Raw genomic sequence first — 72,089 nt, forward strand, 5'->3', positions numbered from 1 at the left:
AAGACCTTGAAGAAAGGTATAATCATAAGAAAACGGTGATACTTCCTCAAGCCCGATATGAATGGACGCATTTGCGTTTACAAGATTTTAAATCTATAAATGAATATAATTCTGCAATGTTTCGAATCACCTCAAGAATGAAATTGTGTGGAAAAAAATAACTGATCATGATATATTGGAGAAAACTTTCTCAACCTTCCATGCCTTGAATGTGCTCCTGCAGCAGCAGTATCGAGAGAAAGGGTTTAAAAAATATTCTGAGTTAATTTCTTGCCTTCTTGTTGCTGAACGCAACAACGAGTTGTTATTGAAAAATCATAAAGCGCGCCCAGCTGGAGCTGCCCCATTTCCTGAAGTAAATGCGGCAAATTACCCCAGAAGAGGTAAATGGCAAGGTTTTAATAACAAGAAAAATTATGGAAGGAAAAAGAATTATGTTCAAAAGAGAGGATCTCACCAAAAGTGGGATAAAGAAAGAAATTCTGGGCAAAATAAATCAACAGAGGATTAGTGTTTCCGTTGTGGTGGAAATGGTCATTGGTCATGTACCTGTCGTACCCCAAGGCACCTAGTCAATCTTTACCAGGCATCTTTGAAAAAGGATGACAAAGGAAAGAAAACAAATTTTGTTTCAAATGATGCTGGGAACTCCACCACTCATTATGATGTATCTGATTTCTTTGAGGACTTTGAAGGAAATATTGGTCATTTGATCAATGATGGAATAGTTTAATGTGTGAGATTGTTAAGTATTGATGTAAATAAATAATGTAAAGAACTTATTATTAAGTTTTATTTTCTATATATTTAAGTTTCAAATATAATGTATATAAATAATGAAATGTCAATGTTTATGAATTTTGAAATTATTAAATATGTCAAATTTTAAAATAAAATTTTAGTATATGACATTATTTTGAACAGTGTTTCTTAGAAAAATAATTTCAATCAAGAATTCAATTTATTTGTGCATACTACTCATTTTATTATTATTTATCTTTGAAGAGAATGGCAAGGATATGTAATGAAGATGTATGCCTTGCGGATAGTGCAACTTCACACACTATTCTCGAAAGTGATATATATTTTACCCATCTTGTGTCAAAAGAGGAATATGTTAATACTATTATTGGCTCAGGCAATGTGATAGAAGGCTCTAGAAGAGCTATAATTTTGTTTCCTGGAGGAACAAAATTTATAATAAATAATGTACTATTATCTACCAAGTCTCTGAGAAACTTGTTGAGTTTCAAAGATATTCGCCGAAATGGATATCATGTTGAGACGATGAATGAGGGAAATCATGAGTATTTATGTATCACAACTCATGATTCAAATAAGAAATTTATATTAGAAAAATTATCCTCACTTTTATCTGGGTTGTATTATACCAAGATTAGTACAATTGAATCACATGCCATCTTAAACCAGAAGTTTACTAGCCCAAATGAATTCATAACTTGGCATGATAGATTGGATCATTTGGAACAACCATGATAAGGAGAATTATTGAAAATTTCTATGGACATTCACTAAAGAACCAGAAGATTCTTAAAACTAGTGAATTTTGTTATGCTGCATGTTCTCATGGAAAGTTAATTTTAAGGCCATCACCAGTAAAGATTGGATTTGAGTCCCCTGAATTCCTAGAAAGGATTCAAGGTGATATATATGGACCTATTCATCCACCATGTGGATCATTTAGATATTTTATGGTCCTGATAGACGCATATTCGAGATGGTCTCATGTGTGTTTATTATCTTCTCGCAACCTGGCGTTTGCGAGATTACTGGCTCAAATTATTCGATTAAAAGCACAATTTCCAGAAAATCCAATTAAAGGAATTCGTCTTGATAATGCTGGTGAATTTACTTCCCAAGCTTTTGATGCTTAATGTATGGCTAATGGAATAAATGTTGAACATCCAGTAGCTTATGTTCACACACAAAATGGATTAGCAGAATCACTTATTAAACGCCTCCAATTAATTGATAGACTCTTACTTATGAGAACAAATCTCCCAACTTCGGTTTGGGGGCATGCTATTTTACATGCCGCAGCACTTATTCGTTTGAGGCCAACAAGTTACTATCAATTCTCTCCCATGCAATTAGCTTTTGGCCAGCAGTCAAATGTCTCCCATTTAAGAATATTCGGGTGTGCGATATATATTCCCATTATATCACCTAATCGCACCAAAATGGGACCCCAAAGAAATTGGGGATATATGTTGGATATGATTCTCCCTCTATAGTGAGGTATCTTGAGATACAAACGGGAGATGTATTTAAAGCCCGATTTGCGGATTGTCATTTTGATGAATCAAAACTTCCAACATTAGGGGGAGAGAATAAGCTTCCTGAAAAGGAACTTAATTGGAATGCATCCTCGTTGATGCATTTAGATCCTCGATTGGCAATGTGAACTAGAAGTTCAAAAAATTATACATTTGCAAAGAATAGCAAATGAATTGCCTGATGCATTTTTCGATACAAAGTGGATAACCAAATCTTATATACCAGCGGAAAATGTCCCAATTCGAATTGATGTCCCAGTAGATGTAACACTCTCACTATCTGAAGTCACGCTTCCGGCTGCGCCACTCTGATAGCAAGAATTATTACGACTACTTTACATACTAAATAGTAAAATAGGAGCCTGTGCCTCGAAACTGTATCGCTGATTTTTTTGAAAACCAGAAATAAACACTTTATCTTAAGAAAAATACAAACAGGCATAGGTTCATATACAAGACTCCTTACATAATAACTCATAATATAATATACATATAAAACATATAATTCCTATCCCTCTTACAAACTTGTAATAACAAAGACGAGGGAAGAAAGTAATCTAATTAATACAACAACTTAATAAACCAAACACAGTATAACTCTTCTTAAAGCTTCTTCATCCAGTTCCTGAAAAAGTAAAGCTGTAGGGGGGTGAGAACCTAACCACACGGTCTCACCACGGAGTTTCAAAGTTGTCATAAGAAGATATTTAATAGGAAAACTGTTTTCAAGCTCAGTGATTATCATTGCCTTGTGAATCTTTTAAAAACCAATAGATAATCGTTCAAAACCTTTTCAAAGAAACAATGTTTAATCTTTCAGAAATCTGAGACCTTTCATTTCTTATAAGAAAATCTCAATCAGAGACCAACCACGCAATCAAACAACACAATTATTAATTCAGCATCAAAGTTCAATCTCAAATGTAACACGCTAGGACAACCACAGGCAAGGCAGACAAGGAAAGCACAAGTAGGCAGCAGTTACAGCAAATAGTTCAAGTAGCAGTTACAAACAATTTAGCAATTAGGCAAACCAAAACAAGTTCAAACTCAAGCAAAGCATACAAATGCATATGATGCATGCCTGTCCTATGGCTGATGAGGCTCATCTGTCGGTTATCCAGCCAACCCGACAAGTCTGAATTGTCCTTAGACTGTCCCCCGACGTGCATCCCCAAGAGTCTATGCATAGCTTTTTCTCAAATAATCAATATTACTCAATGGGGGTAACATACCCGGGAATTTATATAGTGCCCGGTCACACTTACGTTGTAGGATCAACAGAGTATCGAGTTTTCAACCTGGTACACGTGGTGGCAAGCCACGGTATTTTATCCAGGAAACCTCGTATCTCAGATAATTCAAATTCATAAGCCATATCTCATTTCCAAATTCATAAGTTCAACATTCTCAACATTCTCAATATCATCATCATTCATCAATCCATATCTCATTTTCAAATTCATTCAAAAAATCATATTTCAAAGAAAATCATCATCATCCTTCTTTCCATTCCGTTCATTAACAATCCCAATACAAAACATAATTCTTTCTTTGATAAATAAAGTCATCTTAAACCATATAATGCTTAAAATTAATCTTTTTAAAATAACTACTTTAAATGAAGCTTCTAATTTTATAAAATTTCGACAACATTTCCTCTAAAAATCGGATTCTGCCACCCTTTTTGGGTCCCAACAAAACCATTTCTCAAACTCCTTTCAATTCAATTTCAAAATCAGACCAATTTCAATATCTTAGTCCATTTTCAATTTAAACTCATTTTTCAGCAAATCAAACTCATTTCCAATATTATAATCCTTTTCAGATCTCAATTCATTTCCAACAAAGCCAACCAATATTTACTCAAACCCTTTCCAACGGTTTCAAATCCGAGTCATTCACAAATCTCAAGCCGTTTTCCAAACCCAAACTAACTCTAACATCAAATCATTTTTCCAATTTCTCAAATTATACTTGATAAACATTCAAATCGGATTTTCAAATTAATCTTTCATTAGCTATCTCAATACCAACTCAATATTCAGAAATAACCACAGTCAAGTAAGTAATCACATTCATTCAAGACAATTCAGTCCAATTCATAAGACTCCATAATCACTAAAAATAATTATTTGCTTAAATATCAATTTATAACTCTTAAGAATAAAAATGAGTTTAATGAAAACGCACCTACCTCAATTTGGTTTAAACGCATCAATTCCTCTTTCGTTCATCACTTCTGTTTGGCTTATGATCCTCACAGAGAGCAATTGCCTTACCAGCCTTTGATATTATAGTCCTATAATCTCCAACATTAGCAACATAGAGATGGTTATCAATCAAAACAGCGGTTGAAGCAGTAGAGCTATCACCAGTAAAGGTCTTCTTCAGAATACAGAAATTGAGAATTAGTACCTTGGTACGTTTCACTTATAGCCAATTTGGCATCAGTAAAAAATTGGATGCTTCATGAGATTATCAAAGAGATGCTTTTTTTTTTTCAAATACGCTGCAGCACGAGAACTACCATGACCATCAAATATTCCAAGTAAGCATATTGAATTACCACCAATTTTCAATGTTTTAATATCGTAAAAGTCCTCCATCGATACTTTCTTCCCTCTGAAGCTTGAATACCCACAGCTAAGTGGTGCACGAAATTGTGATCATCAATGGCGCCATCAACATGGTACGCTCAATTGAAATCTCAACTCTTTATCACAACTTCGCACAACTAACCAGCAAGTGCACTGGGTCGTCCAAGTAATAAACCTTACGCGAGTAAGGGTCGATCCCACGGAGATTGTTGGTATGAAGCAAGCTATGGTCACCTTGTAAATCTTAGTCAGGCAGATTCAATTGGTTATGGATGATATATGAATAAAGCATAAAGTAAAGATAGAGATACTTATGTAATTCATTGGTGAGAATTTCAGATAAGCGCATGGAGATGCTTTGTCCCTTCCGTCTCTCTGCTTTCCTACTGTCTTCATCCAATCCTTCTTACTCCTTTCCATGGCAAGCTGTATGTTGGGCATCACCGTTGTCAGTGGCTACAGTCCCGTCCTCTCAGTGAAAATGTTCAACGCACCATGTCACGGCACGGCTAATCATCTGTCGGTTCTCAATCAGGTTGGAATAGAATCCATTGATTCTTTTGCGTCTGTCACTAACGCCCAGCCTTCAGGAGTTTGAAGCTCGTCACAGTCATTCAATCATTGAATCCTACTCAGAATACCACAGACAAGGTTTAGACCTTCCAGATTCTCCTGAATGCCGCCATCAATTCTAGCTTATACCACGAAGATTCTGGTTAAAGAATCCAAGAGATAAACATTCAAGCCTTGTTTGCTTGTAGAACGGGAGTGGTTGTCAGGCACGCGTTCATAGGTGAGAATGATGATGAGCGTCACATAATCATCACATTCATCATGTTCTTGGGTACGAATGAATATCTTAGAATAAGAACAAGCTGAATTGAATAGAAGAACAATAGTAATTGCATTAATACTCGAGGTACAGCAGAGCTCCACACCTTAATTTATGGGGTGTAGAAACTCCACCGTTGAAAATACATAAGAACAAAAGTGATCATTGGCCTCGGCCCCAGAGAGGGAACCAGAAGAACCAAGATCTGATCTAAGAACTAGATGTCCGAAGATGAAAAATACAATGGTAAAAGGTCCTATTTGTAGAGAACTAGTAGCCTAGGGTTTACAGAAATGAGCAAATGACATAAAAATCCACTTCCGGGCCCACTTGGTGTGTGCTTGGGCTGAGCATTGAAGCATTTTCGTGTAGAGACTTCTCTTGGAGTTAAACGCCAGCTTTTGTGCCAGTTTGGGCGTTTAACTCCCATTCTTGTGCCAGTTCCGGCGTTTAACGCTGGGCAGTTTTGAGCTGATTCGGAACGCCGGTTTAGGCCATCAAATCTCGAGCAAAGTATGGACTATTATACATTGCTGGAAAGCCCAGGATGTCTACTTTCCAACGCCATTGAGAGCGCGCCAATTGGGCTTCTGTAGCTCCAGAAAATCCACTTCAAGTGCAGGGAGGTCAGAATCCAACAGCATCTGCAGTCCTTTTCAGTCTCTGAATCAGATTTTTGCTCAGGTCCCTCAATTTCAGCCAGAAAATACCTGAAATCACAGAAAAAAACACAAACTCATAGTAAAGTCCATAAAAGTGAATTTTAACTAAAAACTAATAAAAATATACTAAAAACTAACTAAAACATACTAAAAACATACTAAAAACAATGCCAAAAAGCGTATAAATTATCCGCTCATCACAACACCAAACATAAATTGTTGCTTGTCCCCAAGCAACTGAAAATCAAATAAGATAAAGAGAAAAGAATATGCAATGAATTCCAAAAACATCTATGAAGATCAGTATTAATTAGATGAGCGGGGCTTTTAGCTTTTTGCCTCTGAATAGTTTTGGCATCTCACTCTATCCTTTGAAATTCAGAATGATTGGCTTCTATAGGAACTCAGAATCCAGATAGTGTTATTGATTCTCCTAGTTAAGTATGATGATTCTTGAACACAGCTACTTTATGAGTCTTGGCCATGGCCCAAAGCACTCTGTCTTCCAGTATTACCACCGGATACATACATGCCACAGACACATAATTGGGTGAACCTTTTCAGATTGTGACTCAGCTTTGCTAGAGTCCCCAATTAGAGGTGTCCAGAGTTCTTAAGCACACTCCTTTTGCCTTGGATCACAACTTTATTTCTTTCTTTTTCTTTCTTTTTCTCTTTCTCCCTTTTTTTTTCATTTTTTTTCTTTTTTTCGCTTCTTTTTTTTGTATTCACTGCTTTTTCTTGCTTCAAGAATCATTTTTATGATTTTTTCAGATCCTCAGTAACATGTCTCCTTTTTCATCATTCTTTCAAGAGCCAACCATTCATGAACAACAAATTCAAAAGACATATGCACTGTTTAAGCATACATTCAGAAAACAAAAGTATTGCCACCACATCAAAATAATTAATCTGTTATAAAATTCAAAATTCATGCAATTCTTCTCTTTTTCAATTAAGAACATTTTTCATTTAAGAGAGGTGATGGATTCATAGGACATTCATAACTTTAAGGCATAGACACTAAGACACTAATGATCACAAGACACAAACATAGATAAACATAAGCATGAAAATTCAAAAAACAGGAAAATAAAGAACAAGGAAATTAAAGAACGGGTCCACCTTAGTGATGGCGGCTTGTTCTTCCTCTTGAAGATCTTATGGAGTGCTTGAGCTCCTCAATGTCTCTTCCTTGCCTTTGTTGCTCCTCTCTCATGATTCTTTGATCTTCTCTAATTTCATAGAGGAGGATGGAATGTTCTTGGTGCTCCACCCTTAGTTGTCCCATGTTGGAACTCAATTCTCCTAGGGAGGTGTTGATTTGCTCCCAATAGTTTTGTGGAGGAAAGTGCATCCCTTGAGGCATCTCAGGGATTTCATGATGAGTGGGATCTCTTGTTTGCTCCATCCTTTTCTTAGTGATGGGCTTGTCCTCATCATGGGGATGTCTCCCTCTATGTCAACTCTAACTGAATAACAGAGGTGACAAATGAGATGAGGAAAGGCTAACCTTGCCAAGGTAGAGGACTTGTCCGCCACCTTATAAAGTTCTTGGGCTATAACCTCATGAACTTCTACTTCTTCTCCAATCATGATGCTATGAATCATGATGGCCTGGTCTATAGTAACTTCGGACCGGTTGCTAGTGGGAATGATTGAGCGTTTGATAAAGTCCAACCATCCCCTAGCCACGGGCTTGAGGTCATGCCTTCTCAGTTGAACCGGCTTTCCTCTTGAATCTCTCTTCCATTGGGCGCCCTCTTCACAGATGTCTCTGAGGACTTGGTCCAACCTTTGATCAAAGTTGACCCTTCTAGTGTAAGGGTGTTCATCTCCTTGCATCATGGGCAAGTTGAATGCCAACCTTACATTTTCCGGACTAAAATCTAAGTATTTCCCCCGAACCATTGTAAGCCAATTCTTTGGGTCCGGGTTCACACTTTGATCATGGTTCTTGGTGATCCATGCATTGGCATAGAATTCTTGAACCATTAAGATTCTGACTTGTTGAATAGGGTTGGTAAGAACTTCCCAACCTCTTCTTCGAATCTCATGTCGGATCTCCAGATATTCACTCTTTTTGAGTTTGAAAGGGACCTCGGGGATCACCTTCTTCAAGGCCACAACTTCATAGAAGTGGTCTTGATGCACCCTTGAGATGAATCTCTCCATCTCCCATGACTCGGAGGTGGAAGCTTTTGCCTTCCCTTTCCTCTTTCTAGAGGTTTCTCCGGCCTTGGATGCCATAAATGGTTATGGAAAAACAAAAAGCAATGCTTTTACCATACCAAACTTAAAAGGTTTGCTCGTCCTCGAGCAAAAGAAGAAAGAAGAGAGTAGACGAAGAAGAAATAGAGGAGATAGAGGTGGCTTTGTGGTTCGGCCAAATTGGGAGAAGTAGTGTTTAGGGTGTGTGAAAATGAGGGAGTGAAGATAGATTTATATAGGGGTGGAGAGAGGGGTAGGGTTCGGTTATGGGAGGGTGGGTTTGGGAGGGAAAGTGGTTTGAATTTGAATGGTGAGGTAGGTGGGGTTTTATGAAGGATGGATGTGAGTGGTGAAGAGAAAGATGGGATTTGATAGGTGAAGGGTTTTGGGGGAAGAGGTGTTGAGGTGATTGGTGAATGGGTGAAGAAGAGAGAGAGTGGTGGGGTAGGTGGGGATCCTGTGGGATCCACAGATCCTGAGGTTTCAAGGAAAAGTCATCCCTGCACCAAGTGGCGAGCAAAATTGCTCTCTGTGCCAATTCTGGCGTTAAACGCCGAGCTGGTGCCCATTTCTGGCGTTTAACGCCAACTTCTTGCCCTTTCCTGGCGTTTAACGCCAGTCTGGTGCCCCTTTCTGGCGTTAAACGCCCAGAATGGTGCCAGACTAGGCGTTAAACGCCCATTTGTTGCCCCTTACTGGCGTTTAAACGCCAGCAGGTTCTTCCTCCAGGGTGTGCTATTTTTCTTTCCATTTTTCATTCTGTTTTTACTTTTTCAATTGATTTTGTGACTTCTCATGATCATCAACCTACAGAAAACATAAAATATAACATTGGGTTGCCTCCCAACAAGCGCTTCTTTAATGTCAGTAGCTTGATAGTGGGCTCTCATGGAGCCTCAAAGATACTCAGAGCAATGTTGGAACCTCCCAACACCAAACTTAGAGTTTGAATGTGGGGGTTCAACACCAAACTTAGAAGTTGGTTGTGGCCTCCCAACACCAAACTTAGAGTTTGACTGTGGGGGCTCTGTCTGACTCTGTTTTGAGAGAAGCTCTTCATGCTTCCTCTCCATGGTGACAGAGGGATATCCTTGAGCCTTAAACACAAAGGATTCTTCATTCACTTGAATGATCAGTTCACCTCTGTCAACATCAATCACAGCCTTTGCTGTGGCTAGGAAGGGTCTGCCAAGGATGATGGATTCATCCATGCACTTCCCAGTCTCTAGGACTATGAAATCAGCAGGGATGTAATGGTCTTCAATCTTCACCAGAACATCCTCTACAAGTCCATAAGCTTGTTTTCTTGAATTGTCTGCCATCTCTAGTGAGATTCTTGCAGCTTGCACCTCAAAGATCCCTAGCTTCTCCATTACAGAGAGAGGCATGAGGTTTACACTTGACCCTAAGTCACACAGAGCCTTCTGAAAGGTCATGGTGCCTATGGTACAAGGTATTGAAAACTTCCCAGGATCTTGTCTCTTTTGAGGTAATCTCTGCCTAGACAAGTCATCCAGTTCTTTGGTGAGCAAAGGAGGTTCATTCTCCCAAGTCTCATTACCAAATAACTTGTCATTTAGCTTTATGATTGCTCCAAGGTATTTAGCAACTTGCTCTTCAGTGACATACTCATCCTCTTCAGAGGAAGAATACTCATCAGAGCTCATGAATGGCAGAAGTAAATCTAATGGAATCTCTATGGTCTCAGTGTGAGCCTCAGATTCTCATGGTTCCTCTTTAGGGAACTCATTGGAGGCCAGTGGACGTCCATTGAGGTCTTCCTCAGTGGCGTTCACTGCCTCTTCCTCCTCTCCAAATTCGGCCATGTTGATGGCCTTGCACTCTCCTTTTGGATTTTCTTCTGTATTGCTTGGAAGAGTACTAGGAGGGAGTTCAGTAATTTTCTTGCTCAGCTGACCCACTTGTGCCTCTAAATTCCTAATGGAGGACCTTGTTTCAGTCATGAAACTTTGAGTGGTTTTGATTAGATCAGAGACCATGGTTGCTAAGTCAGAGTGGTTCTGCTTAGAATTCTTTGTCTGTTGCTGAGAAGATGATGGAAAAGGCTTGCCATTGCTAAACCTGTTTCTTCCACCATTATTGTTGTTGAAACCTTGTTGAGGTCTCTGTTGATCCTTCCATGAGAGATTTGGATGATTTCTCCATGAAGAATTATAGGTGTTTCCATAGGGTTCTCTCATGTAGTTCACCTCTTCCATTGAAGGGTTCTCAGGATCATAAGCTTCTTCTTCAGATGAAGCATCCTTAGTACTGCCTAGTGCATTTTGCATTCCAGACAGACTTTGAGAAATCAAATTGACTTGCTGAGTCAATATCTTGTTCTGAGCCAATATGGCATTCAGAGTATCAATCTCAAGAACTTCTTTCTTCTGATTCGTCCCATTGTTCACAGGATTCCTTTCAGAAGTGTACATGAATTGGTTATTTGCAACCATTTCAATTAGTTCTTGAGCTTCTGTAGGCGTCTTCTTCAGATGAAGAGATCCTCCAGCAGAGCTATCCAAAGACATCTTGGATAGTTCAGACAGACCATCATAGAAGATACCTATGATGCTCCATTCAGAAAGCATGTCAGAGGGACACTTTCTGATTAATTGTTTGTATCTTTCCCAAGCTTCATAGAGGGATTCTCCTTCCTTCTGTCTGAAGGTTTGGACTTCCACTCTAAGCTTACTCAATTTTTGAGGTGGAAAGAACTTTGCCAAGAAGGCATTGACTAGCTTTTCCCAAGAGTTCAGGCTTTCTTTAGGTTGTGAATCCAACCATATCCTAGCTCTGTCTCTTACAGCAAAAGGGAATAGCATAAGTCTGTAGACTTCAGGGTCAACCCCATTAGTCTTGACAGTGTCACAGATTTGCAAGAATTCAGCTAAAAACTGATGAGGATCTTCCAATGGAAGTCCATGGAATTTGCAATTCTGTTGCATTAGAGAAACTAATTGAGGCTTAAGCTCAAAGTTGTTTGCTCCAATGGCAGGGATAGAGATGCTTCTCCCATAGAAGTCGGGAGTAGGTGCAGTAAAGTCACCCAGCACATTCCTTGCATTGTTGGCATTGTTGTTGTTTTCGGCTGCCATGGGTTCTTCTTCTTTGAAGATTTCTGTTAGGTCCTCTACAGAGAGTTGTGCCTTAGCTTCTCTTAGCTTTCGCTTCAAGGTCCTTTCATGTTCAGGGTCAGCCTCAACAAGAATGCTTTTGTCTTTGCTCCTGCTCATATGAAAGAGAAGAGAACAAGAAAGTATGGAATTCTCTATGTCACAGTGTAGAGATTCCTTGAGGTGTCAGAGGAAATGAAAAATAGAATGAAGAAGTAGAGAATTCGAACTTATCAAGAAAGATGGGGTTCGAATTGTGCATTAAGGAATAGTATTAGTCCATAAATAGAAGGATGTGAGAAGAGGGGAAGAAATTTTCGAAAATTAATTAAAAACATTTTAAAAACATTTTGAAAAATTGATTGATAATTTTCGAAAACTAAAAGTGGGAAAGAAATCAAGTGATTTTTGAAAAAGATTTTGAAATTAGAAATAAAAAAGATATGATTGAAAACTATTTTGAAAAAGATGTGATTAAAAAGATATGATTGAAAAGTTATGGTTTTAAAAAGATGTGATTGAGAAGATATGATTTGAAAAATAATTTAAAAAGATTTGATTTTGAAAATTAATGACTTGGCTAACAAGAAAAGATATGATTCAAACATTAAACCTTTCTCAACAGAAAAGGCAACATACTTGAAATGTTGAATCAAATCATTAATTGATAGCAAGTATTTTTGAAAATGGAAAGAAATTGATTTTGAAAAAGATTTGATTGAAAAGATTTGATTTGAAAAAGATTTGATTTTGAAAAATTTTGAAAACTTGAAAAAAAATTTGCATTAAAAACAAAATCTTTCCTCTTGTGCCATCCTGGCGTTAAACGCCCAGAATGGTGCACATTCTGGCGTTTAACGCCCAGCCAGGCACCCTGGCTGGCGTTTAAACGCCAGTTTACCTTCTTCACTGGGCGTTTTGAACGTCCAGCTTTTTCTGTGTAATTCCTCTGCTGTATGTTCTGAATCTTCAATTCTCTGTATTATTGACTTGAAAAGACACAAATTAAAAATATTTTTGGATTTTTGATGATGAGAAATAATCGAAATACAACTAAAATCAAATAACAATGCATGCAAGACACCAAACTTAGCAGTTTGTATACTACTGACACTAACAAAATGAGAATGCATATGAGAAACAACAAAACACTCAAGTCAAGAGAATTTAAAAATCAGAGCAATGAAATCATCAAGAACATCTTGAAGATCACTTAAGACACATGAATGAATGCAAGAAGAACAGAAACATGCAATTGACACCAAATTTAAAATGAGACACTAGACTCAACAAGAAACATGAGAATATTTTTGGTTTTTTATGATTTTGTAATTTTTTTTATTTTTCGAAAATTAAGTGGAACAGAAAATAAAGGTATCAAAATTCTTAATGAGAATTCCAGGAATCATGCAATGTTAGTCTAAAGCTTCAGTCTAAAGAAATTAGACATGGCTGGCCAAGCTTCAGCAGGACATTGCATTCAAGAGCTAAATTGATGAGAATCAATCAGCTTTGGTGATGATAAGAACATCACCTTGAAACACTAGAATTCATTCTTAAGAACTCTGAAGATAAATACCTAATCTAAGCAACAAGATGAACCGTCAGTTGTCCAAACTCAAAACAATCCCCGGCAACGGCGCTAAAAACTTGGTGCACGAAATTGTGATCATCAATGGCGCCATCAACATGGTACGCTCAATTGAAATCTCAACTCTTTATCACAACTTCGCACAACTAACCAGCAAGTGCACTGGGTCGTCCAAGTAATAAACCTTACGTGAGTAAGGGTCGATCTCACGGAGATTGTTGGTATGAAGCAAGCTATGGTCACCTTGTAAATCTTAGTCAGGCAGATTCAATTGGTTATGGATGATATATGAATAAATCATAAAGTAAAGATAGAGATACTTATGTAATTCATTGGTGAGAATTTCAGATAAGCGCATGGAGATGCTTTGTCCCTTCCGTCTCTCTGCTTTCCTACTGTCTTCATCCAATCCTTCTTACTCCTTTCCATGGCAAGCTGTATGTTGGGCATCACCGTTGTCAATGGCTACAGTCCCGTCCTCTCAGTGAAAATGTTCAACGCACCCTGTCACGGCACGGCTAATCATCTGTCGGTTCTCAATCAGGTTGGAATAGAATCCATTGATTCTTTTGCGTCTGTCACTAACGCCCAGCCTTCAGGAGTTTGAAGCTCGTCACAGTCATTCAATCATTGAATCCTACTCAGAATATCACAGACAAGGTTTAGACCTTCCGGATTCTCTTGAATGCCGCCATCAATTCTAGCTTATACCACGAAGATTCTGGTTAAAGAATCCAAGAGATAAACATTCAAGCCTTGTTTGCTTGTAGAACGGGAGTGGTTGTCAGGCACGCGTTCATAAGTGAGAATGATGATGAGCGTCACATAATCATCACATTCATCATATTCTTGGGTACGAATGAATATCTTAGAATAAGAACAAGCTGAATTGAATAGAAGAACAATAGTAATTGCATTAATACTCGAGGTACAGCAGAGCTCCACACCTTAATCTATGGTGTGTAGAAACTCCACCGTTGAAAATATATAAGAACAAAAGTGATCATTGGCCTCGGCCCCAGAGAGAGAACCAGAAGAACCAAGATCTGATCTAAGAACTAGATGTCCGAAGATAAAAAATACAATGGTAAAAGGTCCTATTTGTAGAGAACTAGTAGCCTAAGGTTTACAGAAATGAGCAAATGACATAAAAATCCACTTTCGGGCCCACTTGGTGTGTGCTTGGGCTGAGCATTGAAGCATTTTCGTGTAGAGACTTCTCTTGGAGTTAAACGCCAGCTTTTGTGCCAGTTTGGGCATTTAACTCCCATTCTTGTGCCAGTTCCGGCGTTTAACGCCGGGCAGTTTTGAGCTGATTTGGAACGCCGGTTTGGGCCATCAAATCTCAGGCAAAGTATGGACTATTATACATTGCTGGAAAGCCCAGAATGTCTACTTTCCAACGCTGTTGAGAGCGCGCCAATTGGACTTCTGTAGCTCCAGAAAATCCACTTCGAGTGCAGGGAGATCAGAATCCAATAGCATCTGCAGTCCTTTTCAGTCTCTGAATCAGATTTTTGCTCAGGTCCCTCAATTTCAGCCAGAAAATACCTGAAATCACAGAAAAATACACAAACTCATAGTAAAGTCCAGAAAAGTAAATTTTAACTAAAAACTAATAAAAATATACTAAAAACTAACTAAAACATACTAAAAACAATGCCAAAAAGCGTATAAATTATCCGCTCATCACTAAGCCTTCCATTCTCACTATTCCACCCTCCACTTGCAAACCGGCCATCATCTTTCTCTGGCATCATATCTACAAGGGAACCAGCACTTTTTGACACGGAACCCGTACCCACCATCATCACTATGAATGTCTTGAATTGACGAGTAGGCGAATAAGAAATACTTGGGACAGCTTGCAAACTCCTCCTAGTGTTGTTTATTCTCACTCATTTGGCAAAGGTTCCAGCTTGAACAACCAAAAACCTTACACAACTGCTGCATACCATCTAAACGACCAACCAAGAAGACAAGGGTTCCGACGGCAACTCCAGTAGCTACCTCTAGTGGCGGCGGCAGCTGAATAACTCACAATAACAACTTCATTCAATATAAACACTCTCTCACAACAGCAACGAAACAACTTAAGCGTACAAAACGAGATCAGAAATAAGGGTAAGGCTTACCAGAACAGTAGCAGCTTCAACGGTGGTTCTCCGGCGACAACGGCACCATTTTCCGGCAATAGAGGCACGGCTACAGCAACGGCGGTGGCAGAACAGCAACTCCAAGAATTCAACCACTGAACCAATCTTCACCAAATTCCAAACCTTGATTTTGGAAAACCCAATCTACGAATCTTCCTCATCAAATCCCGATGACACCGTACAACTCACCGGCGTCCATGGCAGCGGCGGAGATGAAGCACGACAGTGAGCTGCTATGTACATCGCATCTTTTCCTCTCTCCTTCGTCCAATGGCAACGACAACGGCAAGGGTTCTGGCGGTGACGCGAATGCTTTCAACAGACGGCGGTGGTGGCTCTGATTACGACAACAAGGTGCGACGGTGGCGACGAGGCAGTAGTAGTGTGTGACGATGGTGGTGCGAGCTGGACAGCAGCGACCTCTTCTCCTCCCTCTCCATCCTCGGCTCTCTTCTCCCCTTCGTTCTCCCTCTTCTCTATTTCCGCTTTCCCCTTTTTCTCCTTTTTTCCCCCTTTCCGTTTTTTCCCTTTCTCCTTTTCTTTTCTTTTGTTTTTGCTGAAGGCTGAGGCATAAGGGCTGAGGTGTGGCGGTGATAAATTAAGATTAGAATAAAGTGGTTTAGATCATTTTAATAAAATTAGAGGTATAGAATATTAATTAAAAATCTAATTTAGTCCCTCAAAATTATTTTAAAATACTATTTAATTATAAATTTATTAATTAACTTTTAATAAGTATTTTAATTTAAAATTAGAGATAATATAATTTATTTTCTTTATTTATAAAATTAAAGTATTAAATTCTAAAATCTCAATTATTTAAATTAAATCATATAAAATTTGTATCCTTTTATAACTGTAAAGTTGTATAATTTAAATATAGAAAATTACTTAATAATTATGAGATTAAATAAAATTTTTAATTTAATTATCAAAACTTAATTTAATTAGTTTTAATAAAATAATTTTTAAAAATAAAGTCTTTAATAAATAAATAAATAAATTAAAACTAACTCAATATATATATATATATATTTTAAATCCTGGGTCTTATAGTAGGACAAATAGCCACTGAAGCAACTATACGCCAAAAGCGTGGCAGGCTTGTCGGTTCCAAAGATAAAAATTCTCGAAAGAGAAAAGAGGTAAATAATATTCCTGTTGAAAAAGACATAGTAGAGACACCTGCAGTTGTCGAAAATTCTGATATAGTTTTAACGCCAGAAGACGTTCAGGTACCTAAAAATTGTGAAAATGACGAGATCTCGATAAATTATGTCTTAACAGGAGAGAAATGGGACCGAAATAAGACAATTGTCAATGAAATATTTGCATATAATGTGGCATTAAATATCATGCATGAAAGTAAGGATCTTGAGCCAAGATCAGTCGAAGAATGTCGACAAAAGAATGATTGGCCAAAATGGAAAGAAGCCATGAAGGCTGAATTAGACTCACTTGCAAAACATGAAGTCTTCGGACCTGTAGTCCGTATACCTGAAGATGTAAAACCTGTTAGATATAAGTGGGTATTTGTGAGAAAACAAAATGAGAAAAATAAAGTTGTGCGCTACAAAGTCCGACTTGTGGCACAAGATTTTTCACAAAGGCCCGGTATAGATTATGAAGAAACGTATTCCCTTGTAGTGGATGCGATAACATTGCGTTATTTGGTCAGTTTATCTGCATATCATAAACTGCATATGCATTTAATGGATGTGGTAATAGCCTATTTATATGGCTCATTAGATCGGGATATCTATATGAAAGTCCTTGAAGGATTAAAGATATCTAAACCATCCAATGAATATTCGCAAGAGTTATACTCAGTCAAATTGCAAAGATCTTTATATGGTCTAAAGCAATCTGGACGAATGTGGTATAATCGTCTTACTGAGTATCTGGCCAAAAACGGATTCAAGAATGATGATATCTGCCCATGTGTTTTCATAAAGAAAACTACATCTGGGTTCATTATAATTGCTGTGTACGTTGATGATTTACATATCATTGGAACTCCTGAAGAGATTCCAACAATTATAAAAACTCTAAAAGAAGAGTTTGAGACGAAAGATCTTGGAAAGACTAAGTTTTGTCTCGGCCTGCAGATCGAGCATATAAAAAGTGGGATCTTTATTCATCAAACAACATACACAGAAAAGATCTTGAAAAGATTTTATATGGATAAGTCACATCCATTAAGTACCCCAATGATCGTAAGATCTTTGGATGTGAAAAAGGATCAATTCCGTCCTAAAGAAGAGAATGAAGATATCCTTGGTCCTAAAGTACCATATCTTAGTGCCATTGGAGCGCTAATGTGTCTTGCTAATAATACACGACCTGACATATCATTCGCAGTGAATTTACTAGCAAGGTATAGTTCCTCTCCAACCAGAAGACATTGGAGTGGAATCAAACAAATCTTTTGATATCTTCATGGGACGGTTGATATGGGATTGTTTTATCCCTATGGATCCAGGTCACAATTAGTTGGCTATGCAGATGCTGGATACTTGTCTGATCCACATAAAGGGAGATCTCAAACAAGATACCTGTTCACATATGGTGGAACAGCTATATCATGGAGGTCCACGAAACAGACGATTGCTGCAACATCCTCTAATCATGCCGAAATACTAGCAATACATGAAGCTAGTCGTGAATGTTTTGGCTCAAAAGTTTGATCCAATATATTCTGTCATCATGTGGACTGATTGATCAGAAGATAGCTCCAACTGTCCTATATGAAGATAATGCAGCATGTATTGCTCAACTTAAAGGCGGATACATCAAAGGCGATAGAACAAAGCATATTTCTTCTAAATTCTTCTTCACTTATGATCTTCAAAATCAAGGGACAATTGATGTGCAACAGATACGCTTAAGTGACAATCTGGCAGATTTATTTACAAAGTCACTCCCAAAATCCTCCTTTAAAAGATTGGTACATGAGATTGGGATGCGCCGATTTCAAGACATTAAATGATGTCGGCAAGAGGGGGAGACTGTACTCTTTTTTCCTTGGTCAGGTTTTTTTCCATTGGATTTTTCTTGACAAGGTTTTTAATGAGGCAGTCCCCATCACTAAAGGATTTTGTACTCTTTTTCCTTCACTAAAGTTTTTTTTCCCACTTAGTTTTTCTTTAGTAAAGTTTTAACGAGGCATAATCTTAAATGGGCATCTAAGGGAGAGTGTTGTGATAAAGTTAAATTGAATGCCCATTTATGATATTGGACGGCTAACCTTTCCTAAACTGAAGGAATAGCTTTCAAGGCAAAATGAAAGTAAATGAAGGTTGAAAACAAAGGCTTATCACCAGTATAAATAGGTGAAGCCTCGCTTGTTTTTATACAACAAAAGCAATAAAATCTTCTCTCTCTTTTATAATGCAATTCTCTCTCTTTTTATTTTTAATACTTCTTTCTATCTTTACATATATATACATATTACAACATATAATATTAATGTATATATATAAATCATTATTGAGCTAATTATATTAATGCTAGAGTCTTCTATTTACATATTTTATATTTACATATTCCTTATTTATTTAGTTGTTTTACAACATTTTTCACCATTGAAATATTAATAATAGAGCTTTAGATTAACCTAAAATTTGAATTAGAAGCTATTAGGTATATATAATAAATATAAACTTTTCTTGCTTTTTAGATTGAATAATCAGCATTCTCGATTTGTTTTTTGGGCAAATTAATAAAATCTTAATGATGAAGTTCAAAAGTTTACAATAAGTGATTAAATGAAATTGATAAGTGATCACACAGCTATTCTTTCCACGAAATTGATAAATGAAATTATAGTTCAATTAAAAATCTTTTTTTAATCAATATCAGTTAAATTTTTTTAATTATGAATTATTTTATCCAATTCAAAATTAGTATTTAGTAGGGTTTTTGTACCACATTCTGCTATAAAAAATGTTATCTATGATGTTAAAAATTCTAAATCAATTTCTCACTAAAAAAAGAAATAAAATAAAATAGCTCATTCACAATTAGTCTGTTGGTTTTTTTCCCCTTGAGTATGCTAAGCTATGGACTAAGGTTATAATTTTGTTGAAAAAAATTGCAGTCAATCAGTCATCATTTTTTAGGTAAAGAAATTAATATGCAAGTGATCCATCTCTTTACACATTTATACATGTGTTAATGTTTTTCTAGAAAAAAAATTATTCAACAATGCTAGTGAATCGAGAAGGTATCGGCCAAAAATCAACCAAATATTTTTAGGTGAATTTAAAACCTTTACGTGGATGGTATTTATACTAGGCATTAGGATATTTCTTCTACTAAATATCAGAATGTTTTTTTTTCATACTAAATGGATGTACTTTTATATATTTTATAAATTTTTTTATATACTAAAAATTGAGATTATTGGAAGCAGAGTTCCGTGATCCCTGCCCCTAATTCTCCAACGTATCATTTAGAATTTTAATTTGAGGTGAGAAGCAATTAATATCAAATATTATAAATTAAAAACAAATAAAATTAATTAAATATAATTATAAATTAATTAAGTTGTTTACTTTTTTGCTGATCACTTCTTGATTCCATATACTTTTTCAAAATTATTTAGTAAAAAAATAGTTAAAAATAGTTAAAATTTATCTTATTTAATATTTATTAATTATTAAATAAGATAATTTTTATCTATTTTTTTTTGTCGATCTAATATTATTATTATGACAAAATGTTTTCCATATCTTTCATTTATGTACAAAAATCTAGATGATCAAATTAAAAACAGGGTCCACAAAAAAATCACTGTAATGAAGTTGACTCCTCTAACTACTCATTTATGGTCATTTTTGTGAGTAGTAGGAAAAGATTGTAAGTGAGAGTGGTGCCAAAGCCCATTTATGTAACAATCTCTATTCTCAACAATATTAATACAAAAAAAAAATCCCAAAAAACCAACTACAAAAAATAATGATAATAATAATAATGTCACAATATTATGCAATAATCATTTTTTATAATAAAATATATATTAAATATAAAATATACATTAAAAATAAATTAAATTACATTATACATAAATATATAATTACTTATTTTAGTATATAAATAACATTTCTGATTAGAGAAACCTTTAAACCAAAAACTACCTCTTAAATTTTTTGCTAAATTACGTGCCTTTAAATTTCTAGTGTACAATTATAATAACATGAGTTGCATGAAATTTAACAGAAGAGAGTTTTAATAGAAGTAGGTTGAATTTTAATTTCAATATCAACTTTTGAAACTTGAAAAATAAATGTCTTTTCTACTAGCAGCATCACATAAGATTAAGCCACGTAAAGTGGATATACATCACTCACTTCACTTGTATTGTGTGCATGTTGTTGTGTAAGATCAACGGTGACAGTTACAGTTCAGTTACTTCAATTCGGATAGAGTCATGGCTCAGTGTCTCTGAACAAGCTAAGGGTCGGTCCAACATGACCAATTTTATAGGACTAAGGTTACCACTTCTTGGTGCTGGCTTTTCTTGTTGTTCATGTTCATGTTTTTCTAAAAGGGCGCAAATAATTCTGCTGAAGAAATGGGACAAGGGTGGTTTTGTTAAGGCTTATCCTCGTCGCATGGTTTTGGGCATTGGTGCTTCATTCTTGGGTATGGCCTCTTCTGCTTTTCAGGGTTCCAAATCATTCATTGCCTCTGCTAGGATAAACCCTGGTCCATCTGTTAATGAGGTCATTAATTCTTTCTTCTCATTGGAATTGGATGCTTTTCTTTGAAAATTTGGATTACCATAGTGTTCTAATTTTGGGAGTTTGCTTTTGTTCATGTTCTATTGGTGCTCATAAGCTGAATAATCAATAATTGAGTATATCAATGTATGAAATTTGCTTCATGATTATTGATATGTGAAATAATTGAAGCAACCAAAGAGTAATTGATTTGTTACAGTGCTGAATTTGGCAATTTGCTCCCTATACTAATGGATGAATATCAGATTACAACTTGGTTCCAAAATGTATTCCATGGCTTGAATCTTGTGTTCTAGTGGTTGCTTGAAATTTGATCAAAAGTTAAGGCTTTTATGGTTTCGAGTTTTGGGTTTCCTAATGCTTTTGTGCCATATTCCCATGATGCAGATACTGAAGAATGTGGAATGGCCAGAGCAGTTCCCTTTCAAGGACGAAGATTTCCAGCGCTTTGATGAGTAAATTTCATCGCTGGTTTTCATTTTGCTCTGTGCCTTCCATTTGTTTATGTATAGATTAAGGATCTTGAGTTCATTGAACAACTTTAGAAATTCTGTATCATCCGAATGTGACTCTATCTGGGTCTTGACAGAATTTCTTGCACCTTATGGATTATCTAGCCTTAGCAAGTAACAATCATGGATTATATTATATTATACAAATCTTATTTAGTGCTTGTATATAATACCAGAAAATTTTCTGTTTAGGTCTTCAGATGCATTGTTCTATGATGCGCCTCGATTCGTGACACACATTGATGACCCTGCAATTGCTGCCCTGACTAAGTATTACTCCGAGGTTTTCCCACCTAGCAACACTCCTGGAGTTAGTATCTTGGATATGTGTAGTAGTTGGGTAAGAGTTCTAGTACTATAACCTCGGTTTATCTTGTGTTGCATTGCATGTTACATATTGTCATCAATTTTTGCTTTGCATTAGGTCAGCCATTTTCCACCAGGCTACAAGCAAGAACGAGTGGTCGGATTAGGCATGAACGAAGAAGAGCTTAAGAGGAACCCAGTAAGAAAACGCTCTTGGAATTTCTGTTCTTACACAGAAATGTTTTTATGTATGTAAATCTACTAACAGGAAGCTGTTGATACTGTAGGTTCTCACAGAGTATGTTGTGCAAGACTTAAATGTGAACCCCAAACTTCCGTTTGAGGATAACTCTTTTGACGTAATCACTAATGTGGTACAAAAACATTTCCTTATATCTTAATTTGTTGGTTGAATCTTGAAATCGTTTCAAGTTTTGCAACTTGCTTGCCATTGTGTCATATATGTAAGATGTATATTTCTTCTGCATTTTGTGTTGGTTTTGGACCGTTTTGGCAAAAAATTGTGTCCAAGTTCTTGCTTGGTATATATGCCAGCCATTTAAAGACTTCAAAATCTTGACATAACAGAAGCTTAAAGATCAGAGTTGAAAAATGGCTTGCAGGTTAGTGTTGATTACCTGACAAAGCCTCTTGATGTGTTCAAGGAGATGCGCAGAATACTTAAGCCAGGTGGACTTGCAATAATGAGGTGATAATCTTTTCAACCGAGTTATTTTCGATTTTAAGTCTTGATGCCTATTTTATACAAACTGATATAGCTACATCAGTGGCTGATTTCACGGCTTAAACCTGTGACCTTGAAGTCACACGAAGACAACTCAATCGTTGCTCCAAGGCTGCCATTCCACTATCAAGTGTCAATGCATAGAAATTATTTTCCACCTAGTATTCAGGATCGATATTCTAGCTTAAGAACTCAGGTTTAGAAAAATGCTAAAGTGCTGCTATAATGGTCATGTTTCAAACTTTCAATGGTATACAAGCCATGTTACCCTTCAGCTGCGAAGTTTCATTTCAACATCTATCATAGCATGGAACATATCTTTCTTTGCTTCCTATAGCATACAGAGTCAAATTAGTCATCTTTTCTGAAATATCACTTCTATGTTTAATGATTTGTTTACTTATCTTTTCTTTGTCATGGATCTCTTATGTCCAATTAGCTTTTCGAACCGATGCTTCTGGACAAAGGCCATTTCAATATGGACATCAACTGGTGATGCTGATCATGTTATGATTGTTGGGGCATACTTCCATTATGCTGGAGGCTTTGAACCTCCTCAGGTAATTCAATCATTGATATTGATATTCTATCTACGTGGTTTGGTTTGGTTACAACTTTCTCATTAAGTTGACACATTTTGGCTGCAATGTTTTTATATCGTAGGCTGTGGATATATCTCCAAATCCAGGACGCTCTGATCCTATGTACATTGTGTACTCGAGGAAGCTCCCTACAGCTTGAGACTCGAGAGTGATATAAGTTGCGAATTCACAACGTTGTATCTACTTAACAGCAGTGAATCTGATGGGAGAATCTGTACCTAGTGCATGTCGTTTTTTCTATGGCAATATTTCTTGCTATTTTTACATAGCAATGCTTCTTGTGCACTAGGATCTTCATGGTAATGTTACTCAAAATCTGCAGAATAAAATATAACTTATTTTTTTCCTCCTCTGGTGTGGTGGGATCTCAGTAAATGCATACTTTACAATCTCAACTCTCAAAATGCGCAATTCGATATGTTTGAAGTTGTCAAAGGATGAAACATAAATTCAGCAAAAGAATTCTTTTGCATCATTTGACAACTTCCGGATGTCGAATTACACTTTGAAAAAATGGTTAATTGCATTTTTCTTGTAAAAAAAAAAGAGTAATGTATTGAAGTTTATGCAGCATAGATTTTGAAGCTGTTTAGTGCTTATTGCCCCCAGCATTGGACACAAGCTTGAATTCTAAGCTCCTTATTTCTTGTACTCTACACTAATGCATAAAAAATATTGCTAGTTGTGTTAAGATCTTTCTTTTATTTCAACATGGTAGATCTTGAAAATTCAAAATCAAAAAGTAATTTGTTTCTTCACAAGTCAGTAGTGTCGGTTTTCTTTTTATTGTTTTTTGCCTGGCCATGCATTAAAAGTTAAATACACCTAAAGTGGGTTCCCTCACTTCCCCACACGGATGCACGTTAGCATTGTTGATTCCAGCATCAAAGTGTCTCATTTTCAAAAGTTGTATCCAAGAAACCATTCATATTTCGAGAATTATATACGCTTAAATCCTAAATTCTCCAAAAATAAAAATTCTTCAATTAAAAAAGAAAAAATTACTAATTAAAAATTAATATTCTTTTATTATCATTTTCTACCCAGTTGTTTCAATACATGTGATCAAAACTTTGGAAGACATCACAAAAGTTTAGTTACTGGTTAGAGAGTTCAAAGTCTTATAAAACCTTCCATCGGAATCAATTTGATTAGCGACCACTTCGTACAATCATTGTAACTGTCCACAATGAATAACAAACAATTTTGAACTCATACATTTAGTTGATAACTATAGTGTAGAAAAGTCAGTAACTTCTACCAAAAAAATTATAATTCCAAATAGCAAAGTCAAAACTAAAATTCCAAAAGAATATCACACACTAATGATAAGTAAAACTAGGTTGATTTGATCATCACTCGATAAAAGAAGAAAAAAAAAGAAATTTGGGTTGGTCGAGTGGTCAGCTCATTCGTCCGCTTAAATAAGTGTGGGGATTCGAATCTCATCTTGGGCATGCAACAACCCATTGACCAACGACAGATTCTTAAATGGAGCTCAGATCAGCTATGAATTAGTTCTTGACCTAAAAAACGATAAAAGAAAAAAAATTAAGATTTATTAAACCCAACCCCTTTTGTAACATTGGAAAAGGTGTTGTGTTTGAGCATTGTTGAAGGCAGTGCATGCAATGAGATAGACGAAAATGAGAAGAAGCAGAGCAAGAATGAGAATGAAGTTGGCTCTTCTCCACTCTCTTCGGAGGTTTCCTAATAAGCCAGCCTTGCATGCATTGCAATTGTAGCAGAGTTGACTCTGGTCATTGCTCCACATGTTGCAATCTGTGTCTGCCATTGGATTTGCATTGTTTACCCACAATGTTGGGTTCACATAGTTGTAGCCACATGAACTTGGAGGTTTGCAACACCCTGACTGCAATTCATTAAACAAGATTGTAACAAATAACATAAAAAACAATTAGGTTCTGTTTAGTAAGTCTTTTAGGATATAAACATAGGAATATCAAAACAGAGCTATGATAAAAAAAAAATGTATCTATATATCCATTATACTGTTTTATTTTTAAATATTTTTTCTTTATTCATCTTTTCTTTTACTAATATTTGTTAAGATCTGACTTCAATTTTAAACACACATTATCTATTTCTGTTATGGATTTTAACAAAATCATTATTGATTTGGATATTCTATTAATTTTTGGATTTTTTATTGAGGTTTTAGATGATTTTCTTATGTATAAATTTAGATATTCATTTGCATGTTAATGTGAGTTAAAAATAAAAAGAGTATATATTAAAATATGTCTCTCAAAAATTTTATGTCAGACATTTTTGTCTTTAATTTTTTTTTATTATGTTGAGGCACTTGAATTTTGTAAAATTAAGATATATAGGTCATCTTGTTATATTTTTTAAGACCTATTTGTCTAAATAAAAACAACGAATCTAACTAAGATAGAAACTTATATATCATATTTTTATAAAGTTCAAAGACTTGTATATAATAAATTTTTTTTAGATGAAAATGTCCAATACAAAAATTTTTAAAGATCTATTTGTTTATATACTCAAAATAAAATTTTAAAAGATATTAATGATATTGACCGATAAATAATTAATTTTTAAATTTAAAAAATTAATTTCTCAACAAAAGACAGGAGCATGGCAAACATATGAAACATGAGATTGAGAGGAAAATGAACCCCACAAAACAATGTTACTACAGTCTACATATTATAGTTGTTAAAATCAGATTAGATTGGTCTGTTCGATTAAAAAACCAATAAATTAAATTTTAAATTGGTCCAATTTAACATTCTCTATTTAAAGAAAGAAAATCAGTCAGAATTGATGCGAATTGCCCAAATCAGTTAAAATCAATGCAAACTAGTCAAAACCACAAATCAACAATTAACCAAAAAAAAAAAAAAAAGTGTAATCTTATGTTTGAAATTGGATCCTCGCTCTTGCATGTGCAGCAATTTAGTTCATTACCTTTATTCTTTTTTAAATATATAATATATATAAATTAAATTATATTCTTAAAATTTATATTTATTAATTATAATTTAAATAGTTCGACCAATGACTCGCTCATTAAAATCGTAAATCAATAACTGACCGATTCGATCACTAGTCGGTCTAAATACTATGCTATAGAGGCCACAAACCGGCAACTATGACAAAGACTTTTAGCATCACGTGAAGCAAAGACAAATAATACTATCACACTAACTATATATTCAATTCTTAGCTGAATAATTAATTAATAATGCTGGTCTAAATTTTCATGATTTCCTCACTATGGTGACTCAGTTAGTAGCATTTTTCAGCTGGCATAGACCTTTATAGGGACACAATACAATCATATTTCTAGTACTATATTTTGGAGATGTCCCACTCAGCACTAGGATATAGCTGATGTCAATGAAGGATCTATAGTACTACTCCTCCATTAATGATGCATTTTAAAGTCATTCTTTTTTCCAAATAAAATGCAGGTGCAAGTGGTTCGCTAAAAAAAAGGGCACAAGTTTTACCTAGGTGTGTATAAGATTGGGTTTTTATTATTAACCCCAAATTTAACCTAACATATATCTTTTCTTTTTTTTAGTCATAGGCAAAGTCTTACAGCATCAAATTAAACCTTAAACAACGTATTAAACGCATGTCATATATGGTGGATCAGGTTAATTAAGGATATCCTGTTTCAGTGTCAGTGCAAATCTGACTGAGAAATCTTGTTCTTATTATAGTCATATATGAAAGTCTGTGTTTTACTATTTAATAGTTCTGAATATCAGATCAGAACTTAGAAGAACGTTAACATGTAAATGGTGACATGTCACATGTAAGTCTAAGAATATTGTCTAAAATCAATGTCATATTTTTATGACAATAATGGATCTACATAGTTTGGTTAGAAGGAAGAAAAAGGAATCCATAGACGGAAGAAATTTGGAGTGCAAGTACAACAGAATAATGCATGATTTAGTTTACTTTAGTAAAATAAAAGTAGAAAAACCATTAAAGTAACGAAGCCACCAACAGGTTTGATATATATTTATATACACACGGTTACAGTGGTTGTGATATTCAGTAGACATAAACCCTGAGAATAACAATGGTACTCTAGGTTGCCAAAAAAATGATTGAAAATGATACAAAATGTATTGATAAAACTATGTTTAAGGAAGTGTTTTAACATGAAAATACCGAAATACAAATAATAATAGAATTTAATTTTGATGTATTAAATAGTATAAAAAATTTTATATGCACATCTAAGTATGTATTATTATATAAGTAAAATTAGTTATTTTTTTATCATCAATACGTGAATGATCGTTTAAAAAAAATGGTAATCTAAAGATTATGTAAAATAGTTTACAACATTAGTATAACAAAATTAAACTTACAATAATAAAAACAGATAATTTTTTTAGGATAAAATAGGTTTTTTATCCTTAATATTTTCGAAATTTTTTAAAATTATCCATAATATTTAATTTAACTAATATTTAATTTGATCCCTGTCGTTAATTTTTTAAACCATCAATAATTAGTCAATTATTTTTTTCCAATTTTACTCTTAACCAAAATCCTAATTTTAACCCCAATTTACTCGTAAATTCTAATTTAACTCCAAACTTTCAATTTCACCTCATCATCTCATCCTTCTCTCACCATCTAATCCCTCCCTCCCCCCCCCCCCCCCTTTTTTAGGTGAATTGTATGGTATCTTTGTTATGGTGTCTAAATTGTCTAATTTTTTTTTAAAGTAAAAAATAAAATATTTAAAATAAAAAGTAAATCATGTAAAATTTATTAAATATTATTTATTTACTCTTTTTAGTAACTTAAGTACAAAGTGATAAACATCATAGCATTCACCTTTTTTATCTCTACTTGTCACTAAATTTTGAATACATATTAAATTGAGCGAATTTTATTATATCATTATACATTACATTCAATTACATCTGCTCTTTTTAAAAAATCATTCACGTAATTAATAAAAAAATTAGTTATTTTTGTTTAAATGATGTTACATAATTAAATAGGAAAAGTCTAGGGACCAGCAATTTTATTACATTTTGGCCAGCATATAATCAGCAGAGAAAGGTGAGCCATCGGATGAAATTTCACACCAATCTCACACCAGTAAATCATCATTGATGGCTAATTGATGGCTACCAATCACAAATATTACTGGCCCCTAGCATTGCTCAATTAAATATATGTGTAAAATTATTTTATACTCATAGTGTATTTAACAGTAGATCCAAATAAATTTGTGTGTTGGAAAAAAAATTACCAAAATGAGGAGATGATATAGGGTAGCAAAGGACTAACTTGTAAAGGAGAGATATGAGAGTTGAAAAACTGGTCAGCAGTGATGAAATCCTGTGTGAGCTTAATGCATACATCAGAACCAGCCAAACAAGCCCTTATCTTCTCCCAACTTCCATAGCCAGTGACATGGTTCCTTAGCCAAGAAGAAAACCCATCAATCCTTGACTCCTTGTAGCCTCTTCCAGGAACAACATAACTTCCATCAGGCCTAGTAACAACAAATGCAAACACAAGTACGAACAGCAGAATTCCTATGAGAATTGCCATGCAACAAAGGTAAAATCCCAAAATCCCTTGTTTGTTCCAATAAGCACCAACAAAGCCAACTAGAGAAACAAGGAGGATGAGGATTCCGAGGACGGAAACCGGCCACCGGAAACTGTGGATGCACTCATTGTCTGTCTTGGATGCTAGCCATATCCCTGATGCTATGATGGGAATTGAGGCCAAGAGGGCTATGAAGTTTAGCACTGCAGTGATGTTGTTGCTTACTCCCATGTTTTAATTTTTCTCTTGTGCTTTTTTGGCTTTCACTTTTTCCTATGTTTTTCCAAAACAAAGGTTGTTATAAATAATGTCGTTGTTGGAACAATGGAACTACTTACCTGTAACAGCTTTCTAGCAACAACTATGGTGTTGCAAGTTGCAACCCTCTTTATGGTTTTGTGTTAAAGTTGGAATATTCAGGATACAATACTTTAACTTGACAGGGTTATATATTTGTGAAAAAAAAATATTGTGTGTATATTAAAATTAATTATTAAAATTGTTATTATATATTTGTGTATAAATATATATTTAGTTTATTTTTTTAATGTGTATTTTATATTTTAATATATATTGTTAATGGAAAAAGTTCTTACGGGTTCATGAATATATCAATGAAAATATTGTGGAAAGGACGAGTTTCTTGGGATAGTTCTTCTTTATATATTAGGCTGAAAAAAAAAAGATATAACGAAATGTATCTAAGGAAAAAATAAAGAAAAAAGGTAGATAAAAAAGTGATGTTAAAACGGAATTGGAGAAAGATGCAAAAGATGTATGTTTTTTTGTTTCTATTTTATTTGGATGATTAAGATTATAGTTTTTAAAATTTATGATACACACTTTTATTTTTTTTTCCAGTGCATCTAAGATTTTAATAAACTATTTCCTTCCTATTATTCTACCAGTACTGTTTTTTTATTTTTTATTTTTTTTTATTTTACATGCTGCCCAGTGTTCAGTACTATCATATTAACATAATATTGAAAGATTACATTTTTAATCATGTTACACGAATGACAATTTAGAATAATATTTTTGTAATCAGGTCTTACTGAAGCTTTTAAAAGGTTATTGGTTTTTTTAACAAAATGAACACATAAATTTTATAAATATAGAAATCTTTTATAATAAATATAAAAATCTTTAGAAAAAAAAAACCATAAATTCCGTATAAATAATAGAACACTTAAATGTGTAACAAGATTAAAAAAAAATAACAATCCACTTCTAAAAGTTCATTTTATTGGAATGTAATTTTTTGTGCAAAGACTAAACCGAACATACACATACACGATATATACAACTATATAAGTATTTGTACATGTATAATTTTATGGAAAAGTATAGGGAGCCAATGGTCTAAGCGTACAATGTGTACAATGAAAGTTTAGGAAGTATTAGAGATATGACCATTAGTGTTACATTGTCCTGTCAGGTTATGCTTTTGGGATGAGTGGGTTCATGACATGATATTAGAGTTCTAGATCCGAAAGGTCAAGGGTTTGATCCTTTATGAACTCCAAAATCAACATAAATTTTTAGGATGAGTGATTTTATGATATGAGATGTTTATTATCCCTGATATTCGGATGGTTATTCTGGATAGTGTGAGTGATGTTCATTTTATTCATAGACCAAAGATTTAGCCCATTGTACACATTGTACATTTAGGCCATTGGCTCTCTAGCACTACCCTTTATATACTTTTACTATAGAAAAAGTATGAGGAGCCAATACTTTTATTGTACAATGCATATAATTGAGTTTATTTGAAATTAAAATTAAATTATGGGTAATTAATTAATTTTGATTTCTTTTTAATTTAAAGAGTAATACCCCAAATAGGTCCCTAAGAAATTTACCATCCGACAATTTTGTCCCCCACAAAATTTAATTAAGATTTCGACCCTGAAGTTTTCAGATATCCACCAGATACGTCCCCGAAACCGTTTGATCCGGTTAAAGTGGTGACGTGTCAGGTTAAATGCGACATGTCACCTCCAGGACATTTTGGTCCCCATCCACGCTAGACAAAACGACGTCGTATTGAAACCAAGGGCAAAACGACGTCGTTTCGGAGAGGACAAATTCGTCCCCACTTAGACAGAGAATGCAAACGGTGTCGTTTTCATGTGGGGGGACCTATTTGTCTTATAATAGTTTCTTAGGGGACCTATTTGACCTATAATTCATGATGTTAAAAGAAGCTATATTTACTTCAACACAAACCTTAAAAACACATTAACATTAGTCTGTTCATTTATCAAAATAGTAACATAAACCTGAGAACCCAAACATGTTAACCACACAAATATTTGGCTTCAACAGCAACACAAACCAAATCAAGTCAAAAGAAGGTTTATTTTTTTCAACATAAACTAAACGAAACCATTCTAAACAACATAAAGTCTTCTTCCTCCAACATAACAAAAGGTGGTAACATAACTAAGACAACAACTTTCACACTAATTCTTAGAAGTGTCATTTTTTGAAAGACTGGTTCAACCCTGGTGTCGGAATGAATTTGAACAACTTAGATAATGTGCCACTGGTTGCAGCTGATATTGTCTCAGCGCTAACACTCTCCGAATTCTCGGCCCTAATTACTGTCTCCTTTGAACGTCTAAAAGAAAGCTGAGCTTGGAATCAACAATATTGTTATCACCATATTTCACACAGAGTTCAACTGCTTACATTAAGCTACTTACAATCCAAAGGTATGCTTCTTGTAAGTGGCTTAATGTAAGCAGTTGAACTCTGTGTGAAACATGGTGATAATAATTGATTCCAAGCTCAGCTTTCTTTTAGACGTCCAAAGGAGACAGTAATTAGGGCTAAGGATTTGGGGAGTATTAGTGCTGAGACAATATCAGCTACAACCAGTGGCATAGTATCTAAGTTGTTCAAATTCATTCCAACACCAAGGTTGAACCAGTCTTTCAAGAAATGACGCTTCTAAGAATTAGTGTGAAAGTTGTTGTCTTAGTTATTACCACCTTTTGTTAATTTGGAGGAAGAAGACTTTATGTTGTTTAGAATGGTTTCGTTTAGTTTATGTTGAAAAAAATAAACCTTCTTTTGACTTGATTTGGTTTGTGTTGCTATTAAAGTCAAATATTTGTGTGGTTAACATATTTAGGTTCTCAGGTTTATGTTACTATTTTGATAAATAAACAGACCAATGTCAATGTGTTTTTAAGGTTTGCATTGAAGTAAATATAGATTCTTTTAACATCACGAATTATAGGTCAAATAGGTCCCCTAAGATATTATTATAAGGCAAATAGGTCCCCCACATGAAAACGGCACCGTTTGCATTCTCTGTCTAATTGGGGACGAATTTGTCCTCCCCGAAACGACGTCGTTTTACCCGTAGTTCCAATACGACGTCGTTTTGTCCAGCGTGGATGGGGACCAAAATATCCTGGAGGTGACATGTCGCAGTTAACCTGACACGTCACCACTTTAACCGGATCAAACGGTTTTGGGGACGTATCTGGTGGATATCTGAAAACCTCAGGGTCGAAATATTAGTTAAATTTTGTGGGGGACAAAACTGTCGGATAGTAAATTTCTTGGGGACCTATTTGGGGTATTATTCTAATTTAAAATTTAAAACAAATTAGGATTACCGTCAGTTATAGAATCAAAACAACCACCTCCCTCTCTCAAGACGGCAATACCTCCATGCTCTCGATTTCTCCGAGAATCTTGCCGCTTCAGCCCCGCCACGATCACCGACTGTCGTCTGCGTCTATTTCCACCGCCCTCTCGTCCGCACAGTCTACTGCGCAGCACTGCGTTCCATTCGTTTGCAGGATATTTGCGCCGACGCAGCAACCTAGACCTCCAGTAAGGACAGTGCGCAACCGATGTGCCTTCTTCCTGATGTCGACGTCGCAAGACGAACGTGTTTCATCGAGCCGAAGTTCTTTAATTGAGTGCGATATGGTTGAACCGCTTAATTGTGTTCCATCTGTCGTTGTAGAAAATTTATCAAATCAACATGAAAACGTATCGGCGATGTCGTCGTCGACGATGAGAAGTTGAACAAGGTGATCAACTTACGATAAAAAACATTGATAATGGATGGTTATTTTTGAAATAATTTAGATTTTAAATTGCAATGTAAATGGGGTGTTTATTTTTATGATTAATGCAGTATCCAGATGTGATCGATGAGTTGTGATTCAATTAAATTTGTGATTGTTTTATATTGAATGGTATGATTATATGTATGGAGAATTTGCATAAATTAATTAATCATTTCATGTTTGTAGGACTGTTTTTAAATGGTGTGGTATCCTTATATGCAGGAAGCATATTTTATGCTTATATGTGTATATAATTCTATGCTTCCTGTATATTATATGGCATGCTTATATGCTAACCATCCTATTATATTCTTATTTGTCATGGAGATAGGCTTATATGCTCATATATATGAATGATGAAATTGCATAAATTAATTAGTTAGTATCCTTATATGAATGCATTATAATGTATGGTATGCGTATATTCTTCCTACATGATGGTCATTGAATGAATTAAAAAAGTAACTATAGGGTAATACATGCACTGAAATCGAGGTCTGAATTAATGTGTATGGTAATTGTATTTACTACATACTAATCATGGAATGCTTATATGAGTGTTTTATAATGGCATAGTATCCTTATATGCTTCCTGCATATTTTGTATTTATATGCTCATATGCTTTCTGCATATTATGTGGTATGCTTACATGCTTTCTGCATATGATTTTCTTATTTTTCATGTTGACGGGTTTATATGCTTATATGTGTGTTGAATTTGCATAAATTCCTAATGATATGCTTATATGAGTGGTTTATAATGAATGGTGTGCTTATATTCTTCCTGCATGTGTAGATAAGAATTTATGTATATAATTATACATGATGGTCATTGAATGAAAAAAGAAACAACTAAAGGGTGTTGCAGGCGCTTAAATAATAGCTAAAATGGAATAAATAATTCTATTACCCATCATTGTCATTTCCATGCAGTTGTTAAGCTAAAATGGGTAGGATGATTAACATGATTTCTAGCTGTTGTTGCGTTTTTGGTGCTTGTTTTTGAGGTTTTATTTAGAAGATATTTAATAAGGATTTTTTTTCTTTCGGTTACTGTGTTTCTTTCGGAATTGTAGGCCATGCAACTGTCGGATGTTACTGAGGTTGGAAGTGAAGAGATGGAGCTTGGTGACGAGGTTTCGTGTAGTCATAATTTGCATATTTGATTTGATCATTAATGGTAATTATTTTTTTGTAATTAATCTAAAATGTAGTTACCGGATCATGGTTGCCTTCAAGAAGACGAGATACCAAGAGTTGGAATACGCTTTGCGCAGTTACAAATGGCTCATGACTTTTATGTTACCTACACAAAGAAAGTAGGATTTACAACTAAGATAAGGACGACAATATATGACAACATCACAAAGATACCCGTTAACCAAGCTATCCACTGTAATCGCGACGGGTTCCGTGAGTCTCGTGTCAAAGCACCAACTTGGAAGAACACGATTTCAGCTGCTCGGTGCAAGGCAAGGATATATGTGAAGTTTGATAAGGACATGCAAGAGTGGGTTTTGTTCAAGGTTAAGTTGAGGCACTCGCACCCATGTTCAGCGAGAAAGGCAACTTCTTTTACGCGGTAAAATTGGACGAGGAGTGTAAATTTAGGAGTGCAGTATGGGTGGATGCAAGGTGTAGGGCGTCGTATGAATACTATGGAGACGTCGTGTCAGTTGATAGAACCTACAGTACAAACAGGTATGAAGTAGTTAAGTTGGTGTTTTGTCCTTTATTTTTTTTAAGCCTATTCGATTTTGATTGGGATTTCTTATGTCTGGTTGTTTTTTCTGGTAGCTTAGGCATGGATTACCACTTCTAGATTGGCTTCTGCGGATAGGCAACTTTCTCCTCGTACCAGGCCTGCATTCCTCTGGTGTATATTCATAGATATCGTCATTTGCATGATAAATACTCAATCTAGTCGTCATAGATATCGTCATTTGCATGATAAAATTAACATCCATGATAATAACACAAGTAATTTTAATTAACCGAGTTTACCTTCTGCATATCGATATCTATGCTGAGATTTGGCCCTGCTCCTAGTAGATGGCGCCTGTTCAGAGTCCTTGCGCGGCTATTTTCTTCCACCGTCGACCTTGCCACACTGCTGGAATTACTCAAGAATTTACAATTACACATCACAGCACGTTGCACACCAGACAAGGTGGAATGTACCAACATAACAAGAACCAGTCACGCACATACTAAGAGGATGCATCAAAATACTAACACAATTAAATAATAAATTAGCTATACAGTTTAGATCATAACCCGATTTGAGCATCTTAAATGCATTTGTTTACTTAACAAACACAAACCAAATAAAAACTGAAAGAGAAATAAAACACATGAAATGTATTTAAAGAAGCCTTCAACATAATAACTCCAACCTAGCATTCACGGTCATTTAAATCAATTCCTCCAATTTTCCTGTTTAAACATCATCTATCAAAACTAACTATCCGATTACATACTAAAGTAACCATCCAATTAAATAAGCCCAAGATCTATGATAAAGACCAACCATCCAATCACAAACTGAAGTAACGATCTAATTAAATAAGCGCACGATCTATCATAAAGACTAACCATCTGATGAGCGGATAATTTATACGCTTTTTGGCATTATTTTTAGTATATTTTTAGTATGTTTTAGTTAGTTTTTAGTATATTTTTATTAGTTTTTAGTTAAAATTCACTTTTCTGGACTTTACTATGAGTTTGTGTGTTTTTCTGTGATTTCAGGTATTTTCTGGCTGAAATTGAGAGACATGAGCAAAAATCTTATTCAGAGACTGAAAAGGACTGCAGATGCTGTTGGATTCTGACCTCCCTGCACTCGAAGTGGATTTTCTGGAGCTGCAAATGTCCAATTGGCGCGCTCTCAACGGCGTTGGAAAGAAGACATCCTGGGCTTTCCAGAAATGTATAATAGTCCATACTTTGCCCGAGATTTGATGGCCCAAACTGGCATTTCAAATCAGCTCAAAACTGTCCGGCGTTAAACGCCGGAACTGGCACAAGAATGGGAGTTAAATGCCCAAACTGGCACAAAAGCTGGCGTTTAACTCCAAGAAAAGTCTCTACACATGAAAGCTTCAATGCTCAGCCCAAGCACACACCAATTTGGCCCGGAAGTGGATTTTTATGTCATTTACTCATTTCTGTAAACCCTAGGCTACTAGTTCTCTACAAATAGGACCTTTTACTATTGTATTTTCATCTTTGGATCTTTGCATCTTTAGATCTTTGGATCTTTGCATCTTTAGATCTTTTGATCATTTTCGATCTTAGGATCATCTTGGTTCTTCTGGTTCCCTCTCTGGGGCCGAAGCCAATGATCACTTTTGTTCTTATGTATTTTCAATGGTGGAGTTTCTACACACCATAGATTAAGGTGTGGAGCTCTGCTGTACCTCGAGTATTAATGCAATTACTATTGTTCTTCTATTCAATTCAGCTTATTCTTGTTCTAAGATATCACTTGTTCTTCAACTTGATGAATGTGATGATCCGTGACACTCATCATCATTCTCACCTATGAACGTGTGCCTGACAACCACCTCCGTTCTACCTTAGATTGAGTGGATATCTCTTGGATCCCTTAATCGGAATCTTCGTGGTATAAGCTAGAATTGATGGCGGCGTTCAAGAGAATCCGGAAGGTCTAAACCTTGTCTGTGGTATTCTGAGTAGGATTCAATGATTGAATGACTGTGACGAGCTTCAAACTCCTGAAGGCTGGGCGTTAGTGACAGACGCAAAAGAATCAATGGATTCTATTCCAACCTGATTGAGAACCGACAGATGATTAGCCGTGCCGTGACAGGGTGCGTTGAACATTTTCACTGAGAGGACGGGACTGTAGCCACCGACAACGGTGATGCCCAACATACAGCTTGCCATGGAAAAGAGTAAGAAGGATTGGATGAAGACAGTAGGAAAGCAGAGAGACGGAAGGGACAAAGCATCTCCATACGCTTATCTGAAATTCTCACCAATGAATTACATAAGTATCTCTATCTTTATTTTATGTTTTATTCATATATCATCCATAACCATTTGAATCTGCCTGACTGAGATTTACAAGGTGACCATAGCTTGCTTCATACCAACAATCTCCGTGGGATCGACCCTTACTCGCGTAAGGTTTATTACTTGGACGACCCAGTGCACTTGCTGGTTAGTTGTGCGAAGTTGTGAAATTATGTTTAGACCATGGTATTGAGCACCAAGTTTTTGGAGCCATTACCAGGGACTGTTTGAGCTGTGAAAACTAGAGATCACAATTTCGTGCACCACCATCCAATATCATACTAAAGCGACCATCCAAATGGCTTACGAAAATTTTTAATGTACTAAGGGGAGCAGCACAGCCGTCAATTACAACCACACCAATCATCAATGTAAACTATTTTCACACAATGCATCAACTTGGCAGGCCCAGAAAGCAATTTTTTCATCCAAAAAAAGCCATCCGAATAAATAAACCATAAATTAGTTATCTAGTTCAGATCATAACCCGATTTGAGCATCTTAAATGCATTTGTTTACTTAACAAACGCAAACCAAATAAAAACTGAAAGAAAAATAAAACACATCAAATGTATTCAAAGAAGCCTTCAACAGAATAACATGAACCTAGCATTCACGGTCATTAAAATCAATTCTCCTAATTTTTCTGTATAAACATCATCTATCAAAACCAACCATCCGATTACATACTGAAGTAACCATCCAATTAAATAAGCGCAAGATCTATGATAAGGACCAACCATCCAATCACATAAGTAACGATCCAATTAAATAAGCACACGATCTATCATAATGAAAGCAAATCACCTTATCCGCATCCTTATATCTTTGCTGAGATGTAATCTTGCCCTGGGTAGATGGTGCTTTGCCAGAGTCCTTGCGGGGCCTTTTACACCTTGCTTTTTTGTTTACTGCTTTACCACTAGATGCTTTCTTCTGTTTTTCCCCTTCCTTGCCTTGTCGATGATACAACACTATATGTTCTATATGGGGCAACAAACTTAGCAAAAAATCAACGTGAACCTCCGACGGCATTTGTATTCAGTTTGATTATAAAAATGAAATTATTAGAGATTGGACCTGTGAGATAACATGCTCGGCCTTCTTATCAAGTTCATTAGTGATCCATTCATCAATCCAAGACTTGGGAGCATTGACATGCATGTAACTGACCATGCTTTAAGCTCTGAAAGTACAGAACCTATACACAAGTGTTTTAAATATTAGCATTTACACCTTAAGATGTACATGTTTTTGAAAATTAGGAAATTTATTTGCGATACCAGCAACACGAACATGCACCCGTCGCATGTTTCCCAGTTCTCGTCTTGGAATTTTCTTATTGCATCTCGCAACCACTTTAATATCTGATACGACCAGTGGAATCTTCTTAGATTCGAGACATCCAAAATCGAAGGGAGGTGTCACGGGGAAATAGTCTGCTGGCTTGTGGGGGTAAGAAACGTCTTCAAAATCACCAGGATAAAGTATTGTCTAAAGGTCATCCTCTGTTGCTCGGTCTCCATTGGATAGGCAAAGACAAAGTCCCGCAATTGTGTTGTAGTTCTCTTCTGGAACTCTCTCTTAATTGCCAAATGCGATGCATTTTTTTCTACAGTTCTGGGATTGGGTCCCCTACGTTAACGAAATATTGTACAACAATCAGTCAATGTCAACAAAGAAAAAACAAAAACCACGCACAGGAATGATGACATCTTACATAACTTCGACTAACCTCGAGAAGGTATGCTGAATACACTGTCGATCAGTTCGGCAGTAATGCGAATGTCCCCTGCGTCGACCCTGAGAGTGTTTGAGTCCACGCCCTAGCTAGTTGGAGCATGATACTCTACTTCACATGCCATAGCGGTACCCACCGCAGGAAATCAAATCAAATGGCCTCAATCTCAGCCAACTTAGCGTGCTCATTATGCAGTTCTGTTGAGTTAAGAAATTAACTAACATATATGATGATGACAAATATTAGATTATTGGGCTAATTACCCAATTAGTTTTAATTGCTTTTTGTAAAGTGTTGCAGGCCAAAAATCCATATTACAGCAGCCCAGAAAAATAGACAAAGAAATTCAAAAATTGGGCTGAAAGGTAAATGAATTCAATCCAAGCCCAAGTCATCCCTCACAAGATGAATTCTCCAATGAGTAAAGCAAAAAAAGATTTAGACGGGCCAAGCAAATCAAACCCGATCCAAGCCCGTATCCATCACTCCAAGCTCATCCCTCTCATTTGCTTTTACCAAAAGCAACGTTCACTTTTCCTGTTTTGGTCAGAACTAAAAGAAAGTGAGAGAAAGATTCCTCCATAAGCTGTTCACAGAAGAAGAAAAAAAGAGAAGGTGAGACAAGAAAGGTTGAGGTCAAATCAGTATAATCAAACCAAATCAAGCTTAGGCAAAGGTTAAAGGTAACCCATTTCCTATTGCATGTATATTGCTTTCTTTTCTTCTTCACAAATCTCTGCCTGTCCAAAAATGGGATACAAGGAAAAGTTGATTTCTACTCTAATCTGCTGTGTATCTACGATCACAAGTGAGTCTTGGGGACCAAGTAACTTCTCAATGGCCAAGATCTGGGTTTACTATTAAGGAAATTTGTTTTCTGCTTTCCTATGGTCTCGGTCAACTAGAGAAGGTCAGAACCAAAGTTTCTATTATGAGGATAAATGAAAAAAAGTGAGTTGGTGGGTTGGTGAAGCACACTGCTCAAGGATTGACCTAGGGAGAGCAACCCAGCAACATGCAAAAAGATAAAAGAAGTTTTGTGTTCATTCAGAAGCCAAGGAGAGATAACCCAGTGTATTAGGGTTATGTTCTGTGAAGAAGTTCTTCTACTTGGACAGTGCTCTCTTTCAAAGAAGCGTTCCGCCAAAATGAAGAACTGAATCAGAGATATGCAAATCTGGTTTATCACATAGCAAAAAGGTTGTTGAAGAGTCAATCTCCTTCATGTTTTTACAGATTGTATTTTACTTTTCAATGTTTATCTTTCTGTAATTTCTTGAGTGAAAAGGCATATTGAGAGAGCTCAAGTAAAAGTCAATGAGTGGAAAGAAGCTGAGTGATACACTTGAGAGAAAAATCTAGAGTTATTTCTGATTTCTTTAGGTAAATTTGTGTCTTGTATCTTGTACCTGTGAGGTACCCCTTTCTTAGTTGGGTTAGCACTAAGAGGAAGAGTTAGGTATTAGCATAGCCAATGTCAAGTTAGGTTAGAACTTGAATGTGAGAGGATTGTGTTTATCTTGTGAAATTGGTGTATGTAATACTTTAACTATAGTGAAAATTTCACCACAACACGTAGGTTGCATAGCACAAGGCAACTGAACCAGGATACATGATGGTGTTAGCTTTCCTCTTCTCTGCTCTATTCTATTTTCTGATATTCATGAGACAAAAATAAATTGTTTCATAAATTTTCACTGCTGAGTTCAAACAGAATCAGAATTGAAAGTTAGCTTCAAAGGGTTAAGTTTAGTAACTTAAAAGATAGGCATAGATTCAACCCCCTTTCTCTAAGCCTATTACAACCTTCAAGTTCTAAGTGGGTAAACAAGTTGTTAATGTAGCAAGGTGAGCATCACGTCTCAACTAATTTTGTTGAGCAAAAATTAGGATAAGAATGACGTCACAAAATATAACCAAGCATGTTCTTTTAAGGGGTAAGTATTGTTTTGGTCCCTAACGTTGAGGGTCAGAATCGAAACTGTCCCCGACGTAATTTTTTATTTAGAATCATCCTTAACGTTTTTTTCGTATTAAAATCGTCCTTTCAAATTTTTCTGGACAAAAATACCCTTCATCACTACTGGCACCTTTTCCTCCACCATCGGCACTGGCACCGGCACCGGCACCAACACCAACACTAACACCAGCACTAACACCGGCACCAAAACCTCCACCTCCACCTCCAAGAATAACAGCATCAACAGAGAAGCATAAAATCAACAAATCAACACAAATTTAACACAAGCAGAAACAGAAAGTAACAAATCAACAAATCAACACAAATTCAAAAAATCCAATAACTAAATCAACACAAGCAGAAGCACAAATTCAACAATGGAGAAGCAGAAGCAAAAACTCAAGCACAAAGAAAAAAATTCAACAAGAAAGAGAAACAGAAGTAGAAAATTCAAGCACAAAGCCAAATCAACAGAGAAGCACAAAGCCAAATCAGAAATTCGAAGCACAAAGAAGCAGATGCAGAAGGCAAAGCAGGACCACCGACAGCTTATGGGCGACGGAGCGATGGCGGCTGGGTAGATCGGCGGTGGCAGGAGCATGCATGACCGGCGGCGACACACTCCACGGTTGGGTAGATCGGCAGCTCGGACTCCCCTTCCCGATGACGCACTCCACGGTGACGGCAGAAGCATGCATGAAGGGAAGGCGGAGACGTCTTCCTCTAGTCGTGGTTCTGGCAGCGGCTTATGGGCAGACCGGCGACGATGAAGGTGTCGGATGGTGGCGGCGGCTATGGCGATGGACTCCTCCCCTCCCTCCCGTGTTTCCTTTCCCCCCACCCCCCACCCCAACGTGTTTCCTTTGCCCCCTCCCCCAAAACGCGCTTTTTTATTTTTGTTAAAATTTTATTTTTTTATTAAAATAGGGGTAGTTTAGGAATTAAATTAAAAATTTTATTAAAAAGGATGATTTTAATACAAAAAAATATTAAGGATGATTCTAAATAAAAAAATTACGTCGGGGACGGTTTCGATTCTGGCCCTCAACGTTAGGGACCAAAACAATACTTACCCCTTCTTTTAATCATGTAAACAATGGGATACCTTTTTATCCATCTGATTTTGTGTTCGGCCAGTGTGAAAATGGGTTGTTGGAGCACCGTGAAAATTTACTCACGCAGTAACCCCTTGAAATCTAAGTTTCTAACTCTAACAAAAGAAGCAGACAACCTGCAGCCAAATAATATCATTAATAGCATAAACTTACCTTTCAATCGATGTAACTTTAATTATTGGAGCTAGATGGCCTCAGAAGATAATACTGATGTATCGAAGCCGAAAAGAAATTATTCGCATTGAAGATTTCAGCTTATTTCTAATATCTGATATGCTTCGGAAGATTTATTGAGATCAATCCTTCAAATGTCCCTATAGTAACCATCTTTATTTAAGATAAAAAACTTATTCATGCAAACATAGCATCAACTATGAAGACCAACTGTCCAACCACATACTGAAGTAACAATGCAAATAAATAAGCGCAAGATCTATCAGAAAGACCAACCATCCAATACCCTACTAATGCGGCCATCCAAATGGCTTACGAAAATTATTAATAAACCAAGAGGAGTAGCACAGCTGTCAATTACAACCACACCAATCATCAATGAAAACTATTTTCACACAATACATCAACTTGGCAGACCAAGAAAGTAATTTTTTCATCTGGAAAAAGCCATGTGAAAAAATGAATCATAAATTAACTATCCAGTTTAGATATAATCCGGTTTGAGCATTTTGAATGAAAATGTTTACTTAACAAACACAAACTAAATAAAAACTGAAAAAAAAAATAAAACACATCAAATGTATTCAAAGAAGCCTTCAACATAATAACATCAAAATAGCATTCACGGTCATTGAAATCAATTCTCCCGATTTTTCTGTATTAACATCATCTATCAAAACCAACCATCCGACTACATACTGAAGTAACCATCCAATTAAATAAGTCCAAGATCTATGATAAAGACCAACCATCAAATCACATAATAGAGTAGAATGTTTAGAAAGGATAAAATGCAAAAAAGACACAATTAAGGTTACGTTTCTCTTCTGAGCACGAGATTCATTGATGGCCCTAAGATGTTTTCTAATAGTCTGGAAAAAAGATGAAAGATACAAGAGTTAACTTGAATCTAAAAAGGCTTCAAATGAAAGAATGAATACAAAAAATAGAAAGTAGACATTGTGCTGTAAATTTAGAGAAACCAAAATAAACAGAGTGAAAATGAATATATAATGAACACTAGAGGAAAGGGATTCACCTCCTTGCAATTAAGGACAACTGTTTAAAAGTTTGAATTTGGGATAGTGAGATTTCTCTAGCTTCCTAAGGCACACACAAAAAATAGTGAACATTGTATACTTATCCTACTCCTGTAGCTGGGACCATGAGTGAAAAATAATAAATGAAAACATAATCAAATTTGGTATGAACAAAACAGTAGAACATAATTTTGCACCTGAAGTCCCTCAACCGTTTCTTTATATCCAGATAGCAGATATTCCCTTAGTGAAAATCTGGTGGTCCAAGCCTGAGAAAAAAGTTATTTAATTTTAATTACACAACAATAATAAAAGCTTTCAGGTAATGCCTTGGGTAAATAAACAAAAGCAATATAGAAAGAATTTGAAAATGTTGTACATGCAAAATTGAAACTAAGAAAAACTTGCAAGACTAACCATCCAATATCTTACTAAAGCGACCATCCAAATGGCTTACAAAAGTTATTAATGTACTAAGTGGAGCAGCACAGCCGTCAATTACAACCACACCAATCATTAATGTAAACTATTTTCACACAATGCATCAACTTGGCAGCCCCAAAAAGCAATTTTTTTCATCTAGAAAATGCCAGGCGAATAAATAAATCATAAATTAGCTATCCAATTCAGATCATAATCCGATTTGAGCATTCTGTTTACTTAACAAACACATACCAAATAAAAAATGAAAGAAAAATAAAACACATCAAATATATTCAAAGAAGCATTCAACATAATAACATCAAACTAGCATTCACGATCATTAAAATCAATTCTCTAAATTTTCCTGTATTGACATCATCTATCAAAACCAACCATCCGACTACATACTGAAGTAACTATCCAAGTAAATAAGCTCAAAATATTGATAAATAACAACCATCCAACACCCTACTAAAGTAACTATCCAATAAGTATCAACCAAATATCAACAATGGTCAGCTAGTTTACGTCACATTGCATGCAAAGGTCCGCACCGGGGGGGGGGGGGATTTAAAATTGTTCTGCTATATAAACAAGATTATCAAGCTTTTTTAACCATTCCCACGCTAAAGTTAAATCAATTGCAACAATCTCAACCAACATCATATTCCACATGCTCTAGGATACTAAAATTGCACTTAATACTTTCTCACCATGTAGAATCAATCATATCAGCAGCAAAACCTGGTCTGTCTATAGTACAACATGCAACAGCGATGACAAGTCATGAAATGAACAACTCAACCCACTTATCGTGGATGGTTAGCATAGTTCTGGTTATGATGTTCGTGGTGGCCCCGGTGAATGGTTCACGATTAGGCGGCAAAATTTCCAGGCTCGCGACGGGATGCTAGAGACCACGGCGTCCGAGCGAGGATAATTGGCGCTGCTGCTCGGTTCGGCGGTGACGACTCACTGGGCTGCAGTTCGGGTTGGAGGCGTTGTGCGCGGAGGCTGGGCTGCAGTGACGGTGGGATGTGCAATGGCAATAGGACGAAGGATTTGAGGCCAGCGAGGAAGGATGCTCACGGAGAAAGGTTGCCGTCCGGGGTTGCAGGTTTCGGCGCATACGGCTGGACAGCGTCCGGGGTCTGTGAAGCGAATGGGAGGGGTTTTGGGCCGGAAGGGGGAGAGGCTAATCGTCAGAGACAAAAGGGTTTGGATTAATAGGAAAAAATTGAAAATAGGGGTAAATTAGTGGTAGGATAAATTAAAACTGAACAATAGACCATTAGAAATTAGGATAAATCAGAATTAATTTATTCTTTTAATTTAAATTAGGCCAAATAAAGAGTTCATTGTAATCATTATATATATATTTCATTGTCTCTCTAACAAGACTCTTTAATATATATTATAAATTTTAATTTTAATACACTAAAAATATAAAATATTTTACACTTTTGTTCACACTGTTTATATATCAAAATTAAATTCTATTTTGAATAGTTGATTTGATAGCAAATTTAATAACTAAACTAATTGCAACGTGAAAGACACTACACTAGTCTTCACTGCAACTGACGATCAACAGGGGTGGAGTTCCACCTCCATGCACGGCGGTCGGCCTTGGGAGACTTCATGATCTCTCTTATCCCCTCCGTGAACATCCTCTGCTCCCTTGCATCACTGTCAAATCCAAAGTCAACCAGTCTGCTATTAATATCCATAGGTCGAATCACGATGAACATAGCATCTTTCCACATGCATTTCGCCATAGGTAGTTCCAATAACGGCACGTACCACATCTGTAACAAATACACCGCTTCTTCTCCCTCTTCTTCTTCCCTCCACGAATCTCTCATATCGCCAATATCATCCTCCGTCATCGATAATATTCCCTCCCTCTTTGCATCGTTCACTTTCACCTTCTTCAGCGTTGCGAACTGTGTCGCCATCTCCCTCGCTAGGCGATATCTCGAGTACGCATCTCTGAAACTCAAGTTCATGCGTTGCTCCCTCTCCTTGAACTGTGTTAGCGCCCCCGACTTCAGACACCAGTCGCCGCCACCGACGAAGTAGCGAAGCTTTTTCGAGCAGCAGAGCAATGTCCAACTCTTTAACCTGCCGCTGAATCTGGCTTTCCACTTGAAGATTTCGTCACTGGATCTTGTAATCCCGGCGTCAGTAATATCGGAATGAATCTCTACCCGGAGGTACGAGATATGGCTGAATAGTCTAAGGCGCCGACACGGAGTATCGTCGGAGGAGAAGGGGACTTCTTGTTTGTTGCTGGTGGTGGGGGCGGTAGTCGGAACATAGCAGTTTTGGAGGAGCTTGGTGGCTAAGTAATTAACGCCGGATTTAACGTGTTTTACGAAATTACCCTTGTTGTTGTGGTTCCTGTCGAGAGAGTGGGAGTTAGAAGAGCGAGGGACAATGAGAGAGAGCGATACGACATCGGTTTGGGGGATGAGAGAGGCAAGATGCTTGTTGACGGAGAAGCACCTAATAAGGGTCTTGGCATCTTTTACTTTGTTGAAGATAATAAGGATTACATCGTCTGGAAGAAGCTCAAATAGATTATTATTTGATTGGTGGTGTTTTTGTTTCAATTTAGAAAGAAAATCCATGCCTGATGAAATTCAAACGAATGGAATGAAAATTGACAAGGTGTAAATGATTATGAAAGTTTGGGGCGGAATATCATACGGTATATAGGTATATATGTAAGGGTAAAACCGTAGAAACTTGACACCAACAATTGTTTTTTTCTTGTTATTATTGTATATACGGAATCTACAGATTATAGAATATCCCTGTTGCGGGATGTAGTTGAACATTTTGTTATGCTTGAGATTGTAACATTTTGTTGCCAACAATTTTCAGTTTCGTCAGCTGTTGTTTTCACATAACAGAACTTTTTGGAGATCATGTGAACAATTTGTGTTGGTAACAATTAACTTAATACCTAATTAGTTAATCAATATTTAACTAACTCTTGTGATATTAATGTACATATCAAATTATCAATTGCATTCTCCAATAAAAGCCATAAAAATTACTAATGCTATACCCACCATAAAAAGTAACTTTAATTTATTTGGCGTTACCGTTATTGTAAATTTGTAATGACACATCACCATATTTAACGTTAAAAAAACGAGAAAAAAATAAAGAAAAGTATAGATAGACAACAAAAATACTAAATAATGTGAACAATGGATACATCAGATATTCAATTCATTAGATGTCCAAATGGTTATTTTAGGTGGATAATTTAAAAGTACAGTGTGTTTTTAATTTATTAAGTTAATTTTAGAGTTTATTATTCACATTATTCACAAAAACTATTGTCTCACTAAAAAAGTCCAAAAAATAAATATAAAAAAGAAAACTAAAGAAGTGTTAACCTTTTCCCCAACTAGGGAATTAACAGAAGAAGCAAGTCTATTTATTAAAGTCTTCAAAGTTCAAACCAAAACATATTAAAATAAAATAATAACGACGAAGATACTAGATACTAGTAATAAGGAAAAACGAAACGTGTGCCAGACTGCTAGGTTACATTTTTCCTTATTGACTTTTTTTTCTTGGGGGAAACTACAAAACAACTAACATGAAGTTATAAAATTAAGAAAGATGAAAGTGTAATTAATACTCCTCCTTTAAGCTAGACTATATTATTATTAGTGTGAGCATGACCATTGCCCAAATTCTTGATGGCTTCAAATCTTGGACCCTTCTCACCAAACTTGGTCTTGCCATAAAGGTTCAAGTAATCACCATAGCAATAGTGACTTGGATACAAAAGTTTAGGTGCAGGAGCAATAATGGCATCGCCAATTGGATTATAGAAACTTGCCATTGAAAGCCTGCTACCATCTTTATCAGGCATGACCCTGTGCACAACACTCTTGTACAATCCATTGCTTAGAACTTCAATTTGGTCGCCAGTGTTGACAAATATGGCATTGTTCTTGGATGGTGGAATCTCAACCCATTTACCATCTTTGTAGAATTCAAGGCCTCCAACTTTGTCATCTTGGAGCAACAGAATGATGCCACCTGTATCCATTGACACAGTAACAATATATCAAACCATTTTAATAATAATAATAATAATAATAATAATAATTTATAGACCAAACTTAGTAGTTGGTACTCAAATGGTTTGTTATTGATTTTCTTTATAAAATATATACTATTGACATCAATTGCTAAAATGATTAGAACATTAATACTACTGAAACATTCCATAATTTCCCTATATTATATTCTGGACGGCTATAGTATACCTGCATCCGTGTGCTCCCTTAGGCCTCTAACAAGCTTTGGGTTTGGACATTGAGGATATTTGGCCACTTTTGTACCCATGACTGGTCCAATGCCATTAGGACTAGAGAATGATTTTTTTATGAAAGTTTTCTCCAAGCCAAGGTTCTCACTCATGAGCTCAGATAGTTTCTCTGCTAGAAGAATAAGCTGTGCAATGTACTCATCCATTGTATTGCTGCATTTTGCATATATGTATACACTTAAGATTATGTATTCATACATATGATAATGTCAAATGTGAAAGAGAGTGAAAAATAATATTTGCATAATTTTTTATTCTTTTTCTATTTTAAATACATTTTTATGATAAAAAATCATTTTTTTTATATTATTTTATTTTTATCAATTATTTTTAATATAAAAAATTAAAAATTATAAAAAGATATATACAAAAATGATTTATATGATATTCTTTTATTCTTATAGTTCAATCTATCTAAATAAAATTTAAAAGATAAGTAAAATAATAAGAATAATAAATAAAAGATACTGGATGAAATAATAGATGTGAAGAGTTATAAGACTAACCAAAGTTCATCAGAAATGTTTGGGATTTCCTTAATGTTAGATTTGGGGCGATGCCAAATGAAGAAAGTGGTTTCCCAATCTTTATCAAAAGTTTTTTCTTGTTTCTCCAATGTTTTTACTAACTCAGACTTGTAGAACCCATCTTTCAAGTTTTTTTCATAGTATTCATTAACTAGTTTTTTCACCTTCTCCATCAAGCTAGCGTCAATGTCATGGTTTTCTATCTGCACACAACAAATAATAATAATATTGAGAAAATTATTAGAAATAGCACAAATCTCTCGTTGTAATAAAATATAATGATTACCATGAAAAATCCCCACTTTTGACAAGCTTCATGCAATAGTGCCATTGTCTCACTCCTTTTGTCACCATTGAGAGTGCTGAAATCTATCACAGGAATAGTCATCTTTTTTGTATTTTAAAATACCTTGATGTTTAGTTTTGTTTGGTTTGGTGGTTTTGATGTTTGTTTGATGAGGATGAAGATTGGCTAGCAAGATGGGAGTATTTATATAGTGTTTAGAGAAGGTTTTTAACTTTTCGTAATTAAAGTAAGTCATTGATTAATAACTAAATCTTAATAGGTTTGGAGTCTATATGTAACAAAAGACTTCAATGAGTGAACATTTTGAAAGTGTGTCAGTGCCTTGAGAATGGAAACACAATTGATCTTATATATAAATCATTTTTTATTTTTTCTTCAAGTCCAAGTTCATTTAATTTCACTGCTTACTTAGCAAGTTGAGCTACTCAAATTTTTAACGTTTTTTTATTTTTACAGACACGATGTTTTTCTTGGTTTCTAAGTTTTAGATTTGGATCTTCAACTCCTCAAAAGAAGATTTAGAACACATTAAACCCTATTTCTTTTAACTCCAGTGTTGTTATTGTTGTTTTGTAAATGAAAATATTTTTTTAAAAAAATTTCACTCTAACTAAAAGTCATATCATAAATTACTAGGTTTTATTAGGGAGTTTCTGGCTAATTAGATAAAAGAAGAGTAATTGAAGTATATAGATGACAAAAACCAAAACTAGGTGCAGTGTGGCATGGAGAGAAAGTAAGAAAAGTTATATTCAAACAAAATTGTTAGAAAGAGAGTGCCAATCAATGGGCGGTTTTGGTTGGATGTTGTTGTAACCTGTTATGTCATATCAATATATCATGATAAATCATAAATATTATTAATATCTGAATCATGTCTCAACAGTTATGTGAAAAAAAAATATCAATATGTTATTCATATTAAATTAAAATTATCTAAAGAAATAAATTTAAAATTCAATATAATTCATGTATTTTTAAAATATTAGATCTAATTTAATATAAATTATTGTAATTTTAAACAAATTTTGTATTGAATTAAAATAATAATTGTATTTGATTTGAGACTAATTTATACTTAAACATCCATACATATCATCATAAGAGTTTAGGTTACATATTTTTAAATATATAAGAATATATAAAATAAAACACTTTAAAAAAATATTAAATTTTTAGTTATATTGAAAGTACTCAGATACTCTATAAGTTTTTAACTTTATATTAATTCCTTAAAAAATTACTCTGGTTTTAATTTATTTTTTTATTTATTTTGTGTTGAATAGTGATATTTATAAAAATTAAAAAAATTTTTTTAAATATATTCATACAAATAATAAAGTATTTTAATTTAAAGACAAATTAAATATATATTCTAATATATTTATAAGCTAAAAAATAATAATATATAAAGACAGAGACCAAAAGTAAACTACATTTTTTAGACATTAAAATAAAAATACATATATTTATAAAAACATACAATTAATATTATATCATTAGTTTAATATTTAATAGAAAACAATTTCTAAAATTATTATATCAATAAAACAAATACTTATATTTAGTATGCTTTATTGACGTTGATTCTACTATTGGTCCAATAACTGTGTAATTACAACTAGACAATGACACAAAATTAACTGTAGAGTTGCGAGGTTTCATGCCATTAGTTTACAGAACCCGCACATAGTATTTAAAGGTGTAGAAGGTGGGTTCTTATATTTTAATAAGTAGAAAAATGTAACTTATTGTTTATAGAGTATTAATTAGAGATTGATTTTATTTCATAATAAATATTCAATGTAATTAATATTTTGTAACATTTAATTGAGTTTTATATTGTACTAAAATTGAAATTATTCACTGTATTTAAATTGTTATCTTACAAATGTATACAGTAGCTTTTTTTAAAGATTTAAGGCATTTAAATTAAAAATATCTAATTAAAATACAATTTTTTTAAGTCAATGATAATAAATTTATAAAGATAAAAAAAGTTTAATGTACACACCAATTTTTTGATAAATATGTTTGTTTAATTATTCAAATATTAAATATCTTGTTAAAAAAATTTTACTAACAAAGATAATCTAAAAAAATATAATTTATAAATTAATCAAAATAAATGTTTAAATATAATAACATCTAATCTAATTAAACAATAATGTAGAGTACATTAAACTTTTTATTATTAATCCGACTAAATAAATAATTCGGATAGATTTGCTCACTTTTGAGGTTACCATTACCAATATTTGTTTTTATCCGACTAATTATTAATGGAATTAAATCAAGTAAACACCATTAAATTTGCTTGACAAGGGATTCATTCAAATTGCATGTGCTTGACATTTGGCTCATTACATTAAATTAGCATATCTGTAACCAATTTGAGTTTCGAGATGTCCATTACTAAGAATCTAAGATAATTGTACTATATAGGATAATATCCATATTTAGTTTAATCTATAATTAGAATAAGATCATCATCATCGTTATAAATAAATTTTTGTCTTTTTTACTGACATACTTATCAATATTTTATAAAATAAAAATATTTAATAACTAAAAATAAATAATTAAAAATAATTAAAATTTATTTTATTTAATATTTATTAATTATTATGTATAATTAAATATTAAATAAAATAATTTTTTATTTTTTTTAATTTTTTCATTATTACCATTTTATAAATTACAATGCAAATAAAAAGTATATAACTCAATATAAAAAATAAAAAAATAAAAATATTTAATTAAAATTTATTCTTATTGAAGGTGATTTTTATAGATGTTGATTATTGATAGTTTAAAAGACCGAAAATGATGGTGATCGTCATGCCTAAATAAATATGTGAAAGATAATATTGATTATTATATAAAAGATAGATAATCTCATATAACATTTTTTTGCAAGATATATTTGTAAGCGTTATTTTTTACAGTTGTTTAAAAAATTGTTGGATTGTGGAATTTTTTTTTAAATAATACAATTTCTTAATTTTTAGGCCCGTTGTAAAGTTTTGGATACATCTCTCGGGTCTCTGTACGGTGAACAGTAAATGTTGCTAACCTTCACTATACATAGGCAAAGGTTTATTATTTATACTCTCATCAATTTTTTTAATCTTCTATAAATGAATAATTCATATTACTAACATTAAATTTATTAATGTATAAAATAAAATATTAATCAGACAATTAAACGTATCACATATCTCTTATGTTATAATTTATTTTTAATTCGTGTGGCCTGATTTTGGTCTCTTTTTTTACTTTTAACTAATTTAAATCTAAAAATATTAAAAATATAATAAAATAATATAATATAAATAAATTCATAAAAAATTAGGGTTAACATTACTGAATTTGTAATAAAAAGTGATATAAATAAATAAGAAAATCAAAATGATTAGATAATATTATTAAATTAATTATTGTTTTTATAATATTACTTAATTGAATGTTATAAAATTTTATAAATTAAATTTAATATGACAAATATTAAAATTAATTATTAATAAAAAATTAAATTGTTCCTCTCTTCACATGCTATATATGTTTATTTATCAACCATCTCCCAAAATGAGACTACTTAGTTGTAAGATACAAGTAGGTAATGTCACATGCTATATGTATTTATTTATGAACATATTTTTTTAAATAAGAGAGCTTAATACAATAACTGGAACAAAAATAACTACAAACAAATAAAAAAATTTAAAAAAATTGCAAAAAAATTTATCAATTATTTTTTATGCTTCTCTTATAGTATATTTTTAATTTTGTACTTCTAATTATGTACTCTTAAAAAAATCTCTAACCACTCCAATTTTATCAAATAAACCAATTTGTTGATCGAGTAATCAATTTACTCATTCACTTGAATAAATATTGGAGATTCGAATTCTGTTTTATGTATGTAATAATATTTTATTTACCAATAACAAATCCTTAAACAAAATTTAAATTTATCATCGATTAATTTTTAATTTATCAAATTAAAAGATACTATTAACAACAATAAAAAAATATATAATCAGAAAAACTATAGTTATCCCTTAAATTCTTGTTTATGAAATAGTCTAGGCTTACCTCTTTATGTGAAAAATCATATAAAACCCTATTTTCAATTAATAATAAGCACGGTAATAGGAATTTAGGAATATCGATGAATCCAAATTCGTAGTTTAGTGGTCACTTGTTGTGACTGATTATTAATTGGTGTATGTGTATGTGATTTTATGTAGTTTGAGTCGTGTTTAATTCTTTGATATAAAATAAATTAAGCAAAAGTTTATAAAATGTAGTTAAGAATTATGAGTGTTTGAAAATGATTGAATATAAGAATCCTAATAGTAATAGAAAATTAAACCATTATTTTACATTCAAATGTTTTGCATGTTTCTTAAATAATTATGTCCGAGACTAGACTCTAATTAAATGTTTAAATTTTATTTAAATTCTTCTTAATTTGTAAGCTTTGAGTAATGTATAGTAATTTCCGTCATTTAACCAAGAATCTAAGATAACTTCTAAAAAAATCTTGTCTTTAATTTAATCAAATAGATCATCATTATTATAGGTAAATTTTTGTTTGTTTACATAGACATACTTATCAACTTCTATAAATTACAGTACCTAGGGCAGAAAAAAGTATATAACTAAATTTGAATATGCTTATCCATACTGTGATTTATATAGATAGATGTTGATCACTTTGTATATGTCTAGAAAATAGATAGGTATGAAAAAAAATTATTAATATTATTATAAACAATGTTATTATTTTTTAATAAAAGATTTTTTTTAAATTTTATACGGTGTTTTTGTATAATAAATCTTAAATGATGTATAACTCATTTTGTTTAAAGTAAAACTCATTTTCGTTTAGAATGGAGAAATGACGGTAGCAAACAGTTGCAAAAGTATTTTGACACTCAAATAAAAAAAATGTAAGATGAGTGTAAAATTATTCAGAATAAATAACGTACCTTTTATGTATTTAGAATTTTGTATTTATAAAGTGTTACGTTAACAATTCATTCTAAAATTTTCACATGCTTGAAGGTATCAATTATAGAGTGACAACTAAATCTGTCATAAACCTTCTCTAAGTTGATCTTTATCGTCATGAGTCCTTTGCCATACGTTTTACTTCTCATTGTGTGCACCACTTCCTAAGCTATCAAAATATTGTCTGCACTAATCCTACTTGAAACAAAACTTGATCGTGTAAATAAGAAGCTACATGTATTTTTTTTAATCTTGAAGCAATAATCTTAGTTACAAATTTATAACTAATATCACAAAGATTTATCAGTCTAAAGTGTCTAAAATTGTTCGAGGAAGGAATCTTGGGAACAATAGCGATAAGTGTTCTATTAACTCTGGCTATATTGGTGGGCTCATAAAATATCAGCTTCACCCAGTCCACCAGAAATTTTGCTACCACATTCCAAACTTGCTGATAAAATTTTGTCGGGAGCCCATCACTTCTCGATGCTTCCAACGGCCCATAAAGAATACATCTTTAATTTCTTTCATGGATACATCTCTATCGATCTCAATATAATCTCTGTCCTCCAACTTAGGAAAAATATTAGTAATAGAGAATATATTAGAAATCGGATCCGAACAATAGAGGAATTTTAAAAACTTCAACCTCCCCCCCCCCCCATTTTTTCCCGCCATTTTTTAAGGATGTCAACATCCTTAATCCACTCTCCTTCCTCATTCCTCAAGGATGTGATCTTATTTTTTTTCTCCTCTCATTTACTTTTTGATAGAAATATTTTGAATTTTTATAATCAAAATTTATGTATTAATATTTTGACATTTGTAGTCAATAATTTTCTTTTTGAATAGCTATAACTTCATACTCCTTCCATAAATTCTTTTGAAGCTTGCCTAGAAAATGATTAGAGATAAAAGATTGCTTATTACTAATGTCCTCAAGCCTTAAAAAGATACGTTATTTTTTTCTGAAGATATGGTCATAAATCTTCCTGTTCCAATCTTTAGCTTTAATCATAAAATTTGTAATGTTTTGTAGCAAATCATTTTGCTCCACCCAACTTTCTTTGACCATGCTATTATAATCTTCATGAAGAACCCATGGTGCTAGAAATCTGAAGGACTAATTATTCTTCTCTACCTGAATTAACTGGAAGTCCAACAAAATAGAAAGGTAATCAGACTTTAACTTTGATAAATGCTTAATACTTACATCAGAAAAATAATTAGAAAAATTAATATTACAAATGCATCGGTCAAGCCTTCTTCGAATATTCCTCCTACTCTATGTAAATGGAGGACCAGAGAAACCTAAATTCTTTAAATCACACTTGTTTAAGTAATTAACGAATTTAAATGTATCAAGAGATAAGTTAAAAGAGTCCCCTGTGTCATTAATGGACAGAGTAGAATTGAAATCCCCTCCTAAAATTCATAATCCATTGATGGTTTCAGCGATAACTTCCAAATTGCACCACAGCTCGCTATGGTTACCCACTCTGAGACTACCATAAATAGCAGTAAAAAATCATGGCCTGTCATTCTCCCATTTGACTTCCATGTGAATAAACTGCTTGTGGATACTTATCGATTTAATATTCCAGTGCTCCTTCTTCCACAAGCACCAATCAAATACCCTCTGAGAAACTTTCAGCTTCACAAATATATCAAGAGTCAAACCCCATCCTCTTAATGATGGTCTCAGTTCTAGGGCCTGATACATGAGTTTTCAGCAGAATACCAAAATTAGTTTTGTATTTAACCATAAGATCTTTAATAACACAGTTGAAGCCTTTAGGAGAGGCTCCCTGAAAATCTCATATAATAATATTCATAATTAAAATTATGTTAAAGAGAAAAATTATAAATCTATATAGATAAAAAAAACTTCTTATTCAGAAGAAGCAGTTATGCTTTCATAGACTGCATAGTTAAACTATCTTGGGACACATCTCCATCAGGGGTAATCTAATTTGAGGCATTGTTGGTGTTTCCATTTTGATTATTTTTGGAAGAATCTTCTTTAAATTCTAGCAGCATTTTTTTAAGATTTCCGTTGTACTACTCTATTAATCTTCCCCCCATATTTTCTTTTTGAGGAGTACTAGAGGGTCAGCAATTTTTGTGTTTCGTAACCATTAATTGGCCATCAATAGTATTTTTAATAGTGTAAGATTACATCTAATGATGAGAGATCACTCACTTTTCTTTTGATGGTTAAGTACTGGCCACAAAACACAAAAGTTGCTGACCCCTTGACTTTCTCCTTTTTGCAATAAGTTTTCTTAAATGAGGGTCCAAAGAGTCGTTAATGGGAATGTTATTCCCCTTTTGATGATCTGCATATATTTCTTTGTTTAGTTTTTAAAATTGATGCCAATATACTTGGTGATTATCACTCCCCTTTGCAATGATTTCTTGTGCTTTCTTGTGCTGGTTCTCATATTTATTCCTATCTTGTGTTTCTCTTCTTTTTCCAACTCAGATTATCCAAAATTTTGCTTCCTGTTAACATCAGTTACTATTCCTTTTGGGTTGTTGATTGACGTCTTATTTTTAGATGGAATCTTTCTGTTCTTGTTCTGGATTTTTAGCCTATCATAAGGCTTTCTCCTCTTAATATTATCTTCCTCTTTTTATTCCTGTATAGGATTTGATTGCCTTCTTTCTTTATTAGTATCCATACTATCCTTATTTTCCTCATCCTATCTTAAGGCATCAAAACGGGCAGAAAAGCTCTTTTCTTTATTATTACCATTTTGAGTTTTCGAACCTTGTTTGTTTTTTCTTTAAAGTTAAGAAACTACCATCCACGGCCCAAATAGACTTTTATCTATCTTAATAGAGTTTCCTAAAGTGGTAGCAACTCCATTAATGCTTTGATCCTCTATCATATTCTCAATGGCTAACTCCTTTGATTTCTCCCCCAAAATTCCAACTTCATCAAAATCTTTCCATTTTTGTGATGCTAGATTTTCCTTTCCACTTTGAATCTGCTGAGCATCATCGCGACCTCCCTCATGATGGTTCTAGCCGCCCCCATAATGATCTGAAATAGCATATTTTTCATCGCATCAGCAAGCATCTCGGAACGCACCATTCTTATATATAGAGAGAAAAGTGCTTCCACATCTTCTTAAGCCGAAATAAAATGGCTGGGGAGAGAGAAGGTTCCCTTTTTTTAGTTTTAGGGTACTTCAGAAAACAGATCTAGTGAAGATGGGATGGGTCTGTAGCTCAGAGGATTAGAGCACGTGGCTGCGAACGGGTACCCATCCGCTTTGTTCCCATATCTGCCACAATGAAAACAGATTTGGTGTAGGCCTTCATACTCCAATCTAAATTCCTTTCCCAGGGTAGAAAAAGATGAAACTAGCTTCCACCCTTAAAAAGATGAGATTAATCTCTATGCATATGCGTGCGAATTTTTCTCTTGAATGAATAGAAGTGAGCTCATCCACCCTTAACATATTACCTAAAGTTTTTTCTACCTTCCAAAGAAAATAACTATTATATAATTGTTGGAAAATAAAAGAATAAGGCACACACTCACGAAGAATATAAAATGAAGAGGAATGTATTGAATGTATTTGTGTGTTGTTGTTATTTATGAAATGATTACATATGTATTTATATTTTTCTTTAACATCTAAACTTAATACATCCTAATAAACAAATGGTTTAAATTAAAAATAAATATTGACAACTTATTCAAATTGTGGTTTCTATTCATTCTTAAATTTTAACCATCAAGTTTATTTTTAACATTCTCCCTTAAATTTGATAATCTTCCTACTCCAATCATAATTCTTAACTTTTGAAAAGCATCATATTTCAGAGATTTTGTAAAAATGTCAGCAACTTGATCAAGTGATTTCACATACTCAACCTCCACATGCATGTTCTCAATACATTGTGAATGAAATGATACTTTGTTTCTATGTGCTTGCTTCTGTCGTGAAACACTGAATTCTTTGCTAGGGCGATTGCTGACTTATTTTCCATCATGATCTTGGTGGATTCAGCTTGCTCAAAAGGAAGTTTCTTTAGTAGTATATTCAGCCAAATTGCATGACATGGATAGATAGTGGCAACAACATATTCAGCTTCACAAGTTGAAAGAGTGACTATAGGTTGTTTCTTTGAACACCAAGAAATTGCATTATTTCCTAGAAAGAAAACAAATCTAGTAGTATTCTTCCTGTCGTCAATATCCCCAGCATAATCACTATCACAATAACCCATTAATTTGAATTCATCTGAAACTGAATAAAACACGCCATACTCAAGAGTTCCTCTAAGATAGCAAAGAATTCTCTTAACTGCCTTCATATGGGTTTCTGTTAGATTCTCCATGTAATGACTAACTAACCCAACTGAAAATAAAATGTCAGGTCTGGTACAGGTCAAATACCTTAAACTCCCCCACGAGACTTTTGAATAATGTTTGATCAACTTTTCTTACACCTTCTTCCTCTTTGAAAAGTTTGACTCCACACTCCATAGGTGTATTGATAGGATTGCAATCTAGCATATTGAGTTTCTTCAATAGCTCTTTTGCATAAGCCTGTTGTGAGATGAAAATTCTATCCTCTATTTGTTTCACTTCAATTCCCAAATAATAAGACATTAGTCCCATATCACTCATCTCAAATTCTTGAGCCATTACCTTCTTAAATTCTTCAAACATTATTTGATTGTTTTCTGTGAATATAAGATCATCCACATAGACATAAACAAATAACAAATTTCCTCTTTCCTCTTTCACATAAAGTGCATATTTATGAATGCACCTAGTGAAACCATTATCTTAAAAATACGTATCGATCATTCCAAGCTCTTGGAGCTTGCTTCAGTCCATATAAGGTCTTTTTAAGCTTTAACACCTTATCTTCATAACCCTCAACAACAAAACCTAAAGGTTGTTCAATATAAACTTCTTCCAGAAGATTATCGTTCAGAAAAGCAGACTTCACATCCATTTGATGGATTTTTCAGTTGTTCTGTGCTGCAAGTGACAACAATAGCCTTATCGTCTCCAAGCGAGCAACTAGAGCAAACACCTCATCATAATCTATTCCTTGCTTTTGCTTATATCCTTTTGCAACGAGTATTGCCTTATACCTTTCTACATCACCTTTAGAGTTCTTCTTAACTCTGTAAACCCATTTGACTCCAATAGCCTGATGACCACTTGGAAGTAATGCAAGTTCCCAAGTGTTGTTATTCTCAATTGCTTGAATTTCTTCCTCCATAGCTTGTATCCATTTCTCATCTTTAACAGCTTCTTTAAAACTTAAAGGCTCATCATTGGAGAGTAAACACAATAAGTTTTCTTCCTCTAGTATTTCTATTTGCTTATAGAGATCAAGAAAACTTCGATATCTATAGGGATGGCAATACCACCCGAACCCGCGGGTACCCATCCCGCCCCTACCCGCTCGGGGCAGGGGTGGAGTTATTGGAAGGGGCGGGGTGGGGTCGGGTTTAGGTAATACCCGCCACGCTATATATATAATATATATAATTTTAATATATAATATGTATAATATATTTAAATAATTAGTAAATGATTAATAATATTGTATCATATTTAAATTTTCACTTTAATTTATGTTATGTATGTGATGATGGTTATATAAATTTTGAAATTTAATTTTATTTATTGGATTTTAATAATTATAGGGGCGGGTAGGGACGGAGCGGGTACCCGTAGGGACGGGTTAGGGTTCAATGTTTTACTACCCGCAGGTAGAAGCGGGACGAGTTCTATGCGCGTTGTTGTACGGTGGAGCGGGGTTGGGTAGAGCAAAAACCCGCCCTAATCCGCCCCGTTGCAACCCCTAGATATCTGTGAGGGCCTTCACTTGAACTAGAGGATGGAGATGACGATGATGATGCTAGTGGGATTAATGCTGGTTGCACTTCTTGCATCGGGACTTCTTTTTCCTCAAAGTAAGGCAGAAAATCATAAGTGACTTCATTTTGTGTACTCCAGTCTCACTTTGTATTTTCTTCAAACTCAACATCTCTGCTTATTATTACTTTATTATTGATGGGATTGAAGAATTTGTAGCTTTTAGTATTCTCCTCATAACCAATAAATACAAGTTTTTGGCTCCAATCATCTAGCTTCGATCTTTCTTGCTTAGGAATTTGGACATATGCAATAGATCCAAATATCCTTAAATGTGATACGTTAGGCTTCAAACCACTCCATGCTTCTTGAGGTGTTATATCTCTCAAACTCTTGGTAGGTGAGTGGTTTGAGAGATAAACTGCACATGCAACTGCTTCTCCCCATAACTCTTTTTGTAATGACTTACTTTTTAACATCGTTCTTGTCATATTTAGAATTGTCCTATTCTTTCTTTCAGCAACCTCATTTTGTTGAGGTGATCTAGGAACAGTTAGAGAACGTCAAATACCATGATTTTCACAAAACATCTTGAATTCATTTGAAGTGAATTCTCCACCTCAGTTAGTTCTGAAAGCTTTTATCTCATAGTCACACTCTTTTTCAACGAGGGCTTTAAAGTTCTTGAATGCTTCAAATGCTTCGCTCTTTTGTTTCAAGAAATAAACCCATGTTTTTCTTGAATAATCATCAATGAAAAGCAAAAAATAGGTGCTCTTACCAAGTGACAAAGGCTTGATAGGTTCACAAACATCCGCGTGGATAAGCTGAAGTGGCTTGGTAGCTCTTGATTTGGACTGCTTTAGAAAACTCTTTCTTGAATATCTTCCAAGTAAGCAAACTTCACATAACTGATGAGGATGATCAATTGTTGGAATTCCTTTTACCATCTTCTTTGTTCCTAATTCTTTGAGCCCACAAAAATTTAAATGTCCATATCTCATATGCCAAATCCATGGTGGATCTTCAATACATGACTTCAAACATATAGCCCCACCGCTTCTCATGTTTAACAAGAACATACGATTTCTTGTCATAGAAACCTTAGCAATAAGATTTTCATTTTTATCTCTAAGCCAAAGATAGCGATCTTCTATGACTATCTTGTAACCATTCTCCATAAGTTGCCCAATACTTAAGATATTATTCTTCATCTTTGGGATGTAATAAACATTGGAAAGAATCTTATGACTTCCATTATTCAGCTCGAATAGAATCGTCCCTTTGTCATTGATCTCTACTTTTGATTCATCACCAAAACGCACGTGTCCTTTTACGTTGGTGTCGAGTGCTACAAATTTACTCCTATCACCTGTCATATGGTTGTTAGCTCCATTGTCAAGATACCACGTACTATCTTCAGAATTTTGATCTTCCTTGAGCGTAAGGAATAATGTTGGTTCTTCAACATTTTCTTCTTCTTTGGATGTCTGACACTCCCAAGAATAATGTCCATTCTTTTCACATGAATAGCATTCAGTGTGTCTTTTGTCAACTGTTCTTCCTCTTCCACGACCTCAAGAAAAAATTTGATTTCTTTTTTATTGAAAATAATTTTTCTCATTTCTTCCTCTTCCGTAACCACGTCCACGGCCTCGACCTCGTCCTTGTCTTCCACTTTCGTTGGTTTCTCCTCTAGCATTCCACAAAAAAATTTCCTGCAAGACATGCTCCACACGTTCTTGCTTGCCTTTATCCATTCTTTCTTCATGAGCCCGTAAGGAACCATTCAACTGATCAATGGACATCGTATCCAAATCTTTGGACTTCTCAATGGCTACCACCACATAAAATTTTGAGTTGAGAGAACGAAGGATTTTCACAACAAAACGAACATCTTCTAATTTTTCTCCAAGCCTTTTCATTTGGTGCACTACCGTCAAAACTTTGGTGAAATAATCCGAAATGGATTCAGTCTCCTTCATCATTAGAGACTAAAACTCAGCCCTTAGAGTTTGAAGACGAACCTTCTTCACCTTTTCAACTCCTATGACGGAATTTTGAAGAGTATCCCAAACTTTCTTTACATTGGTTATATCAGCAATCTTCTCAAACATATCATCATCCAAGCGTTGATAAATGATAGTAAGTGCACATTGATCTTTCTTTCTTTTATTTTCTAATTCTTCCTTCTGAGCTTCTGTTAGCTTGTCCACATTCTCTAGTTCTACATAACCTTTCTCAACCATTTCCCACACTCCTTGAGCACCGAGAATTACTTTCATTCGGGCGGCCCAATTGTCATAGTTGAGCTTAGATAATTGTGGGTATTGAAAAGATAAAGTAGTTCCTTTTGACGAAGACATTTTATAAGTGGCTCTGATACCACTTTGCTGGAAAATAAAAGAACAAGGCACACACTTACGAAGAATATAAAATGAAGAGGAATGTATTGAATGTATTTGTGTGTTGTTATTATTTACGAAATGATTACATATGTATTTATACTTTTTTTTAACATCTAAATTTAATATATCTTAATAAACAAATGGTTTAAATTAAAAACTAAATATAAACAACTTATTCAAACTGTAGTTTCTATTCATTCTTAAATTTTAACCATCAAATTTATTTTTAACAATAACTTCACCGATAGATTGGGAATTCTAAACCACACCACAACTTTTTGTACCTCACTTTCTTGTAGAGTGAATAAGGACTCCACCGTTGAACCAAGATATAGTGATAAGCAATCACCCATAGCCCTTCGAATAAAGCAGGAGCATAATCCTCTTGGTTAAAAAGCCTAACCAAAAAGAAACCCTCCTCAAGATCTATAACATGCGTAGCCTTCTTCCTAGCTCGTCTTCTACTAATCCATTTCTCTATGGTAGGCAAATTGAACTTCATTCGAAGAAGTTTGATAATTAGCGCTTGTTTCCACGGCCTGCACCATTTATCATATTCTTCAAGAGTACATCAATATTTGATTTTGGATTGAAGGAAGCATTAACATCTTCTTCCTACTCCATAGGGTCTTTGTTTGAAATGTAATTTTCAGTCACCATCTCAATAATTTCATTTGGATTTAGTTTTCTTAGACCATCATCCAATAGCTTATCCTTGTAAAAAAGTTTAGCATCATGCGTGTTTTTTTCTTCTGATCTACGGTCTAAATCTCTTTCTCTATGAGTTCTTTTCTCCTCTCTAGCACATTTATTTTAACTTTCTGTAGACCATTTTTTAGTGTCAGTGGTGGTATTTCCAGGTTCATTTAAGGAAAATAAAGAGAAAAAACAAAAACGTTTTTTTTTCTCTATGATACACTAAATTGTTATTCTATATAATTTTGGTCTAAACAATAAACATGTAATTAATGGACAAAGTTACCCAAAAATGAAAAATATGTAATTGATTCGTATCCTATGTGTCACGGTTATTAATAATTGAATTAAGTGAGATTTATTATATAAATAATTTTTATTTTTATAAGTACATATATATGTAAGTTATTTTTATTCTTAAAGTTGTAAAAAGGTGAGTATAGGTAGTTGTTACATTAGCCATTTTTTTGTGTTGTTAATATTAATCAATTTCACTAGTTACTAACAAGAATTTTATCAATTTTTGTCAATTTTTATTTATAATTATATTTAATAGAAGTATTTTTGTAAATGTGTTTAATAAAAATATTTTTTTTATAATTGTGTCTAATAAAAATATTTTTATAAATATATTTTTTGAATGTGTCTCTTTATACATATGTTTAAAATATAATAATTAATTATTATTGATAATAAATTGACAAATAGTATATTGGTAGTCTATATTTTTTTAATATTAAAGATGTGATATGCCCTAATACACTTATTTTAGTTGTATGGTGTACAATACTATATCTGACAAAATTCTCTTCACATAGAAGCACGAAAAAGTAGTACAAAATTAAATTTATTTGGAACTTATGCATAAAAACGACTAGATACAATTAGATTTCGTTAGGAAGAAGACATGGGCAAAAATTTAGTCAAAGTCTAATTTATTCCAATAACAAAATATATGCTTCATGTATATTTAATTAGTATGCATATTTCCGTATAATATATGATCCAATAATAATGTATATGTAGTGTGACTTCCGATTTAATTTTTGCTAAAATGTTTCGTAGCGTTAAGTATAATGGCATGAACATGACAAAGTCTTAGTTAGTGTATTTATATGGCATGATGATCTTAGGGTGTGCGTGGTTTAAGTTTTATTTTGTTATAAAAATTTTATTTTTATAAAAATTAAAGATATTCAAAGAAAATGTGGAAATTAAAATAATAGTATTTTAATTTTTTGAAATCAAACTTACTTAAAAATAACTTTTTAAATTTTAAACTAAACATGAGAATATGATATTTTCATCTTAAAATTTTTAAAAATTATTTATAATTCCTCCCACCGCACACACCCTTAGAGTTAAGTATTAAGTTTCCTTCCATTGCCTAGTGATCCATAGAGTTAGTAATGGGATGGCAGGTGGTCAGGTGCTAAAGCTGCACAATACAATGGTGCTTCGGTTTATATTAAAATAACAGAGTTCATCAATTCCTCATGAAAAAAAGGCCGATTAACACCTAAGCGAGTTTCACAAAATAAATATTAAAATAACAAAAAGCCTTACAAATATATATTTTTTTAAATAACAAAAAGCCTTACAAAATATATTTTTTTAATGAAAAGTGTTAGAAGGCTAATAAATTTTATGATTTATAACTTGTTCGGTAGGTCGGGTATCGGACGGTTCGGGTTAGTATTCTGGTTGGTGAAGTGGGGGTCTTGTCTAGTCGTGAACTCCCGAACTGGCGAAGACAATGTTCCGAGTACTTCGTGCAAGAAGTGGGGGGTGTCACCTGCAAAGACACTCTGACGCTTTAGTCAATAGAGTGTGCAGGTGAAAAAGGGTGAGTGATAGGTGACGTACCTTGGGAGAAGGGTATGTCCCTCCCCATTTATACCGTGTCAGAGGTGGGCCCTGTAAGGACAGGCCCACCTCCTTCGAGGCCTCCCTTGCACAGCTGTAGAGAAGCTGTCAGGGACGCGTGTCCGGGTCGGCGATCGAGGCGCCCCGCTCCCAACCGTTCGGGTCGGGTGGTGCCCGAGTCGGGCCGGCCCATATTTAGTTTGGGCCAGGTCGTAACAGTGCCCCCGACATGCCAGCAACGACCGTAGGGATCGTTGGTGGCGTGTCATCTCTTCTTTCGTGTGTTGTCGCCAGGTGGTGGACGAAATTGTGATCCTCTTTGTATTTGCATGAGATTTAAAAATTGGCTCTATTGGAATTTATGATCACAACTTCATTCAACTAAACCAGCAAGTGTACTGGGTCATCCAAGTAATACCTTACGTGAGTAAGGGTCGATCCCACAAAGATTGTTGGTATGAAGCAAGCTATGGTCACCTTGTAAATCTCAGTTAGGCAGATTAAATGGTTATGGGTTTCGAAAATTAATAATAAATAGAAAATAAAAAGGGATAGAAATACTTATGTAAATCAATAGTGAGAATTTTAGATAGGCGTGTGGAGATGCTTGAATCATTTCGAATATCTACTTTCTTATTACTTTCATCCAATCCTTCTTACTCCTTTCCATGGCAAGCTGTATGGAGGGCATCACCATCATCAATGGCTACTTTTAATCCTCTCGGGAAAATGGTCCCATGCGCTGTCACTGCACGGCTAATCGTCTGGAGGCATCACCCTTGTTGATAGCTACATCCCATCCTCTCAGTGAAAATGGTCCAAATGCTCTGTCACAGCACGGCTAATCATCTGTCGGTTCTCAATCAGGTTGGAGTAGAATCCCTTGATTCTTTTTGCGTTTGTCATCACGCCCAGCCTTCAGGAGTTTGAAACTCGTCACAGTCATTCAATACCGGAATCCTACTCGGAATACCACAGACAAGGTTAGACTTTCCAGATTCTCGGGATCCTACTCGGAATACCACAGACAATGTTAGACTTTCCGGATCCCCATGAATGCCGCCATCTATCTAGCTTATACCACGAAGATTCTGTTGGGGAATCTAAGAGATATGCGCCCGGCCTAAGGTAGAACGGAAGTGGTTGTCAGTCACGCGCGTTCATAGGTGAGAATGATGATGAGTGTCACGGATCATCACATTCATCAAAGTGTTATGCAACGTACATCTTGGAATAAGAATAAAAGAGAATTGAATAGAAAGTAATAGTGATTGTATTGAAACTTGAGGTACAGCAGAGCTCCACACCCTTAATCTATGGTGTGCAGAAACTTCACCGTTGAAAATACATAAGCGAAAGGTTCAGGCATGGCCGAATGGCCAGCCCCCTGAATGATCAAAAGACCGAATGATCAAAGACTAAACAGTCAAAGATTAAACTGTCAAAAGATAAGACGTCCAATACAATAGTAACTTATCCTATTTATACTAGACTAGCTACTAGGGTTTACATGAGTAAGTAATTGATGCATAAATTCACTTCTGGGGCCCACTTAGTGTATGCTTGGGCTGAGCTTGATCTATCCACAAGCTGAGGCTTTTCTTGGAGTTGAACGCCAAGTTATAACGTATTTTGGGCGTTCAACGCCAAGTTACGTCGTCAATTTCCGAATAAAGTATGGACTATTATATATTGCTGGAAAGCTCTGGATGTCTACTTTTCAACGCCATTGAGAGCGCGCCATTTGGAGTTCTGTAGCTCCAGAAAATCCATTTCGAGTGCAGGGAGGTCAGATTCCAATAGCATCAGCAGTCTTTTTGTCAGCCTTTTTCAGAGTTTTGCTCAAGTCCCTCAATTTCAGCTAGAAATTACCTGAAATTACAGAAAAATATAAAAACTCATAGTAAAGTCCAGAAATGTGAATTTATCATAAAAACTAATGAAAACATCCCTAAAAGTAGCTTGAACTTACTAAAAACTACATAAAAACAATGCCAAAAAGCGTATAAATTATCCGCTCATTACAACACCAAACTTAAATTTGTTGCTTGTCCCCAAGCAACTGAAAATCAATTAGGATAAAAAGAAGAGAATATACTGTAAATTCCAAAATATCAATGAATATTAATTCTAATTAGATGAGCGGGACTTGTAGCTTTTTGCTTCTGAACAGTTTTGGCATCTCACTTTTTCCTTTGAAGTTTAGAGTGATTGGCGTCTCTAGGAACTCAGAGTTCAGATAGTGTTATTGACTTTCCTAGTTAAGCATGTTAATTCTTGAACACAGCTACTTATGAGTCTTGGCTGTGGCCCTAAGCACTTTGTTTTCCAGTATTACCACCGGATACATAAATGCCACAGATACATAACTGGGTGAACCTTTTCAGATTGTGACTCAGCTTTGCTAAAGTCCCCAGTTAGAGGTGTCCAGAGCTCTTGAGCACACTCTTTTTGCTTTGGATCACGACTTTAACTACTCAGTCTCAAGCTTTTCACTTGGACCTTCATGACACAAGTACATGGTTAGGGACAGCTTGGTTTAGCCGCTTAGGCCTGGATTTTATTTCCTTGGGCCCTTCTATCCATTGATGCTCAAAGCCTTGGATCCTTTTTACCCTTGCCTTTTGGTTTTAAGGGCTATTGGCTTTTTCTGCTTGCTTTTTCTTTTTCTTTCTATTTTTTTCGCCTTTTTTTTGCAAGCTTTTGTTTTTCACTGCTTTTTCTTGCTTCAAGAATCAATTCCATGATTTTTCAGATTGTCAATAACATTTCTCTTTGTTCATCATTCTTTCAAGAGCCAACAGTTTTAACATTCATAAACAACAAGAAAAAATTATGCACTGTTCAAGCATTCATTCAGAAGACAAAAAGTATTGTCACCACATCAATGTAATTAAACTAAATTCAAGGATAAGTTCGAAATTCATGTACTTCTTGTTCTTTTGAATTAAAACATATTTCATATAAGAGAGGTGAAGGATTAATGGATTTTATTCATTGCTTTAAGACATAGTTACTACATACTAATGATCATGAAGTGGAGACACAAAACATAGATAAACATGAAGCATAAAAATCGAAAAACAGAGAAATAAGAACAAGGAATGAGCCCACCTTAGTGAGGGTGGCACCTTCTTGAAGAACCAATGGTGCTCTTTGAGCTCCTTTATGTCTCTTCCTTGCTTCTGTTGGATGATCCCTAGTAATTTTGGTGTTCCTATCCTTAGTTGCTTCCAATGATTATGTGGAGGAACATGTATCCCCTGAGGTATCTTAGGAATCTCTTGATTTGCAGTCAAATATTCTACCACTGAGCTATAAACCCTTTAGATGAGTCTTTCCATCTCCCATGACTCAGAGGTGGAAGCTTTTGTCTTCCCTTTTCTCCTTTTTTTTTGAGGTTTCTCTGGCTTTAGGTGCCATCAATGGTTATGGGAAAAACAAAAAGCTATGCTTTTTACCACACTAAACTTAGAAAATTGCTCGCCCTTGAGCAAGAGAAGAAATAAAAGATGAAGAAAAAGAAGAAGATATGGAGGAGATTGAGGGATGTGTGTATTTAGCTATATGGGTGGGATTGGGTGGGAAAGAGATTTTGAATTTTGAAAGTAGGTGGGGTGTATGGGGAAGAGTGGATGGATTTGAGTGGTGAATGGAAAACAGAAGGGATGACCATGAATGGAGAGAGAGGGCGAGGTAGGTGGGGATCCTGTGAGGTCCACAGATCCTGAGGTGTCAAGGAATTCCATCCCTGCACCAAATAGGCATGTAAAATGCCTTTGCACACCATTCTGGCGTTTAAACGCCGAGTGGTGCACATTCTGGGCGTTCAACGCCCATATGTAACATGTTTCTGGCGTTGAACGCCAGTTTCATGCTTGTTACTGGCGTTCAGCGCCAGCTTTTCCTCTAGGCACATTCCTGGCGTTCAAACGCCAGAATGTTGCTTGTTTCTGGCGTTCAGCGCTAGATTCATGCTCTGTTCTGGCGTTGAACGCCAGCCAGATGCTCCTTACTGGCGTTGAACGCCAGCCTGTCCTTCCTCCAGGGTGTGATTTTTCTTCTGCTGTTTTTGATTCTGTTTTTAATTTTTATATTTTTTTCGTGACTCCACATGATCATGTACCTAATAAAACACAAAATAAAAATAAAATAAAATAAAATAAAAATTAGATAAATAAAATTGGGTTGCCTCCCAACAAGCACTTCTTTAATGTCAATAGCTTGACAGTGGCTCTCATGGAGCCACAAAAGTGATCAGGTCAATGTTGTATAGTCCCAACACCAAACTTAGAGTTTGGATATGGGGTCTTAACACCAAACTTAGAGTTTGGTTGTGGCCTCCCAACACCAAACTTAGAGTTTGACTGTGGGGGCTCTTCTTGACTCTGAACTGAGAGAAGCTCTTCATGCTTACTTTCTTTTGTCACAGAGGGATGGCCATGTGCCTTAAACACAAGGTAGTCCCCATTCAATTGAAGGACTAATTCACCTCTGTTGACATCTATCACAGCTCCTGCTGTAGCTAGGAAAGGTCTTCCAAGGATGATGCATTCATCCTCTTCCTTCCTAGTGTCTAAGATTATGAAATCAGTAGGGATGTAAAGGCCTTCAACCTTTACTAACACGTCCTCCACTATTCCATAAGCTTGTCTCAATGACTTGTCTGCCAATTGTAATGAGAACAAGGCAGGTTGTACCTCAATGATCCCCAGCTTCTCCATTACAGAGAGTGGCATAAGATTTATCCCTGACCCCAGATCACACAAAGCTTTTGCAAAGGTCATAGTGCCTATGGTACAAGGTATCAAAAACTTGCCAGGATCTTGTTTCTTTTGAGGTAAAATTTGATGAATCCAGGTATCTAGTTCATTAATGAGCAAGGGAGGTTCATTTTCCCAAGTCTCATCACCAAACAACTTGGCATTCAGCTTCATGATAGCTCCTAAATATTGAGCAACTTGCTCTCCAGTCACATCTTCATCCTCTTCAGAGGAAGAATAGTCTTCAGAGCTCATGAATGGCAGAAGAAGATTTAATGGAATCTCTATGGTCTCTATATGAGCCTCAGATTCCTTTGGATCCTTAATAGGAAACTCCTTCTTGCTTGAGAGACGTCCCAGGAGGTCTTCCTCACTAGGATTTTTGTCCTCCTCCTCCCTTGTGCATTCGGCCATGTTGATTACATCAATGGCCTTGCACTCTCCTTTTGGATTCTCTTCTGTATTGCTTGGGAGAATACTGGGAGGAGTTTCAATGACTTTCTTACTCAGCTGGCCCACTTGTGCCTCCAGATTTCTGATGGAGGATCTTGTTTCACTCATGAAACTGAAAGTGGCCTTTGACAGATCAGAAACTAGATTGGCTAAATTAGAAGTGTTTTGTTCAGAATTCTCTGTCTGTTGCTGAGAAGATGATGGAAAAGGCTTGCTATTGCTCAGCCTATTGCGTCCACCATTGTTAAAGCCTTGTTGAGGCTTTTGTTGATCCTTCCATGAGAAATTTGGATGATTTCTCCATGATGAATTATAGGTGTTTCCATAAGGTTCACCCATGTAATTGACCTCTGCCATTGCAGGGTTCTCAGGATCATAAGCTTCTTCAGAAGCTGCCTCTTTAGTACTGTTGGATGCATTTTGCCATCCATTCAGACTTTGAGAGATCATGTTGACTTGCTGAGTCAACACTTTGTTCTGAGCCAATATGGCATTCAGAGCATCAATTTCAAGAACTCCTTTCTTATGAGGTATCCCATTATTCACGGAATTCCTTTCAGAAGTGTACATAAATTGGTTATTTGCAACCATGTCAATGAGTTCTTGAGATTCTGCAGGTGTTTTCTTTAGGTGAATTGATCCACCTACAGAATGATCCAATGACATTTTCAAAAACTCAGATAGACCATAATAGAATATATCTAATATGGTCCATTCTGAAAACATGTCAGATGGACACCTTTTGGTCAACTGCTTGTATCTTTCCCAAGCTTCATAGAGGGATTCACCATCTTTTTGTTTGAAGGTCTGAACATCCACTCTAAGCTTGCTCAGCTTTTGAGGAGGAAAGAATTTATCCAAGAAAGCTGTGACCAGCTTATCCCAAGAGTCCATGCTATCCTTAGGTTGTGAATTCAACCATATTCTAGCTCTGTCTCTTACAGCAAAAGGGAAAAGCATGAGTCTGTAGACTTCAGGATCAACTCCATTCGTCTTAACAGTCTCACAAATCTGCAAGAACTCAGTTAAAAACTGGTAAGGATCTTCAGACGGAAGTCCATAAAACTTGCAGTTCTGTTGCATTAAAGCAACTAGTTGAGACTTAAGCTCAAAATTATTGGCTCCAATGGCATGAATGGAGATGCTTCTTCCATCAAATTTGGACGTTGGCTTTGTGAAGTCACCAAGCATTCTCCTTGCATTATTATTATTTTCAGCTGCCATCTCCTTCTCTTGTTCTAATGTTTCTGAAAGGTTACCTTTAGATTGTTGTAACTTAGCTTCTCTTAATTTTCTCTTCAGAGTCCTTTCAGGTTCAGGATCAATTTCAACAAGAGTGCCTTTTTCCTTGTTCCTGCTCATATGAAAGAGAAGAAAACAAGAAAAGAAAGAGGAATCCTCTATGTCACAGTATAGAGATTCCTTTATGTTAGTAGAAAAAGAAAGGGAAAAAGAGTGAAGAAGAATGAATAGTCTGTATAAAGAGTAAGGATAGGGGAGGTGAAGAGAAGTGTTAATAAATAATTAAATAGAATAAGAAAAGAGAAGGGAAATTTCGAAAAAAATTTTTGAAAAAGGGGTTAGTAATTTTCGAAAATTAAAGATAAGATAAGATTAAAATTAAAATTTAGAACAAAAAGAATTTTTGAAAAAGAGGTGAGATATTTTCGAAAATTAGAGAGGGAAAAGTAGTTAGGTGGTTTTGAAAAAGATAAGAAACAAACAAAAAGTCAAATAGTTAGTTGAAAAAGATATTAAAATCAAATTTTAAAAAGATAAGAAGATAAGAGATTAGATAAGATATTTTAAAATCAAATTTTGAAAAAGATAAAATTTTGAAAAAGATAAGATATAAAAGATAGGATAAGATATGTTTGAAAAAGATTTAATTTTTAAATTAAAATTAATTACTAACAAGAAACTAAAAGATAAGATTCTAGAACTTAAAGATTGAACCTTTCTTAACAAGAAAGTAACAAACTTCAAATTTTTGAATCAATCACATTAATTGTTAGCTAATTTTCGAAAATATGATATAAAGATAAGAAAAAGATTTTGAAAATATTTTGAAAAAGAATTTTGAAATTTTCGAGAAATAGAAAAAAATGAAAAAGATATAATTTTTGAAAAAGATTTAGAAAAGATAAGATTTTTAAAATTGAAATTTTGACTTGACTTGTAAGAAACAACTAATTTTCAAAATTTTTGACCAAGTCAACTCAAATTTTCGAAAATTATGAGAAAAATAAGGAAAAGATATTTTTTATTTTTGAATATTTTAATTA

General features: G+C 34.6%; 4 protein-coding genes, 1 non-coding gene and 1 pseudogene across 5 annotated transcripts; 2 read left to right on the plus strand and 4 right to left on the minus strand.

Annotated features, from left to right (window-relative positions):
• Positions 1-4,515: 4,515 nt before the first annotated feature.
• LOC130979896 (probable protein phosphatase 2C 76) lies at positions 4,516-15,267 on the minus strand (annotated as a pseudogene).
• Positions 15,268-20,798: 5,531 nt separating this feature from the next.
• Positions 20,799-23,720, plus strand: LOC130979771 (uncharacterized). The gene is made up of 8 exons (XM_057903307.1): positions 20,799-21,191; positions 21,597-21,664; positions 21,914-22,061; positions 22,146-22,226; positions 22,315-22,401; positions 22,651-22,736; positions 23,212-23,332; positions 23,436-23,720. The coding sequence occupies exons 1-8, from the start codon at positions 20,835-20,837 to the stop codon at positions 23,511-23,513; spliced, it is 1,026 nt and encodes a 341-aa protein (XP_057759290.1). The 5' UTR covers positions 20,799-20,834; the 3' UTR covers positions 23,514-23,720.
• A 997-nt stretch (positions 23,721-24,717) lies between these two features.
• On the minus strand, positions 24,718-29,218 carry LOC130983222 (tetraspanin-2). Its single transcript, XM_057907414.1, has 2 exons — positions 28,691-29,218; positions 24,718-25,247 (listed from the first exon to the last, which is right to left on the minus strand). Exons 1-2 carry the CDS (start codon positions 29,186-29,188, stop codon positions 24,936-24,938), a joined length of 810 nt encoding a protein of 269 aa, XP_057763397.1. The 5' UTR covers positions 29,189-29,218; the 3' UTR covers positions 24,718-24,935.
• A 15,842-nt stretch (positions 29,219-45,060) lies between these two features.
• Positions 45,061-46,181, minus strand: LOC130981254 (F-box protein AUF2-like). Its single transcript, XM_057904858.1, has one exon. It carries the CDS (start codon positions 46,179-46,181, stop codon positions 45,120-45,122), a length of 1,062 nt encoding a protein of 353 aa, XP_057760841.1. The 3' UTR covers positions 45,061-45,119.
• An 889-nt stretch (positions 46,182-47,070) lies between these two features.
• LOC130982842 (1-aminocyclopropane-1-carboxylate oxidase 1) lies at positions 47,071-48,880 on the minus strand. Its single transcript, XM_057906959.1, has 4 exons — positions 48,722-48,880; positions 48,415-48,638; positions 47,847-48,061; positions 47,071-47,616 (listed from the first exon to the last, which is right to left on the minus strand). The coding sequence occupies exons 1-4, from the start codon at positions 48,821-48,823 to the stop codon at positions 47,222-47,224; spliced, it is 936 nt and encodes a 311-aa protein (XP_057762942.1). The 5' UTR covers positions 48,824-48,880; the 3' UTR covers positions 47,071-47,221.
• A 21,648-nt stretch (positions 48,881-70,528) lies between these two features.
• On the plus strand, positions 70,529-70,632 carry LOC130983704 (small nucleolar RNA R71). The gene has a single exon (XR_009087682.1). It is a non-coding gene; the product is annotated as a small nucleolar RNA R71 (small nucleolar RNA).
• Positions 70,633-72,089: the final 1,457 nt, after the last annotated feature.

The sequence above is a fragment of the Arachis stenosperma genome, chromosome 5, assembly GCF_014773155.1.
Source record: "Arachis stenosperma cultivar V10309 chromosome 5, arast.V10309.gnm1.PFL2, whole genome shotgun sequence".
In the NCBI taxonomy this organism is placed as follows: domain Eukaryota; kingdom Viridiplantae; phylum Streptophyta; class Magnoliopsida; order Fabales; family Fabaceae; genus Arachis; species Arachis stenosperma.

Bases quoted from the DNA above. Each gene is read 5' to 3' on its own strand.
- LOC130979771 (XM_057903307.1), top strand. From the start codon at position 20,835: ATGTTGTTGTGTAAGATCAACGGTGACAGTTACAGTTCAGTTACTTCA. The intron at 21,192-21,596 runs GTCATTAATTCT...CCCATGATGCAG, and splicing joins CTGGTCCATCTGTTAATGAG to ATACTGAAGAATGTGGAATG. The intron at 21,665-21,913 runs GTAAATTTCATC...TTTTCTGTTTAG, and splicing joins GATTTCCAGCGCTTTGATGA to GTCTTCAGATGCATTGTTCT.
- LOC130983222 (XM_057907414.1), bottom strand. From the start codon at position 29,188: ATGGGAGTAAGCAACAACATCACTGCAGTGCTAAACTTCATAGCCCTC. The intron at 25,248-28,690 runs GTTAGTCCTTTG...AATGAATTGCAG, and splicing joins CTCATATCTCTCCTTTACAA to TCAGGGTGTTGCAAACCTCC.
- LOC130981254 (XM_057904858.1), bottom strand. From the start codon at position 46,181: ATGGATTTTCTTTCTAAATTGAAACAAAAACACCACCAATCAAATAAT.
- LOC130982842 (XM_057906959.1), bottom strand. From the start codon at position 48,823: ATGACTATTCCTGTGATAGATTTCAGCACTCTCAATGGTGACAAAAGG. The intron at 48,639-48,721 runs GTAATCATTATA...TGTTGTGTGCAG, and splicing joins AAAAGTGGGGATTTTTCATG to ATAGAAAACCATGACATTGA. The intron at 47,617-47,846 runs GTATACTATAGC...CAATGGATACAG, and splicing joins AAGGGAGCACACGGATGCAG to GTGGCATCATTCTGTTGCTC.